The 72,089-nt window shown below is 34.7% G+C and overlaps 2 protein-coding genes and 2 pseudogenes across 3 annotated transcripts; 3 read left to right on the top strand and 1 right to left on the bottom strand.

The window, feature by feature from the left end:
* The first annotated feature begins 20,650 nt into the window (after nt 1–20,650).
* On the top strand, nt 20,651–25,263 carry LOC120114558 (sorting nexin 2A-like). Of its 2 annotated transcripts, XM_039135418.1 has the most exons (6): nt 20,651–21,923; nt 22,016–22,225; nt 22,568–22,828; nt 24,045–24,131; nt 24,735–24,857; nt 25,252–25,263. In XM_039135418.1, the coding sequence occupies exons 1-5, from the start codon at nt 20,850–20,852 to the stop codon at nt 24,810–24,812; spliced, it is 1,710 nt and encodes a 569-aa protein (XP_038991349.1). In that variant the 5' UTR covers nt 20,651–20,849; the 3' UTR covers nt 24,813–24,857; nt 25,252–25,263. The 2 variants fall into 2 exon arrangements, with proteins under 2 accessions (XP_038991349.1, XP_038991350.1); XM_039135419.1 differs by lacking the exons at nt 24,045–24,131; nt 24,735–24,857; nt 25,252–25,263 and adding an exon at nt 23,411–23,431 and having other exon boundaries at nt 20,654–21,923.
* An 11,298-nt stretch (nt 25,264–36,561) lies between these two features.
* On the top strand, nt 36,562–40,064 carry LOC120114540 (annotated as a pseudogene).
* Nucleotides 40,065–40,463: 399 nt separating this feature from the next.
* LOC120114541 lies at nt 40,464–41,687 on the bottom strand (annotated as a pseudogene).
* A 26,543-nt stretch (nt 41,688–68,230) lies between these two features.
* Nucleotides 68,231–68,719, top strand: LOC120114542. The gene has a single exon (XM_039135408.1). It carries the CDS (start codon nt 68,231–68,233, stop codon nt 68,717–68,719), a length of 489 nt encoding a protein of 162 aa, XP_038991339.1.
* The last annotated feature ends 3,370 nt before the right edge of the window (nt 68,720–72,089 follow it).

Genomic DNA, 72,089 nt, shown 5'->3' on the forward strand with positions numbered 1-72,089 from the left:
CTAAAAGATGAGCTATGACTTTGTAATAAAGTTATTTGACTTTGTAACAATGTGCCTTGGCTTTTAATCGTTGAAGACTGTTCATGCAGTAAATCCTTAGTTGATGTCATGAAATCTTTTGTTGAGGCCATAAAATCATGCAGTGAAGCTTCGAGGGAATTAGAATTTGAGGAAGATGTTGAACCCTTATTAATATTTTTCCAGTGCATTTGTTGATGCTGAAAATTTGTAGGTTTAAAAATATTTTGTGGCGGTATGTTAAGGTTGCATGCATGGTTGTTTTTGGTCCCTTGATTACCCCACAAAAAATTTGGATGTTGTCGTCATCCAGGATTGTATGTATTAGAGTAGGGGTTGTTATTGCTTCTATTAAAATTGTCCACGAAATTGATGAACTCATGGTTTTCTAGGCATTCACTTTCATGATGGTTGTCATGGCAAAAATTGCATGCTGAGCTGGTTACCTTGACTTCGTTCACCTCGCTGGAACGCTACAAAATTTTCAACATATTTGTTATCGTAGAAAGTTGGGCAGACACTGAATCCTTGGCATCAAGTTCAAATGCCCCAGACACTTTCCTTCTGGTTCCAAGCCTTGTAGACGGGAATTGATAATCATTGTTGGTTATCCTATCAAGGATATCAAAGGCTTCCTCGGGTAATTTGTCAAGCAGAGTACCATTCGCCGAGGCATCCAACATCATGCGAGTGAGTGCATTGACTCCATTGTAGAACATCACAACTTGAGTCCAGTCATGGAATCCATGATTGGTGCACTTACAAAACAATCTTTTATATTGGTCCCAACACTCATACATAGACTCTTCATCGCCTTGGAAAAAAGATTCTATGGCATTCCTGAGATGGTTATTCATATTGGGCGGATTATGCCATAGCAAAAATTGTTTGCACAAATCTACCCAAGACCTTATCAAGCTGGAAGGTAGTCCATTAAGCCATCCCCTTGCGTGATGTTTCAAATAAAATGGAAATAACTTCAAATTTAGCACATCTTCATGCACACCTTGTTGTTGAAATGAGTCACAGACCTCCAAAAATGCTCGAACATGTTGCCTTGCATCCTCATGAAGAGCACCACTAAACTGTCCAATCAAGTCCAACATGTCAAACATAATCGGTTTGAGCTTGAAGTGGTCTGCCTGAATCTTGGGAGCTATAATAGCAGGCTTAAGGTCATCCAAGGTGGGAGCTAAGTAATCTCTAATAGTTCGTGGTCTCACAACATTCTTTGCATTTTTATTTGTCGAGGCATTTAATTCTACAGGTTCCTCCACTTCATTTTGAACTTCGTATATAACTTTTTGAGCTCCTTGAACATATCTTCTTTGGTAAAAAAAACAATTCGATCTCAGGTTCAAAATGAGATAATGGTTCCTTGGGAATTCTACAAGTTATGCAACCGCACAACACCTGAAAAAGGTAAACAAAAATAGCGAATAAATCCATAAAAATAAAAATTAAATAATAAAGAAATAAGATAATGCTATAACAAAACTTTTAAAAACGTCAATTGTAAATCCCCGACAACGACGCCAAAAACTTGATCACTTGTAAATGTATATGCTAAAGCAAGAAAATATGTCCAAGTGTACATAATCGATGAAAGTAATATAGTAGTGAGTGAGTTATCGTCTCCACATGGATTGGAGGGCTTTTAAAAGATTGCTACAACTAGGAATAGGTGTCACTAACTAATCCTAAGTATATAAGTCTATTGATATAAACAAGGAAAATATGCAATGGCAAATGGTATGAACATATGCAAAAAAGTATGGTCGAGGCAAGAAATTTGTAAAGTGAAGTGAGCAAAAAAGTTTTGTCGAGGCAAGAAAAATATGAAAAGGTAAACAAATAAAAGTTGTCAAGACTAAAGTTGTCAAAACTCTGTAAATAGAATGGAAACCTCACACAATCAGACTTCTAATGAAGCACTTAGGTTGATTTTCCTATGGCGATAAGTTATTTTATGCTAAGAATGATTTGGTATGCTATGCTTAGGCTGCCCGACGGGATTACTAAGTATACTTAGACGGTTGTTATGGCAATACTACTCAGCGTTAACTACAACCCTTGGTTTGTCAGACTGTTGTTGTAGCAATACCCCTTAGTGTGATCAATAGTCGTTATCTATCCTACTCAAGCGTCTATGTAACATCCTCAATACCGGGTTAGTGACTAAATTGAAAAGTTTAGGGATTTAAAGTGTAATATTTTGATAGTGGATTAAATGGTAATTATGGAAGAATTGAAAGGGTATTATGGTCTTTTTATGTAAAAGATAATTATCTCTTATTTAAAGAGATAAGCTGATGGGTAAGGAAGTATCTGGAAAGCTACATTCTTCTTCCTTCTTCTTCCCGTGGGTTTACTTCATAAAGGTAAGTTTAATTTTAGTTGGTTAATTCTGGAGTTTTAAGCTTAGTTTTGATTCTTTGGGTATTAAATAAGCTTAAGGAAAGCTTATATGAGATTTAAACAATAAGATAAATGAATTATGAAGGAATTTGCAATATGAGTTTTAAGATGAAATTTTGATATGGTATGGTTGTTGAAGTTTTATAGATGAATTTGACTTGTCATCAATCTAATTAAGAAGTATGAAGTGTTAGAATTGGAATTAGAACACATTGAAAATTTGGTATGATTTTTGAATCTCATATGGAATATAGGATTTTGAGGTTTAAGATGAAATAAATGAATATAAATTGGTTTAAGTATGTGTACTAGAGTTTAGAATGAAAAAGGGGATGATATATGAAGTGTTTGAGAGGAAATGAGGTAATTTTCGGGCTGAAATATGATTTCTGGGCAAGGGGAACCGATACCCCTTCAAACGACAGAATTCCAGAATGTCTAGAGGGAATCGATACCCCCATAGTAGGGAACCGATTCCCCCTAAAGGAAAAATGGGAATATTGGTTTAATAAGTTCGTTTAAGCTGCTAGTATCTAATTAAAAGGTGTAGGTATCTAATGATTACCTCGAAATGTACATTTATGTAGATTCTACGCATAGAGAAATTCCGGAACGTTTGGCAAGTAAGATCGATCAAGGGAAAGATAAGAGATTGGAATTGACTAGTGAGGCCAGGTGAGTGCATATTCAATAGTATATGATGTGCAATGGGAATAAGACTTGCGATGAGTCTATTTCCTGAAGTGTTACACATGAATGCATGATTAAAGGCATGAGTTGAATATGCATGTATGTATGCTTGAGTATATGGATTGATTTGTTCTTTTATGTGTTAGATGATAAAGTATAAGTAATTACATAAGAAATGTTATGAATTATGTGAGATATAAACTATGTGATCATAGTAAAATATAATTATTACTATATGATAAGTGAAATAAGATGGATAACATTGATCTATAGGATGAAGTGAGAATAGTACACTAACTAGGAGATTTGAACATAAATGATAAGATGAACATATAAGATAAGCTAGATGGGAAGGATTCATATGTTTAAATAAAACTATAACACATGGGTTGTATGATAGAAAATTATGAAGTTATATGAGAAGATTATAGGAGTTATATGAAATTGAATTAAGTAAACAGATTAGATCATATATAGAGAAATAATAGAAGTGAGATATGTTTATAAGTCTGCCCTAGATGAATATGAATACGAAATATAAGAGTGCTATATGATTTATATTAGGATAATCTTTAGGATATATATATATAGATAGATATGAAATGAAATGAAATGATTTATATGAATACACAATTATGTGATGAAATGGTGGATTACCGAACATGTGAATATATATATATATATGTCTAAGAGAAGGCATAAGATTAAGATATAAGCAATGTGACTATAAGTGTATGTGCTCTAAGTGATATGATCATATGTGAACAAGATATGATGAGTATGTGACATGTGAATTATATGGAAATGATCTACGTATAAGTGAACTACGTGACTATGTGATAATATGAAAAGAAGCTATGTGATAAGTGATATGTGAAAGTGAATTACAAGTTATGTGAATATTTGAAATGAAATAAATGATAACGCCCATGTTATGTGTCATGAGAGCTAGGGGTATAGTTGGCATGCCAAGAGTCGAGGGTCTACGCGGTTCTTCGAGACATATGTATATTCTTTGGAACATGTGTGAAGTCTAGAAAGACACATACTTGATCCCTAGCATATGTATATGATTCTTAAAGAATTCTATGTGGTCCTTATGGACATTATTATATGGCACTACGGTGCAATTCTATGCGGTTCTTCGGGACATATGTATATTCTTTGGAACATGTGTGAAGTCTGGAAAGACACATACTTGATCCCTAGCATATGTATATGATTCTTAAAGAATTCTACGTGGTCCTTATGGACATCATTATATGGCACTACGGTGCAATTCTACGGGGCACTTCGGTGCATTTATACGAGCTGTGGTGACAGCATAGTGCACAACCTCTATAGACTCACATATCGATAGTTCTCGCATATGTACATGGGCTAATCCAGAGATATGAACAAATATAAGTTAGTGGTATGATAAATGCTATAGAAATGATATGATGTTGTGTGTATAGTGTTTGATTGAAAAAGTATGTGATTATATGATAAACTGTTAATGATGAATTATGTGTATGTATGTATTTACTGCAATTAATCTGATATGATTTTATACGATATGAAAAATGCATGGAATTGCTATAACATGATAGAACAGAACATGCATGTATCAATATATGTTTTAAAGTGCATTATAAGTTGTTATGCCTCACTAAGTCTTCGACTTAGCGTGTGATTGTTTCACACGTAGGTTTCGAGAAGAGTAAAGAGTGATGCGGAGCAAGACAGGTCAGTTTTCCTTACCAAAAGATCAGATCAGAAATAGTTGACAAAGTATGTATTTGGTTATGTATAAAGTGTTGGCATGTAATAAGTTATTAAGTACGAGCACTCTGATAAAGTCTTTATTTTGATTTAAATAAAGTTTTAAATTTCCCGGGATTTTTCTTAAGAGTCAAGGTTTAAAAAGTCAATGTGACACTTTGGACTCGTATCCGGGTCGGATACGGGTTGGGGGTGTTACAGTCTATCCCTTTTAGTCGATTAAAACCTTCTCCTTATCTCTAAGGTAAACATGTTAGAACATTACCATCTCATATCTATTCCATTTATCATGTTGATATATCTTAAATCTCTCGAATCTAAGAATCAATTTCTAGAAAAAAATTAGTCTCTAGAAATCTCTTACAAGGTCTATCAATATTTCACCTTGGCACCAGGCAATCTCTCGAAGCTCTTATAGTGTCAAGGTAAAATGTTAAAACATTGAACAAAAAAACGCGTAACAAAAACATACTTAATCATTCATTAACGGTAAAATAATATATCATCCAAGCATTCCCAACACCAAATAAAACAATTTATCGTATGGTTAACATCATCCAAAAAATATTCATTAAGTACAAGCCCTTTGAAAAATAAAACATGAAGAACAAGAGGAAGAAAAACTCCCAGAACAAAGATCTACCATGACATCAGACAACCACTATGACTGCTCCAGTACACCAGCCTCTCTTGAGGGTCTGGCCGCCTCCCTAGTGAAGCCTGGCTATGGAGGGCACCAAGGACGGACAAGTAGAGAACAGTGGAAAAAAAGACGATGCGGTCGCCTTTTTCCAAGCCTAGGGTATTTTCTCTGTATGATTCTCCCTTCTGGCGGCTATAATGGGGTATTTATAATGGGAATTCCTACGGTTTTCTATTATTGAATATTCCATAAATACCCTTATTGACTTGTCCATGCTATAGATAGAAAGGTGGCTGGAGGTGGTCAGTTCATTGAAAGGCGTGATTGCACGTGAGGTCAATCATACAGCTGGCAGGTGACTTTTGCAGTTCGTCTAATCCATGTCAAACTTGCAAGATAAATCTTCCCTCGGCAAGAAAAATATGTTCTTCACTATCTTCATCTTTTGTGTTCCACTGGCCCTAGCAAATAAATTTTTCCTCAGTCATTTCCTACATCATCACAATAAAAAAACAACTTTTCTCATCAGCAACATCAGTTTAATCAAATAAACTTTTCCTTGGAAAAACTTATCCACCACATGAAAATTTGTCCTAAATGTAACTATATGCAACTAAAATGATATGTCAATGGCTTTTAGACAATCAATAACTTAAGTAAAAAGACCTAAAATATAGTCTTTTTACGGAGTTATCACCTGTGTTTTCTTGTACAATATTCTCTCGATTGTATTTGCTTTATGAGACAACTCTACAAAGATACGAGGTGGGTTCAACAACCAGATGTGTGAGGATATCCTAGTGGAGGCCCTCCCTGAACCTCCTACAACGATGAGCCTCGATCGAAATGAGCTCTGACGAATATCTACTTATTCTGAGGAACTCCTTCTTGTACTTTAGTACGACCATGTAATCCTTGGTTAGGTGCAAAAATCGATCCCTCAAATCATCGATATGGGGCTTATAACACCCTAATCTAGTCTGACCCGAAGATCCATAGATTGCAATGTTACACGGGACTACCAAAATAGTGAGCCAAATTTTTTTTTTTGAAATCTAGTTTTTAAAACGACTGATAATAATAATCCATAGCAGTTAAAATAAAATATGATGATAATACTCTGGGTTTACAAAATATGGGGGGCTCCCAAAATATATCCAAAATAATACAAATCTGAGTACAAATCAATTTACAACTAAATACATATAAGAGTCTATAAATAATGCATGCCCTCTAAGAATAACTCAAGACGTCATCTGATAGTATTTGAAAATATTATATATTACACTGAAATGTATGGCAATGATAACTCCCCACGAACTATCCCCCTAAGAACCTGTGTACGGAAACACATTTCGAACGTTGAACTCATGAGCTCAGTGACTCACTAATAACTATATTATACTACATGCATTCATTAAATGAATCGGCTAGTGTCACAAGTCTGGAACATGCAAATACTGATCTACTAAACTATGGCTGGCATCATGGTGTGACTGAGGGTTCTACCTCTTAGAGCTCAAACACACCTCAGCCTACCAGAATACCCTTGCGTACTTGGGTAAGATCAGAAACTGCATCGAAAACATACACCCAACCCCTTAGGTATATGGGGTGAGGTCGGGAGTTGCATTGAAAACATACACCCCGCCAACTTACCCCGTCAAGTCTAGGGGCATCTGTGCCCAGCCAGCTACTGAAGTGCCTTGGCACTTACTTGGATATCCATTGACTTTCATATTCTGCTAAAGAGGAACTCGGGTGTCCCGACTATTTCCCGAGCATCAAACAAGGGTAATTTTATATAAATCTAGCTATTACTATTTCTATTGTTCTAGTATTAATTATGGTTCTCGTTTTAAGACTTATTTGTTGTTATTCTGATTATATGGGGTACCCCGAGTTTGATCCCTTAAAATTTAGATTATTTATCCAAAACTATTCGTGGGTACCAATACTAACCCTTCAGTATCGATACCCAACTATTGGCATCGATACCCCCTCACTAATGTGGGATATTTGGTTAAGGTAATATATAAACCCTAGGTTGAGTATCGATACTCTAGTTATGGGGTATCAATATTTGACTAGGTATCGGTACCAAATTTAGGTTCGATGTTTTAAAAAAATACCCAAGTATCGATACCCCTATAAGGATTATCAATACTCCTACCCCGGTATCGATACTACCCTTTTAAAATTTCCAAATTTTTGTCTTAATGAAGAATAGTATCGATATTGTTCTTACAGTATCGAAACCCTCGCTACGGGGTACCCTATTTTGGCATGAAAAATTTCATCTTTCTACCTCAAAAGTCCTATTAAGGTCCCCAAATAATGTTTAAGTGTTTTATTTAATAATTGGGGTCATAAAGAGTCTGTAAATATACTATAAACACCCAAACAATTAAATATACCATGACATACTTCAAGCTTATACAACCTACCAATATCACCTAAATGAGCTACATGTGGTATAACTGAATTAGAATTGAGTTACGTGATGATTCTACGCTCTTAAGGGTGTCCAAATATCAACCTAAGTGAGCTTCTCATTCCCCTTGTTTGAAGCTTTCTCCAACCTTTTTCACTACATAAGAACCAAAGAACGATGTGCTAACTGGATGTATAGGCTAAAAGGGTTTAAAAACACTTCTTAAGGATAAAAATCACTAGAAATAGACAAGATTCTCTAAACTTCTTAAACCCTCTTAAAACTCATTTTTGACATTCATCACTAAACCTTGCAAAAGTAGGTTTGAAATGAATCTTGGAAACAGAAGACTGTAGTTCTTACCTTGGTTTGATGGAATAAACTGGAAATAAACTAAAGCTTCCACCTTTTCAATCTTCTAAGAAGAAAAATGAAGACTTTGAAAGAAAAAAGTGACAAATGAGAGTTAGGAAAAAAATGAGAAAAAGAAATAGAAGTGAGATCATCCATTTTTAATGGAAATCAACTTTAATTTTGAACTATGGTCTAATTACTCCCTTGGTCCCTCTGATTTTGACTGCAAACTAAAAATACCCTTTTATCCACTATTGGGCTCAATCCAAGCCCAATTTCACTTATTCTTGGGTCAAGTCTTTCTACAACTATGGGTTTTATTCAAAGCCCAAATCGAATTAACCTAAAATTCCTAACCCAGAATTCAAGGCATTACAACTCTCCCCTCATAAATAAAAACTTTATCCTTGAAATTTACCTGGATAAAAGAGGTGGGGATATTGAAGTTGTATGTCTTCCTCGGTTTCCCAAGTTGTTTCCTCGATGTCATAGTTTATCTATAGTACCTTTACCAAATGAATCATTTTGTTTCTTAACTCCTTCACTTTGCTTGCTAAGATTTTGATTGGTTCCTCCGTATAGGTTATGTCTGAGCTGACCTCAATCTGTTCTAGGGGTATGACATGAGAAGGATCTGAATGGTATCTCCTAAGGATGGAGTCATAGAACACATTGTGAATGCGCTCCAACTTTGTTGGTAAGGCTAACATGTAAGCCACTGGTCTGACTCTCTCAAGTACCTCATAATGTCTTAAGAAGCATGGAGTCAACTTTTCTTTGTGCCCAAAGTGGAGTAATTTATTCTAAAGGGAAACCTTGAGGAATACCTTGTCTCCAATTACAAACTCAATGTCCTTACACTTCAAATTCGCGTAAGACCTCTAGTTGTCTAAAGCTTCCTTTAGCCGATTCTGAATCACCCAAATTTTCTCCTCTGTCTCTATCATCATGTCTGGGCCTACTATCTTACCCTCACTAAGCTCTGTCCAACATAGTAGAGGCCTACACTTGCGCCCATACAAGGCCTCATACAGAGCCATCTAAATACTCGACTGAAAACTATTTTTGTAGGAAAAATTCACTAACGAAAAGTGGTATTCCTAACTAACCTCTAAATCGATAATGGTACACCTGAGCATGTCCTCAAGAATCTGGATAACTCGCTTTGATTGACCATCTGTTTGAGGATGAAAAGATGTACTTAAGTGTAGTTTGGTGCTTAAGACTTATGAAGGGCTTTCCAAAAGCTAGTAGTAAATCGAGTTTCTGAGTCTGATATGACGGAATTTGGTACATCGTGCAACCTCACTATCTCATAGATGTACAACTAAACTAACCTTTCTAAGGTATAATTTATCCTAACTGAGAGAAAGTAAGATGATTTGATTAGGCGGGCTACTATGACCCAAATTGCATCATGTCTCTGTCTGGTTATTAGTAACCCAGTCACAAAGTACATGGTTACCTTGTCCCATTTCCACTGAGGAATCTGAATGGGATAAAGTAAACCTGAGGGAACATGGTGTTTTGCTTTAACCTACTGACTCACTAGACATCTAGCGACAAACTCTGACGCTTCCCTTTCCATGCCTTGCCAAAATACTAATCGATGAAGCTCTTGATACATCTTAATACTACCTGGTTGTATTGAAAGTGGACTACAATGTGCCTTATTGAGAATCTTGTTGTGCAACTGAGCATTTACAGGTACGCACAAAAACCCTTGAAATACAACACATCACCATCTCGCAACTCAAAGCCTGGGGCCTCGCATTGATAAACCTGTTCAACATTAGTCCTCAACCGGTCATCTGATATCTACAACCTCTTGGTTTCACCTACCAATTCTGGCTCAACTCATAACTCGGCTAACAACCCACTATCACTGGATAAATTTAAATGTATTAGAAGGGGTTGCAATTCTGATATTGACTTTCTACTCAAGGTGTATGCTACAACATGAACCTTTACTGAATGGTAATCTATTATACAATCATATTCTTTAAAAAACTCAACTCATCTACGATGTTTGAGGTTCAACTCCTTTTGAGTGAGGAGGTACTTGAGGCTCTTTTGATCGGTTAATATGTGACACTTCTCTCTAAATAGGAAATGTCACCAAATTTTCAAGGAAAACACAACTGTTGCTAACTCTAAGTCATGGGTGGGATAATTATGCTCATGAGATTTAAGTTGTCAGGACACGTCAACAACAACTTCACTCTCCTGCATCATAATGCATCCAAGTCTATTCAACGAAGCAATACTAAGAACTGTAAATTCATTACCCAACTCTGGTTGGGTCAACACTGGAGCTTAGGTCAAGATGACCTTTAACTGCTCAAAGATTTCCTAAAGCTTATCATTTCAAATAAATGGGACTCCTTTATAAAGGATTTTGGTTAGCGGGGTAGCTATCATCCAGAAGCCTTAAATGAATCAACAGTAGAACCCAGGTAAGACAAGAAAACTGCACACCTCTGACATATTTTTAGGTGGCTCCCACTCAACTATAGCTTGAATTTTCTGGAAATTAACTCTAATGACGTCTGCTGACACAAAATGACCCAAGAAAGAAACCTCTGACAACCAAAAATCACACTTTTCAAACTTGGGATATAATTGTCTCTCTCTGAGGGTCTGAAGGATGATACGGAAATGCTGCTCATGCTCCTCATCTGATCAAGAGTACACTAGAATGTCATTGATAAAGACACCATAAATTGATCCAAGTATGGGTGAAAAACTAGGTTCATAATGTCTATAGATATCATTGGAGCATTGATGAGTCCAAATGGTCTCACTAAAGAACTCATAATGATCATACCTTGTCATGAAAGTAGTATTTTCCACATCTAATTCTTTGACTTTCAACTGATAGTAGCCTGATCGCAGATCAATCTTTGAGAAAACGCACGCTTCTTTAAGCTGGTTGAAAATGTCGTCTATCCTGGGGAGTGAGTAATGGTTCTTAATGGTTAATTTATTCAACTATATATGGTTAATGTGAAACCTCATCAACCCATCTTTCTTCATAACGAATAAGACCGGCACTCCCTAAGGAGACATGCTCGGTCGGATGAACTTTTTCTCTAGTAACTACTAAATATGAGCCTTTCATTACTTTAATTCTATCGGTGACATGTAATAAGGAGCAATGGACACCAGAGCTGAGCCCGATATTACCTCAATGCCAAACTCCAACTCAGCTCAGCTGGAAAACTTGGCAATTCTTTTGGGAACACATCAGGAAAATCTCGCACTACTCAGATATCCTCGAGTGTTGGAACTGAAACTCGAGAGTCGACCACGTGAGCCAAGAAGGTCTCACATCCATGGTCGATCATCTTTTGGGATCTAAAAGCTAATACTATATTTGAATGATAGGATCTCTCTTTGGTCATTAATAACTTGGTCCCATTAGTTGTCCTAGTTTAAGTTGTCTGGCCTTGCACCTCAAGCTGGCATTGTGCTTTGTTAACCAGTTTATCCCCAAGATCATGTCAAACTCTCTGAAGGGCAATTCCATCAAATCTCCTGGGAAGGTTAGGTCTTGAATTCTTACCAGACATCTTCTAAAAATTTTATCTACAATGACGTCTAAACCTATGGGCTTGAGACTCGAACACTTATCTCTAGGTTCTCTACTGGGAGTTCTATCTCCTTAACTAGGTCGGAGCAGATGTAGGAGTGGGGGCCTATCAATGTGGTAACTAGAATAGTGAAGACTTTAATGGTACTTGATATGACATCTACCGCATCACACTCCTTCATGGCTCGTACTACATACTGTCTAAAGGCCCCTCTTGGCTCTACACCAACCTCTGATCTGGCTATCCCACGACTCTGCTGTCCAAACACAATGCTACCACCCCTAGGTGGCCCTTGGCCCCTCGGTACTGATGTTATCGATCTTTGAGTCACTGTAGATATTGTCCCTTAAAGTCCTGGATAGTCTCGATCAAATTGACCTAAGGAGCCAACCTCTCGAATCCTGATGGCATGCTCCTAAGTGCATCTTCCCACACTGGGCACAAATGGGATAGGTGAACACTCTGATTCGCTCACTGCCATTACCCTCGGAGGTTAAGTCCAGTGATCTCCTCCTAGATTTAGATCTACCTCCTTGATTTAGATCTACCTCCTTGGTCTAGACTCTGCCTGGTCCTCCTCGACTGTGTTATTGGAGGTCTCGATGAACCTTGATTGTCTCTGGCCCTCTTGGCCTGAGTTTAAGATGGCCTCGTTGATCGGGAGCTCTCCTGGTCTGTCTTGGAGTCTCACTGAATTACCTAGCATGTCTATCTAGAACCCTCTCAACTGTCTTTACCTGATGGGTCAGCCGAGCGAATATCATGGGAGGATCGGCAGCAAGGTATGTTAAAATGTCACAGTGAATGCCTTTTCTGAACATGCGACAGCGATGCTCCTCTGTCAGAATCAGCTCTATAGCATATTTTCTAAGCCTGAGAAACTCTCGCTTATACTCTATTACTTAGCTATCACCCTTAGTCAAGTGTAGAAACTACTCCATCAAGTCATCAGTGTGAGTCTATCCAATGTACTTCTATCTGAACTTGATGAGGAACTGCACCCATGTCTACCTCTCTAGCTCCATAGTCATCTCAATAGTCTCCCACCAATCTATTGTGTCACCCTTAAGTAGGGCGGTGACACACTCAAGGTTATCCGTTGGGGTAAGATACAACTATCTAAGGGTATGGAGTGTCTCTTTGAGCCACTAGTATACTACAATAGGATCGTCATCTTCTAAATCGAAGAACTCGGTGGTCTTATTTCTGTGGAGCCGCTCTACTAGAGACTCATGGGGAATGACCAATGGCTAAGTTAGGGAAACTAGTGGGAGAGGTGGTGCAGCTGAGGAACTAGGTAGGGACCTAGCGATCTGCCTAAGTATGGAGGTGAGGTCTCTAAAAAAGGTCGCCTCCTCAACCCCGTATCTATTAGAGCCTCCTGCTGAGAGGTATCCGAGACAAATTTGTCACCAGTATCTAAGGCTAATGAGGTGTGACTCTCGTCTCTACCATCCTGACTATACATTGGGTCTTCTGTCATGGGCTTTATCTGAAATTAGAAAAGAAATTGGGTCATTATCGTCATTCCAGTTGTTATACTACTCATGACTCCCTAGAGGCATGTACATATACAGATGTTGACTGACTCTAACCCGCAGGTCCTAGGAATGACTAGACCTGAAAACTCTAATACCACTAAATGTAACACCCTAATCCAGTCTGACCCGAAGATCCATGGATTATAATGTTACACGAGACTAGCGAAATAGTGACCCAAAAATTTATTTGAAATCTGGTTTTAAAACAATTGATAAAATTAATCCATATCAGTTAAAATAAAACATGATGATAATGATATGGTTTACAACTCCCAAAATATATCCAAAATAATAAAAATACTGAGTACAAATCAAGTTACGATTGAATACACATAAGGGTCCATAAATAGTACATGCTCTATTAGAATGACTCAAGACATACTCTAGATTTAACACCTAATCCAGTCTGACTCGAAGATCCGTGGATTACAATGTTACATGGGACTACCGAAATAGTGACCCAAAAATTTCTTTAAAATCTGGTTGTAAAACAACTGATAATAATAATCCATAGCAGTTAAAATAAAACATGATGATAATAATATGGGTTTACAAAATATGGGGAGCTTCCAAAATAATACAAACACCGAGTACAAATCAAGTTACGACATAATACACATAAGTCCATAAATAGTATATTCCCTCCAAGAATGACTCAAGACATACTCTAAATGTAACACCCTAATCCAGTTCGACCCTATGATCCATGAATTACAATGTTACACGGGACTACCGAAAAAGTGACCCAAAAATTTCTTTGAAATCTGGTTGTAAAACAACTAATAATAATAATCCATAGTAGTTAAAATAAAACATGATGATAATAATATGGGTTTACAAAATATTGGAAGCTTCGAAAATATATACAAAATAATTGAAATATTGAGTACAAATCAAGTTACGACTGAATACACATAAGGGTCCATAAATAGTACATGCCCTCTAAGAATGACTCAAGACGTACTCTGATAGTCTCTGAAAAGCTGATATACTGTACTAGAATGTCTTGCAATGATAACTCCCCAAAAACTATCCCCCTAAAAACCTTCGTATAAAAACATATTCTGAACGTTGAGCTTACGAGCTCAGTGCCTTACTAATAATTGTACTATACTACATGCATTCATTAAATGAATTGGCTAGTGGCACAGGTCTAAAACATGCAAATACTAATATACTAAATTGTGGAGCCTAAGGGTTTTGTATCTCGAAGCTCACGCACCCCTATAGCCTATCGAATACCCTTGTGTACCTAGATGAGATCTGAAATTGCATCGAAAATGTACACCCGATCCCTTAGGTATATGGGATGAGGTTCACAGCTGCATTGAAAATGTACACATATCACACTTACTTTGTTGAGTCTTGGGATATCTGCTCCTAGTCGACTGCTGAAGTGCCTTGGCAATAACTTGGATACCCACTAACTGTCATATTATGCTAAAGAAAAACTCGGGTGTCCCAACTATTTCCTGAGTGTCAAACAATGTTAGTATTATATAAACATATAAGTTATTGTTTCTACTATTTTTATATTAATTATTATTCTCGCTTGAAGTCTTTTTTGCTGTTATTCTAAGAATATAGGGTACCTCGAGTATGATCCCTTAAAATTTAGATTATTTATCCAAAATTGTTTGTGGGTACCGATATCGATCCTTTAGTATCGATACTAAACCTTTGGTATTGATACACACATGTTGGTATCGATACCCCCTGACTGATGTGGGCTATTTGGTTAAGGTAGCATTTATACCCTAGGTTGAGTATTGATACTCTGGTATTGGGGTATCGATACTTGACTGGGTATTGATACCAAATTTAGGTTCAATGTTTTAAAAATATCCAAGTATCGATACCCCTTTGGGGAGTATCGATACTCTTTCCCTGGTATCAATACTCTATGAATGAGTATTGATACTACCCTTTAAAAATTGTCTAATTTTTGTTTGAATGAAGAACAATATTGATACTATTCTTATAATAACACTACGAGGTGCCCTGTCTTGGTACGAAAAATCTTATCTTTCTACCCCAAAAGTTCTATTGAGGTCCCCAACTAATGTTTAAGTGTTTTATTTGATAATTGGGGTCATAAAGAGTCTGTAAACATGTTGTAAACACCAAAACAATGAAATCTAATATGAAATGCTTCAAGCTTGTGCAACCTACCAATCTCACCTAAATGAGTACATGTGGTATAATCGGGTTAGAAGTGAGTTACCTTATGATTATAAGCTTTTAAGGGTGTCCAAAGATCAACCTAAAGTGTGCTTCTCCTTCCCCTTGCTTTGGAGCTTTCTCCAACCTCTTTCACTACATAAGAACCAAAGAATGATTTACTAACTGGATGTAGAGGCTAAGAAGGGTTTAAAAACACTTCCTAAGGCTAGAAATCACTGGAAATGGGCAAGATTCTCTAAACTTCTTAAACCCTCTTAAAACCCATTTTTGACATTCATCACCAAACCTTGCAAAAGTGGGCTTGAAATGAAGCTTGGAAAGAGAATAATGTAGTTCTTACCTTGGTTTGATGGGATAAACTAGAAATAAACTAAAGCTTCCACCTTATCTCAATCTCCTAAGAAGAAATATGAAGACTTTGGAAGAAGAGTAAGACAAAGAATAGTTAGGAAAAAAATGAGGAAAAGAAACCAACGTGATATCATCTATTTTTAATGGAAACCATCTTTAATTTTGAATCATGGTTAATTACTCCCTTGGTCACTCTAATTTTGAATGCAAACTAAAAATACCCTTTTTATCCACTATTGGGTTCAATACAAGCACAAATTCACTTATTCTTGGGTTAAGGCTTTCTACAACTATGAGTTTTATTCAAAGCCCAAATCGAATTAGCCCACAACTTCTAACCTGAAATTCGGGTCGTTATAGGACTCTCCAATATATTTTTCTCTAAATTATGTCAGGAAGAAATCACAAGTGAGTCTCTCTGGCTCCATCGCCAACCCAATGATCTCTCACTTGTCAATCATGTCACCCTTCAAGAGGATGGTGACGCACTCAAGCTTGCATTCGGGAGTGAGGTGCAAATAACGCAAAGTGTGGAGTATCTCACTAAGCCACTGGTTTATAGAGATGAGGTTATCGTCTCTAGATCCATTGAAATCGATAGTCATGTACCTACGGAGCCTCTCGATAGGAGACTTCTGAGGTGCCACAGTAGGCTGAACCAGAGGCACGGGTGGAGAAGGTGGCATAACATATGAGCTTAGAATAACACGAACGATCTGCCTAAGAGTCAAAGTCAGGTCATGGAAGAAGGTCACCTTATCGAATTCTACGTCTACATGCATCTCATGCTCCGCGTTTGGGGTAAAATCGTCACTAAAATCTCTAGCCATGGCGGTATGACTCTCATCCTAGCCCTCATGACTAGGGATGGTGTCATCGGCCATGATCTAAGTATGCAATTAGGAAGGAAATATTGGTCACTATTGTCATTCCAGAAACTTAAGTATCCTTGAAACTCCAGGGGTATGTACTCATACAGACGTTTACTGACTCTGACCCGCTGGTCCTAAGAACAACTATACCTGGATTCTTTGATACCACTAAATAGAACACAGTAATCTAGTATGACCTGAAGATCCATGGATTACAATGCCACACAGAACCACAAAAATGGTCAACCCAAACTTTTTTCCCAAAATATTTAAAATCATCAAAATCATTCGACATAATATGAATGAAATTGAAGTCAAGTTTACAAAATATGGGAGTCTTCCAAATACATACAAATACAACCATAGAGTTTAAAACAAAATAGAGTTATGACTTAAATGATACAATGTCTATATAAAATACATGCCCTCTAAAATATATCCAATACATACACTATAAACGGTTGATCTGGAATATATTGATACGATGTGCTCCCTAATGATCCCTTACTGATATGCACACGAAAACACATTCCATATGCTGAGCACACAAGCTCAGTGCCACGAAAATAACTATGCAATAGTACATTCATTTATTACATGGATATGCCAGTGTATAAAGTCATTAACATGTAAAGTACACATACAAACATGCGATAGGCTTGGTGATGTAGTTGGACAAATTTTACTTATCTCGGATAACATTCCAGCCTATCTAAAATATGATAGCTTCGGGATAAGAACTGAAATTTTACGTGCATTGAAACTTATAGCCCATAGTCTATCTCCGATACTCGAGAGGTAGGTATTAGTACTACAATTTTACATGCATAGGAAGTTCACACGCCGAACCTATTTGAGCATAGGGTATGATCAAGAATTTTACATGCATCGGATGTGTACCGGTACAATTCAAAATTTTACATACATCAGATATGTGCCAAGTCAGACAATATCTGAATATTTAACAAACAGGGGACGATCATCATAATGCTAGAGTAACTCGGGTGTCCTAACCGTTTCTAAGTTTATTTTTAGTTAATTGTTTTCACTTGTATCAAATACTTGAAGCTTACACAAACTTAAAACACCCAAGCTCGAACCCCCTAAACCAAACGAATCAAATTGTCCAAAAATCAGCGATGGTATCAATATTGTGTCAATAGTATTATTACTGACCCTTGGGTATCGATACTCACCCTAAGTATCAATACCAAAAATAGCTTTGATGTTTTGAAAAATACCTTGGCATCAATACTCATATGGGGAGTATCTATACTCTACCCTTGGTATCGATACTCCCATGAGTATCTATACCAATTTTGTACACTGGAATCTCGGTATCAAGACCACCTCTTGGGTATCGAAATCGGACCCCGAGTATCGATACCCCTTGAGGGACTATCAATACTAACCTTCAAATTTGCCTTTGATTTTGCCTTTCCTGAGGAACAGTATCGGTATTGTCTTCTAGTGTCGATACTGATGACCTAAAATGCCCTATTTTGGGCATAAAATCACATCCCAAAATCACCATTTCACTCCTCTAAGACTAGAAAACGTTTTTTAAAGTCTTATTTAAGGTCTTAGAGGTCAAAATGTATCATCTTTCATGCTTACAAACACCAAATATGAAATATGCCATAGAATTACTCTAGCATGCTTCATGAACCAAAACAAACCATATATGCACATACAATGACCTACATGTGGTATGGACAAGTTAGAATTGTGTTACCTTGATGTTAGGTGAATGAAAACGTCTTTGAATCACCCAAGAGTTAGTTTTTCCTTGCCCCTTGCTTTAGAGCTCTCACATTTCTCTTACACTAATCAAAACCATGGAAATGAGTTATTAACTCATTTTGGAACTTAAGATGATAAATGATCTTACAACTCAAAACTCTCCAATAAATGGATTAAATCATAAGGCTCCATAAACCCCACTAAAACCCACCTTTGAAAAAACTAAACTAAATCTTACAAATAGGGGCTTGAATGGATGTAGATTGTAGTTCTTACCATGGAATTTTTTTATATATGCTTGTCAAACTAAAAGCTTGGACCTTTAACTTGGTTTGGGAAGTAAGAAGATGAGGAAGAAGGGAGTGAGAAGAGACAAAGTTTGAGGTGAAAAAGAGAATAAATGGCCTAATATGATATCATCCCAAATTAATGGGATTCAGCCTTAGTTTTGAAAAATGGTCTAATTACCCTTTAAGTCATTCCCCTATTATGCTGAGATTAAAATCACCTTTTTTCATATCTCAATGGGCTCAGTCCAAGCCCAAACCAAATCTACTTGGGTCACACTATTCAAAAGCAAAAGAAAATTTATTCTAAGATCCATTCGAATAAACCCAAAACTCTTAACCCGAAATTTAGGGTGTTACAGTTCTATTATCCAGACTATTGATGAAACTATGCAATTTTGAGTTGTGGGTTATCTCTTTTCGATGTCAGCAGTAAAAGAGGAGTCGGGCTGTCAGGTTTTTCATAGTATCTGGGCTATCATCCCTGTAACCCAACTTTTTTTTTTATGATTATGACTTCAATGTCATGGAAATTTGGATTCGGGTTTATGATGTTCCATTGGGTTGGATGACACAATCCCTTGTACTTTAATTGCTTGGCATCTGGGTACTCCTCTTGCCATAGATATGCGTACGGGAACTAATCACATGGGTTCCTACCTTCGTATCCGGGATGCCATTGATGTTCGCCAACCTTTTAGAATTTGTGTGGCTATTGGTCGGAGAACTAATAGAAGTCCATGACTGTGTATGCTATGATATGATAGACTCCCCACTTTATGTGGTCGTTATGGTATTAATTGCCATCTTATGTCTACGTGCCCTTTCGCAAGATCGGATCTTGCGGATGATCAATTTGGAGAATGGCTCTATGTCCTAACTGTTTAAGGGTGCAATGTTCCTACAAGGTCGCGACTTGGCATTGTTTCCTTATTCATGCCTTCTTCTTCGTCAAGGACTAGCTCGTCAAATTTGATGGTGCCACTTAAGAATTCGAAACTACCTTCGTTTGTCCTCCCGACCCTAATAATGGTCTTATCGCGGATGGTCATTTTACCTCGGGATCCTTTCATCATGTCGCTCGGCCTAGCATAAAGGCAATTTGCTCATATAAACATCACTCAAGCACCCTTGGAGATGGTACAGAAAAACAAACTCTGAAGCGTCCACAGGATGTCGAATCATGGTTGCCCACCCTCAACTCTCAGTTCGCTACGTTTGCCTGTCAACAAACACAGTTATCGATGCTCTTGTAAATGGTCAGTAACAATGTCCACATATGTTTCTTTTAATTCAGATTATCCTAGTTTTATTTGGGACATTGTTGTTGCTGAAGCTTCTTAATTTTAATATATGGAATGCTATGTTAAGAAAAAGTCTTTGATAGTCAAAATAAGTTATTTCCTCTTCGAATTTTTAGACAACATAATAAGAATTATTTATTTGAGATGATTTTATAGACTATAGAATTATTTGAATTTTAAACTAATACAAATTGTTTCTTCACTACCAACAATCTTATAATGCAACATATTAAACCGTTGATTGGAGTTCTTGTTTAATTTCACTTATTACTTCCAAGTTTAAATTTGATAACCCAAACCTTAAAAGGTCTCCAAAGCCCAAACAGAGGCCCAACATCACACTTCAATCATCAATGTAATCTATTCAATTACAATCAAAATACAGATTACACTTTCTGTTTCAGTTTGAAGTTAATCCACAACATTTTTCTCACAATTTTCCATGCCCCCAACCTCACGCGCCACACGCTTCTCATTAGTCTTCCATCCTCTTCTTCGCCTCCCACATAGCGCCCCTCTGCGTATTGCACACTCCTGCTTCAGTTGACGCGCCCCCACGCATGCACCACTGGAATAATCGATAATCCTAGCTCTTCTAATCTAATTCTTCTTCCTTTAATTTACTGAGAAAGTTTTGATTCGAATTGTAAAAGATGATAGGCTCTGAGAACTCTGGCTTCGAAGAAGCTCATCTCTTCGCATCCCGTGAAGAAATAGAAAGTCTTGTTCTCGACGACTCGCTCACCACTAACCACCCCAACAATAACAACTCCTACTCCAGTTTTCGGAGCGCCAACTCATCAATCTCCGAATCCACGCGCCACTCGCTTTCCCCGCCGGTGCTCGTAAATCCTGCGGACTCCGACCCCTTGCTCTCCCCTCCAATTTATCGAAACCCTATCGCATCGGACAACAACTCCTATATCGAGCCTCCGTCCTACGCTGATGTAATCTTCAGTCCATTCGATGACAACTCTGCCAACGAAATTAACCGCATCGACTCCACGTCTCAAGATCCGGATCCTTCATTGGCATTCTCCAGATCCTCATCGTCCAGCTCTGATTACATCAAAATCACGGTTTCTAACCCTAAAAAAGAGCAGGAGACCGCGAATTCACTTGTTCCCGGAGGGAATACTTATTACACTTATCTAATCACCACGAGAACCAACATTCCAGATTTTGGAAGCACCGAATTTTGTGTCAAGAGAAGGTTTAGGGATGTGGTCACATTGTCAGATAGGTTAGCGGAAGCTTACCGTGGATATTTTATTCCTCCGAGGCCGGATAAAAATGTGGTTGAATCTCAGGTGATGCATAAGCAAGAATTCGTGGAGCAAAGAAGGGTTGCAGTGGAGAAGTATTTGAGGAGACTTGCGGAGCATCCGGTTATTAGACTAAGTGATGAATTGAGGGTGTTTTTGCAGGTGGAAGGGAGGCTTCCATTGTCTACGAGCACCGATGTTGCTTCTCGGATGCTTGATGGTGCTGTGAAATTACCTAAGCAGTTGTTCGGGGAAAGTAATGCAGTGGCGGCACCGCATGAGGTGGTACAGCCTGCGAAAGGTGGGAGGGATTTGTTGCGATTGTTTAAGGAATTGAGACAGTCTGTTTCAAATGATTGGGGTGGTTCTAAACCGCCTGTAGTAGAGGAGGATAAGGTGTTTATGGAGAAGAAAGAGCGGATTCATGATCTTGAGCAACAAATTAGCAATGCATCTCAGCAGGTAAAGTTATTGTTCTTTTAGGAGTTTGAAAGTTGCATTTGAATCTTGTGGAATGAAATTCTTGATCATGGATCTTGTTAATTTTCTTTTAGGCCGAGGCTCTTGTTAAAGCACAGCAAGATATGGGAGAGACAATGGGAGAATTAAGATTGGCATTTATTAAGCTGACTAAGTTTGAGAATGAGGAGGCTATGTACAATTCTCAGAGAGTGCGGGCTGCTGAGATGAAATGTTTAGCGACTGCTGCAGTCAAAGCTAGCAGATTCTATAGAGAATTGAATGCGCAGACTGTCAAGCATTTGGTGATGTGCAAAAAACTTCTCCTCATTTTATTCTTTGAACTTAAACATGAAATTTATATATCCACAAGTATTCATTTGGTGGAATAATTTTGTTTTGTACAAGAATATGTGTTTGCAATATGCTGAATCTCTAGTAATCAGTAAATTTGCAAATGACAACTTTTAAAGGTCCGAAGCTATGTTGAATGGATTGCTTGTCGGTCGCCTGAGAAGATAATTACTGTTGTTAGTACATGCATTAATTCAAGGGGTTATTACAGGCAATTCCAATTTTTGTAGAGATTTCCATATTTGAAGGGAGTTCCAATAATTTATAATGTACTTTGTTTTTATCCATTTCAGGATACACTTCATGAATATCTTGGGCTTATGTTAGCTGTGCATGGTGCATTTGCGGATCGATCAAGTGCTTTGTTGACGGTTCAAACTCTTCTATCAGAACTATCTACATTCCATTCAAGGGCTGAAAAACTTGAAACTGCATCATCTAAAATATTTGGTGGCGACAAATATAGGATTCACAAGATAGAGGAACTGAAAGAGACTATACGGGTCACTGAAGACGCTAAAAATGTTGTCATAAGAGATTATGAGCGGATCAAGGTAAATAATTGTCATAATGTGCTTTGTATCTTAATTTGAAGATAACATTTTTCAGCTTTGTTGTTGATGTATTAAGTTTTTTTGTGGTCATACTATGAGCCTATGATCATTAATATCTCCTTTGTGATTGCATGTTTGAATCGATACTAGATATCCGTGAAGTTGTCTGTGATAAAGATAGTTCACTCCTAATTTGTTGAGTTTTTCCTATATGATAAAGTCTTATAACCAGATAGATTGAGGCATATCTATTCTATTTTACCCTTTAGGCTTTAGTTATTATTAGACTGTATCTCTTGTCCATTCATATCATATATGTTTTTCCCGCTGCTTGGACTATTTCAATAAGTTGGGTATAATTAATATTTCCATCTGTTCATGCGTGTATGGATGATACGGTAATAAGCATACCTACTTTTCAAAAGTTATCATCCTTGCATTTTCATGGAGCCAGTGATATTTAATATGTAGATAAATAAGAAATGTATAAAAGTTTTTCCATAATTATAGTGGTAATATTAAAAATATTACAGCTCTTAGGTTGCAGCCTTTATTAAATCTTAAGTAAAGCTATTAAAGAAGGATTGAAAGAGCAGCTGAAGATGTGATAGGCAACCTTGACAAGGGTGCAAGGTGCACTCAAGGCACTAAAACTGCTATATTGCCTGATGTAATTTTTTCTATGGTCAACATGTATTTTTTGCCCTTGTGGAGAGTTCGATACCACTACATTCTTACTAGTATGGTACTTCTAATGAAGAAAGTGAACTAAAAGAAAACATCAATGAGGAAGGCTTTTTTATGCTTGTCAACGTACAAAAATTGTGCTTAGGTGTCCCAGGCTTGTGCTTGATCAAATGTGCCTCACGTGAAAGGGTGTGAGGAATTGTTTGTCTAGCACTAAAGTCCAAGGTGCAGGTGCACCTAGGTGCATGGCTTGACAAGACCAATGATAGGATTAACTTAAAGGGCATAATGGTATATCTTAGCTATGCATCCCTTGCTTCAAGTTCTCCCTCTCCTTTTCATGTGGTAAATTGAAAGGGTTCCAGTATTTTACTATGGTTCTCATTTCACTCTGTTGTATCAGACAAGCATACAATGTTGGGTCCTTTTATTGTGGATTTTTAGGTACTTGCATGGTGTGATTTGTACTTGCATTTTCTAGTACATGGTCTTCATTTTCTAAGTTTGTTTCATGATGATGTAACTGCAGGAAAATAACAAGGGTGAACTTGAAAGGCTTGACAAAGAAAGAAGTGTTGACTTCTTGAACATGTTGAAGGGGTTTGTTGTAAATCAGGTAATTTTAGCTTCTTGTTTTCAGGTCCATGTTGATGCTCTTATTGTGCGAAAGCTCTAATTAACTTTGTTTGAGAATACTCTCTACATTATATTTTCTTTAGCTTGTTTAATTGAAATTGCCCTATCCCGTACCTCAAATTTATAGGGCTGTTTGGCGATTGTCTTGGCATATAAACCAAACAGTTGATTTGCTTTTAGATGCAATTGTTCAGTTTCAATACCCTATTAAAAGGTGGTTTGCATATTCTTCATTCTCACTTAGTGACAATGCTTCCCCTCTCTTCCCACCCCTCCCTTACAAGGGGTCTTTGCGGATTGTTTGATTTGTTATCAAACTGCAATGTGAACCGATTTAGTTGTCCTTGTTTCAAGAGGATATTACTAGGGTATGCTGCCCCGTTTGTGTCCCACCGTAAAATGGATGGTCAAAAAGCCACTGATTCTTGTTTGTGGGTTAAGGCTGCTTGTCGTGTGTGGGTAATTCAGTTTCTGCAGTTAAATTATTGTAACGCACTTATGAAAATCGCTGCTATCTAGACAAAGACGTAGGGAGAGTTGAGCTGAATTGTAGCTTTACATATATTTGTGAAAAATGTAACAGGTGGGATATGCCGAGAAAATTTCAGATGTGTGGGCAAAGGTTGCGGAAGAGACGAGTGGATATGCGAAAGATAGCTGATGAATGTTTGGTTGTATATCCACTTTTTTGTTTTTAATATTTTTGGTCTCATACTTTTTATCATTATTATTAGCGTCCATGTTAGGTGGCAGATTTAATAATAACAATGAAGAGTACTTTGGTTAGTTATGATATTTCTGTTTGGATTAGAGTAAAAATTTTGAGTGTTATATTTTGTATGTGAAAAAGTTGTTGAACCCGCGCTTCAGTTTATGTTGAAAATTGTTTGATATTTCATTTTGATCTGTCTGTGAGGTGACACTATATATTTGCCTGCACCTAAATGAGGTGAGTTGGAAAGAATGTGAAGATGATAGGAATATCTCCTTGTTCATATTGCATACATATAATTTAAAAGTAGATGAACAATTGTAACCAAAAAAAAAAATAGATGAACAATAACTTGCAGGTGAATTTTGGGCTAATTTGACGAATTAAGTTTTTTTTGGGATTTTCTTAAAATCTATTATTTTAATTTCTTTAAAATGTGATTTTCTAAAAGTATAAGTGCTATATTTCCTTATAACGGTTTTTTAATGAATGTTATACCTAAAAGTTTAACATTAAACGATTGTTTTAATAAAATAATTATTTATATATACACATTTTGTTAATGATATTAGGGGTAAATTATACCGTTCCTCACTGAACTATAATCTCTCTCCTATTTTGTTTATTGTACTTTCAATTTTTCTATTTTGCTTATTTAACTTTACAGATTGAATTATTTTGCTCACTTTGCCATTAACTTTTTAACAGCGTTATGACATGGCATAAGAATCAAAACGACGACATTTTGAAAAACTCAAATATACTCTAAAACGACGTTATTTTGGTGAGTAAAATATGAGAGAGAGTAAAATTCAATGACTCATGGTGTAATTTACCCTTTTTCCTTCTCTTCTTCTATTTCTCTCTATCGATCACCACGTCATTTTCATTCGGGCCACTGTCGACCACCGTAGATGGTGGCTGTTCTGTCCCAAATTTCATGGGTCGATTCGGCTAAGCCCCCTGAGTCTGAATTTGGTGGTTGTTTCACCAAAAGATGTCTCAAAACCCATGAATTTGGATTGAAACATTTTGGTTTCCTCACTTTCAATCTCAAACTCGAGGACTTTGGAGCAAGTTCCGCTAAAATGGAGGTCGGATTCAGACTCAAGGTGTTGAGGCGAAGCAACCTATCCCATTTTGGGACCAAACGACCACCATCTATGGTGGTTTGTTTTTATTTTTTTATTATTTTATATTAAATAAATAATAAAAAATGTCATGTTAGCTGTTAGGGAGAAAACAGTCGAGTGACCAAAATGATTCAATCTGTAAAGTTCAATGAGCAAAATAGAAAATTGAAAGTATGGTGAGCAAAATAGGAGAAAGAGTATAGTTTAGTGAAGAACGGTGTAATTTACCCTAATATTAAACGTTTGTTTTAATAAAATAATTATTTATATATACACCTTTTGTTCTATAATTTATGTTTTATATTGACTACGCATATAAATTTAGGAGATATATTTAATAAAAGGAAATGATAAAATTAGCTCTAAAAGGTGATTGATAGACTTGACAAATTTGTTTTGATATATGTAAGAGAGTGAGATATATAAAGCTAAAAAATATAAATGTTGTTATTTGTTGACTTTTTAATAAGGCATTTTGAATGAGATAATTTTAAAAATTAAAATAGACGCATTAAATGAGACAAACTGAATATAAAGTTAACGGAAAAAACCCAAAGTATATTCCTTAGAATCTCGAATAGAGATTTCTTCTATTGATATATAGAAAAAATAGGTATGATTCTTTCACGCTCAACGAGCGGCGATGAGCATCACTAATGATGAGCATCAATAAATTAATTTATAAAATGTTAAAATTCTAAATGACTCAACGTATAATTATAAATTAGTTGAAAATTTAAAGGTAAATTATATCAGTGACCACCAAATTATTGTACCTTTTTTATTTTGACCATCATTTTTGAAATTTTGTCAATCAGATCACTCAAGTACTATTTAAATGCAGTCAATAAAATCACTTGTCGTTAATATTTAACATAAAAGCTGATGTGGCGGTTAAAATATTTGGTATGATTACACATTTAATCGCGGTTACTTATATATTTTATCAATTTGATCCTAATTTTAATAAATTGATTCCTCAAATATGCCAATGTAGTTAATTGGAGAGGAATCCAATTTAATGACAACCATTACAATCTTTATTTTCTCTTTATCGACTTTTATTATTTCTAATAATAAAGTAAAATAAACATGCCAATGTTTTGCTGTTAAGTCAATCGATTGGATGAATTAGCCAAGAGGGGGTGAATTGGCAATTAAAATTTTGGTGGAAGCTTTGACAGAAAATAGAAATAATTTGCACATCGATTTAGAGTGGTTCTACTTTCTCAACCAAAGTCTACGTCCACTACCTTAGCTATCCACACTAAGGATTTTCCACAAATTCACTAATTTGTCTTTCTTTTTAGGACAAAGAGTAACCTTACAATTACCTCAATAATTATACCCCAAATTCTTGAGACACTCTCTTCTCAAAGAGAAAATTACAAACTTGCAAACTTAGAAGAAAAACCTCACAAGGTAAGATGTTTGCACAATTCTAGAACAAAGAAAGAACACTAAAAATGAATACAATTGAGCACAAATTGTGTTCTTGAAAGAAAAATGAATATTGAATGGATGTTGGTTTTGAATTGCTCAAAATTGTTGTTTAAGGCTTACTCTTTTGTGTTTCTAGCTTCTCTTGTTATCACCAAGGGCTTCAAGATTTGTTTAAATACTCCTCAGATCAATTCTAAATGTTGGGGATGATCATGGAGTCAATAGAGTCGTTGTTGTATGTTTTCCACTTCAAAAAGCTATTGCGAGCGTATGGGTATCGATACTCCTTCATAGCGGTATCGATACTACCTGTATAAAATTCAAATATTTTGATTGTTGCAAAACCAACGGTATCGATACCTCTCAAGGAGTATCAATACTACTTCTACTCTGTAAAGTAGTATCGATACTGGTCAAGGTATCAATACCCTATTTGCATTCTGTTATTTCTCAGAGTCAAAAACAAAGGCATAGTATCGGTACCATTGACTATGATATCGGTAGTACTATATATAAGGGTATCGATAACTTGTAGGGTATCGATACCTCTTTTGCATTCGATGTTTGGGGGGTATTGATACTGTTAAGGCAGTATCGGTATTACCCTATTGAAAACTCAATTTTGACTCGATTATGGTTCGAAATACTTTGTAAAATTGTATCAAAGATATTTTAAGTATAAATCTCAATTTTTCATTTAGTAAGGAGTAAAATTGATTTTTGAAATCTTGGAGTAATATATATAATATTCGAATAATTTAATCGAATATAATATTTGAATAGAATATAAAATCTTAAAATTAATTAACGTTTTTTTATATCGAAATATCAAAATGTTTTCAACAATCTCCCCTTTTTTGATATAACAAAACATTTTAGAAATTTTAAGATTTTCATTTTGAAAAATCAATTTGAAAAATTTACTACTCCCCCTTACTATAAGTTTTCTTCCCCTTTTTGTTAAATCAAAAAGACTCTATAAATGATATAAACAAGATAACCAAATGTATATATGTATATAACTGCTAAGATCAAGCCAAGAGAAATATTAGTCATTAGTCCACATAATCAATATTCATAAACAATATGTAATAGGGATTGGTCATAATATTTCTAATATGTAAAAGTGCATGAACTAATGAAATAAATATTCAATTAAGTTCAGAAATACTAATCATTCAAAATCAAACATTCAAAACACAAAACATCCAAACAACCAAATATTCAAATTTGTTAAACAACCAAATCCATCAAAATGTTAAAACAATGCATAGTTATTAAGACATAGTTTAACCAAAGAAAACTAGCAAGATAAGGTCAGTCATCCATCGGAGGATTGGGAGGAGATAGATGTGCTCTTATCGCAACCACATCTCGTGCAAGATCATCGATCCTAGCGTTGAGTGCTTGATTTTCCAGTTGTTGCTCTAGATGTTGAGCAGTGAGTTGGGACTCTAGGGATGCAAACCTCAAGTTGAATGTATCCATGAATGATCAAAAATATAAAGGCATCAGACTCTCTTACCTGGCTGGATCGTCATTGGGCTGGTTTACGGGATCGTCGACATCCCGTTAAAGATCTTCAAGCTCTTGATCCAAAGCCGAAGTAACTCGTGAAGAGCTAGCGTCGGGAGTTTTCTTCGTTGAACGAACCCATTGGTCTTTTTCTCCTTTTCATCCTGATTTTGAAGAGATTTGAGGTTTATTTCAGTTTCTATAGGGATGGACACATCAAGTTCTACCTTAAGACCAGCTCTTATGAACATATTACTGAGTAGACAACCATAAACTAAAGTTTCGACTCTTTTTGAAGGAATGTTGTTTACAGTGTCTACTAGTTCCCCAAACATAATTTGAGGGAGATTTATTTTCTTATTTTGTTGGATGCAATGCATCCACCATGTGTCAAGAGCTCTAAACGTGGAATATTTTCCTCCGGATGGTCTAAACCACCAAGAGATCATAAGATGAAGGAAACGTTCTTGGTACTCTAAAACACTCGCACTCGACTTGACTTCATATGGAGAAGGCACTCTCGCTCATTATCTACCCCTTGATTATCTAATCCAAAGGCTGCAGCTATGTAATCCGAGTCTATGGTAATGTATTGGCCCAAGAGATAGGACCGAATACTTTCAGTAGTGGTTTGGAACTCGTTTTGTAAGCAAACGACATTTGAATAGAAAATGCGTATGAGCTGTTGATAGAAAATTGGTTTAACTTTAAATAAGTTATCAAACTTCCACGCTTTAAGGGGATGGAGGTATTTGGATTTCATTTCTTCTATTGCCAGTAAAGAAGGGATACACTCTTCTCTAATGTTGTATGACTCAAAATGTGTAACGTACCTAGTGTAGAGACCCCTACGGTTAGGTTTATTAAAGAAAGAATTGAGAATAGTCATTTTGGGTTCGTTTGGATTTGGATTATGAGGTTGAATAGGAGGTGGGTTTTGTGGTTGGTTTGATCGACTAGACCTAGGACATTTATGAGATTGAGACATGATTGAAATTAGAATAGGATGGGATATCTGCAAATAAACAACATATGTATGAAACACAATTAATCCCAAAACTCAATATGAGTCCTCAAATTATAGGTTCTCTAACACTAGTGTCTAATGGGCAAATTTTAAAACTATTTTGAAAACTAAGTTTGAAAAATTATAATATGTATAGTTTTCATTAAAACAATATAATTAAATAAAAAACAACAATTAAAATTAATTTTTTTAATAATTTCAAAATTTCAAAAAATATTAAAAATTGTGCTTTTGATAAAATTAGTTGTAGATTATAGTGTAAAACTATAATCTACGAAATGCCCGATCACTAATTTGAACTAAAACTATCTAAAACTAGGCCTATGTTCAAAATCAATAAAATAATGTTTTAGAAAAATTTACCTTGAAAAATAGGATTGAGATGAGATGTGTTGTTGTTTGCACGAGATTAATGATACTAGCAGAATTTGAAGTTGAAGAATGAAGGAATTTCGACTAGAAATCGTTGATTTTGAGCAATGTGGAGATTGGGTGCTTTGAGAGTGAGAACGGTGGGTATGAGTGAAATTTGGTATTTTGGCAAAATAATAAAATTTTAGGAATTTTAAAGCCTAAACCCGACAGGAGGTATTGGTACCTTTCGAGGGGTATCGATACTTCAAGGCATTTTTTGAGTAGTATCGATACACATTCAAGAAGTATCAGTACCGTTAAGAATAATATCGATACCTATTGAAGCAGTATCGATACTATGCTAGAGCATCAAAACCTAGCAAAAGTAGTATCGGTACTGGGTAGCGAGTATCGATACCAAGTGCACAAAATGGTCAAAAATCTGCATTTAAACACTTTGCATGCAAAATTAATCAGCTCTAGTGGTATTGACAACTCATATTATGAAAATTAAATATGTTCAATCAATAAAATCATACTTAAGTTTAATTTGAACACATTATTAATTTTCACTAAAGATCATAAACTGCCCCTAACCATTAGCATAGAATGCATTCAAAAAATTATATTTTTACATGCATTTTTCTTTAATCATAAAAAGTGCTAAAATTATTTTAAACACAAAATCAATGTAGGTTTGTTAGACCTAATTCTCTCATAAGTGTCCAAAATCTATCTTTATCCAAGGGTTTTGTAAAAATATCGGCTAATTGATGCAAAGTATCTACATATTCTAGAACTACATCATCTTTTAAGACATGATCTCTAATGAAATGATGTCTAATTTCAATGTGCTTAGTTCTAGAGTGTTGGATGGGATTTTTAGTGAGACAAATAACACTAGTATTGTCACACTGGATAGGAATGATACTTGCTTTAATTCCATAGTATAAAAGTTGTTTCATCCATAAAACTTGTACGCAACAACTACCGGCTGAAATGTATTCCGCTTCAGTGGTAGATAATGCAACACTATTTTGCTTTTTTGAAAATCAAGAAATTAGCATGTTTCCTAGGAATTGACAAGTACTGAAGGTACTTTTCCTATCTATTTTACATCCTACATAATCCGCATCCGAGAAGGCATGCAAGCTAAAGATAGAGTCTCTAGGATACCAAAGTCTTATACTATGAGTGTCCTTAAGGTATCTAAAGATTCTCTTAATGGCTTGTAGATGTGATTCCTTAGGGCATGATTGAAATCTAGCACATAAGGAAACATTAAACATAATGTCTGGTCTACTTGCGGTTAGATAAAGTAAAGAGTCAATCATAGACCTATAAAGTTTAACATCAACACATTTACCTCATTCATCTTTGTCAAGCTTTGTAGATGAACTCATAGGAGTGGCTTGGGGTTTCACATTCTCCAATCCAAACTTTTTGAGCATATCTTGAACGTATTTTGCTTGATTGATGAAGATGTCATCTTTCCTTTGCTTGATTTGGAGCCCCGAGAAAAATGAAAGCTCTCCCATCATGCTCATCTCAAATTCACCTTGCATTAGCTTAGAAAATTCTTGGCAAAGAGCATCATTAGTAGAACCAAATATTATATCATTAACATAAATTTGAACTACTAATAAATCTTTACCTTTTCGTTTCAAAAACAATGTAGTGTCAACTTTCCCTTTTGAAAAACTTTTTTCAACTAAAAAATTTGATAATCTTTCATACCAAGCTCTAGGAGCTTGTTTTAAACCATATAGTACTTTTGTCAATTTAAAAACATGATTTAGAAATTTTGAATCTTCAAAACCAGGAGATTGTTCCACATACATTTCTTCTTTTATAAAACCATTTAAAAATGCACTTTTAACATCAATTTGGTATAATTTAAATTCATTGAAACATCCAAATGCCAACAACATTCTAATTGTTTCCATCCTAGCTACGGGAGCATATGTTTCATCAAAATCTATTCTTTTTTCTTGAGTATACCCTTGAGCAACAAGTCTAGCCTTGTTTCTCACTATGTTACCACTTTCATCTAGCTTATTCCTAAACATCCATTTAGTACCTATAGTAGATTTATTAATTGGCCTTTCAACTAATGCTCATACTTTACTTCTCTCAAATTGATTTAACTCTTCTTGCATAGCCATAATCCAATTTTCATCGGTTAATGTTTCTTTAACATTTTTAGGTTCTATGCATGAGATAAATGCAACATGATTACAAATATTCCTAAGAGAAGATCGAGTAGTTACCCCTTTGGATGGATCACCTAAAATCTCACCATCTTTGACATAGTTGTACTCTCTTGGGTATGTGACTTCCCTTTCTTCAATGGTTAGATTCTTGAAGGCATCTTGAGTTTCCTCATCCTTCACTTATTTATTTGATGATGATTCTCCCACATCATTTGTATTCAATATGCCTACATCATCATTAACACAAGAATACTTCCTCGGAAGGGGATTATCATCAAAAACAACATGGATAGACTCTTCTACCACTAAAGTTCTTTTATTAAATACACGATAAGCTTTAGAATTTAAGGAATAACCCAGAAAAATTCCTTCATCACTTTTAGCATCAAATTTGCCAAGATTGTCTTTACCGTTGTTTAAAACAAAACATTTGCATCCAAAAGGATGAAAATAACTAATGTTAGGCTTTTTATTTTTGAAAATTTCATATGGAGTTTTCTTTAAAATAGGCCTAATCATTACTTGGTTAATTACATAACAAGCGATATTTGTGGTTTTCGCCCAAAAATATTTTGGTAAATTGTTTTCACAAAGCATGGTTCTAGCTATTTCCTCTAAAGTTTGATTTTTCCTCTCAGCAACTCCATTTTGTTAAGGAGTTCTAGGTTCAGAAAAATTATGGCAAATTCCATTTGAATTACAAAAATTAGTAAATCTAAGATTTTCAAATTCAGTACCATAATCACTCCTAACACTTGAAATGGAGTAACCTTTTTCATTTTGGATTATTTTTGAAAAAGTGATAAAATTTTCTAATGCTTCATCTTTAGTACTTAAAAATAGAACCCCAAGTAAATCTAGAATAGTCATCAATCAATACAAAAGGATATTGTTTTCCACCCAAGCTAGTTGTTCTAATTGGCCCAAAAAGATCTATGTGGATCAATTGTAATACTCTACTAGTTGATACATTATTAATGGATTTAAAGGAAGATCTCTTATGTTTTCCTTTTGTACATGCATAACAAATTTTATCATTATCAAATTTTAATTTGGCAAACCTCTTACTAAATTGCCTTGAATAAGTCGTTGTAAAACACTCATGCTTGTATGTCTTAGTCTCCTATGCCATAACCAACTATCATGCTCATCATTGGAAACTAGGCATAAATTAGTCATATTAATTGAATCTAAATGCACCATGTATATGTTTCCTATTCTATGACCAATAAGCATAATCCTATTAGATGCAATGTCAACAACTTTACAATCATTTGATTCAAACAAGACATTATATCCTTTATCACACAATTGACTAATACTTAATAGATTTTACTTTAACCTATTTACATATAAAACATTTTCTACTTGTATGGAAGAGTTAATACTTAGAGTACCTATACCTTCTATGTAACCTTTTGAGTTGTCACCAAAGGTTACCACTCCTCCATTTTGTCGTTAAGCTTAGTAAACCGAATCTTGTCTCCGGTCATATGTCTTGAGCATCCACTATCAAGGTACCATGTATTTGAGCTTGTATTTCGTTCCTTGAAGCAATGCTCATTTCCATACAAACATAGATTATTTTTTTATTTTTGGTACCCAAATTCTTTTGGGTCCATATTCATTAGTTCCTAAAAGGCTAGTCCCCTTGGGTATCCATTTGTTTATGATATCCTTATCTTTAGTAGTATTGAGTCCTTTAGGAACCCATATACTCCTAATGATTTTACTATTCGAGGTTCTTTGGGGACCTCTATGATTTTAAGTTTTAAAATTCTTTCTAATATAGTTGGATTTTGAAATTTCTCATTTTTCAAAACGTTTTGATCCAACTTTATTAAAAGAAGCTTTAAGATCATCAATTTCCTTTTGATGATCATCATAAACTCTAGAAAGTGAGTTTTGCAAATTAGAAATTTTCTTTTCAAAATCATCAATTTTGACTTGCAAATCCTTAATCTTACTTTCAAGTTCAATGTTGGTCTTGTATATGAGATCTTTTTCATTTTTTAATTTTGAAATATCTTTCTTGTATTTTGAAAATAATTTCTCATAATCCGAAGCCAAACCATTATATTCCTCTAATAACTCATCAAATGAATAATCTTCTAAATTAGATGAGTTAGAGGTTACCTGAGAATCCTCCTCAGTGGCCATTAAGCACAAGTTTACTACTTCTTGTTCCTCTTCATCAGATGATTCATCATCGCTCCAAGTAACCATGTGCTTTATGCTTTTTCTTTGAAAGACCCTTCTTATTTAATTGTGGGCAATCATATTTAACATGCTCAGGCTTTTTGTATTCATAGCAAATGATTGGGTCATTCTCCTTAGACTCATTTTTGAAGCCTTCATTTCGTTGGAATTTTCTTCCTCTATTTGGCTTCATTAATTTTCTGAGTCTTCTGGAAAGTAATGGCATTTCTTCATCCTCGTCCTTGTCAGAGTCACTCTCATTTTTAGTGGATTTGAGAGCAACACCAGCGTTCTTCTTTTTCTCTATCTCCTTCTTTGTATCTTCCTTCTTCTCGTGATCTACCTCATCTTGAATCATCATTTCATGAGTGATTAAAGAACTAATGAGCTCATCGAGATTTAAATACTTTAGGTCTTTAGCTTCTATAATTGCAATCTTCTTCGATTTCTAAGCTTTTGGAAGAGAATAAATTATCTTCCTCACAAGTTTCTCATCAGGGATTATTTCTCTGAATCCCTTGAGACCATTGACAATTACGGAAAATCTATTCGTCATAGCTTTGATGTCTTCATCTGGTTTCTTCCTGAAATTTTCATAGCTATGATTAAGAAGACTAATTTTGGTTTCTCTTACCTCGTCGGTTCCTTCATGTGTGACTTGAAGTTTTTCCCATATCTCCTTGGCGGTTGAACAAGATGATATTCTTCCGTATTCATCTTTTCTAAGTGCACAAAATAAAATATGGATTGCTTTTGAGTTGAGCTGGAATAATCTCGTCTCTTCTTCACTCCACATTTCTGGTTTTGTGGATGGTTCAAAGTATCATTTCATCATGATTCTCCATGCTCCTATGTCACTAGCTTGAACGAAGAACTCCATCTTATTCTTCCCAAAGGCATGGTTAGCTTCATTGAAGAAATGAGGCTTGCTGATGGGCTGAGAATCAAGAACGAAGTGGAAGTTTAATGTAGAGACCATTGATGACTTTAATATCGATTGAACTCTTCTCGGGTCTTCTCAAGAGGTGGTAAAACCTTCAAATGGGTGTAGCTCTGATACCAATTATTGAGTCAATTAATCGGATGAATTAGCCAAGAGGGGGTGAATTGGCAATTAAAATTTTGGTGGAACCTTTCACAGAAAATAGAAATAATTTGCACAACGATTTAAAGTGGTTCGACTTTTTCAACCAAAGTCTACGTCCACTACCTTAGCTATCCACACTATGGATTTTCCACAAATTCACTATTTTATCTTTCTTTTGAGGACAAATAGTAACCTTACAATTCCCTCAATAATTATACCCCAAATTCTTGAGACACTCTCTTCTCAAAGAGAAAATTACAAACTTAGAAGAAAAACCTCACAAGGTAAGATGTTTGCACAATTCTAGAACAAAGAAAAAACACTAAAAACTGAATACAATTGAGCACAAATTGTGTTCTTGAAAGCAAAATGAATATCAAATGGATGTTGGCTTTGAATTGATCAAACTTGTTGCTCAAACTTGTTGTTTAAGGCTTTCTCTTTTGTGTTTCTAGCTTCTCTTGTTATCACTAATAGCTTCAATACTTGTTTAAATACTCCTCAAATCAATTCTAAACGTTAGGGATGATCATGGAGTCAATAGAGCCGTTGTTGTATTTTTCCACTTCAAAAAGTTGTTGGGAGCGTATGGGTATCGGTACTCCTTCATAGGGGTAATGATACTAATTGTATAAAATTTAAATATTTCGACCGTTGCAAAACCAACGGTATCGATACCTCTCAAGGAGTATCGATACTACTATGTAAAATAGTATCGATACCGATCATGGTATCTGTACCTTATTTGCATTCTATATCTTGGAGTCAAAAACAAAGGGGTAGTATCGGTACCATTGGATCGATACTACTATATATGAGGGTATCGATAACTTGTAGGGTATCGTTATCTCTTTCGCATTCGATGTTTGGGGGTATCAATACTGTTAAGACAGTATCAGTACTACCCTATTGAAAACTCAATTTTGACTCGATTATGGATCGAAATACTTTGTAAAAATTGTATCAAAAATATTTTAAGTATAAATCTCAATTTTTCATTTAGTAAGGAGTAAAAATTGATATTTAAAATCTTGTAGTAATATTTGTAATATTCAAATAATTTAATCGAATATAATATTTGAATCGAATATAAAATCTTAAAATTAATTAACACTTTATTTTACAATACTATAAAAATTAATTAACATTTCTCCATGTTCTCCATTTTTTAGCTTAAAATACTATATTTTACAATGATACACACAAGACAATTAGTGTAACAAATTCATGTGTTTAAATTATATAATTCAATAATTTTAGGAGTTTAAATTAGATGTTTTATTTTATAATTACTTTTAGTCTGTTTGTTTAAAAATATTTACATTTCCAAGTATTATAACTTTACTTTTACGTGATTTGTCACATTATAAGTAAAATATAATTGTTTTGGATTAATTTTTAAGAGTTAAAATTTTTATTTTACTTAATATAAATGCATTTTTTTAAATCAAAGTGCTTGATATATTTTTTTAATTTCTCAAAAATAAAATCAATTTTTGTAAGTTTTCTTTTCTTTTATTTCTTGTTTGTTTTCTTACAAATTCAAAGAATAAGATGAATAAAGATTACTTTGATACAATTTGATTTGAGGGTTAAGTTTATTTTACTTTATTAAAATTATGACCAAGTTGATAGAATATATAACTAGCATAGACCAAATGTGTAATAATATTAAATATTTTAACTGCCACATCAGTTTCCATTAAATATTAATGGCAAATGACTTTATTAAATGCATTTAAATAGTTGAGTGACCTAATTGACAAAATTTCAAAAATGATAGTCGAAATAAAAAGGACAATATTTAGATGATCATTTGTATAGTTTACCTTTTATTTTAAATAATTTACCTTTAAATTTTTAATTAATATATAATTATATATGAGTCTTTTAAAATTTTAAATTTTTATAATTTAGATTAATGATGTTTATCATTAAAAGTGCTTATTGATATTGTCGAGCATGTTATAATTTTCAAAAAAAGAAAAAGAAAAAAAAGACAGGAAATAGTACAGTACGTGTTGCCGAAATCTTACTAAATTCCAGCTCCAGTTGTAGTTTAGTTAACGTTAAAACCAAACCGAACGAGATTTGTAGGAGACTAGTCCAGTTCCAGTTCCAGTCCAGTCCCAGTCCAGTCCATGATCCTTTCTATTCATCAATTCAAGCATTCAACATTTCTGTTTGCTTTCTCAAACCGCATTTCCCCAAGCCTTTTCCCTCTCTCAGAGCCTAATCAAATTCAACTCCCCCCTCCCTCTTTCCCCCAATTTATTTTAAAAAACCCTAACTCTTTAGTTACTGTTGTCTTTATTAGTATTAAAATCCCTAGAAATCACTTGTTCTTTGTTTGTTTGGGAACATTATGAAGCAAAGGTAGACGATAAAGAAGAGAATCAAGGAGATATTAGTTTCCCTGTGGCTGGCAACGGTGAGGATAAGCTGCTTGCGGTGGCCAGGCATATAGCCAAGACGCTGGGTCAAAACGACACCATGGCCGACGATATTTTGCAGATCTTCTCCAACTTCGACGGCCGCTTTTCTCGCGAGAGGCTCTCCGAGAACATGGTTGACGCCAACAACCCTCGTGGTTGCGCCGCCCTCGACCGACCTCTTCATGCCTTTCTTGTCGCTATTGACGAAATGATCCGTACGATTAGGGACTGAAGCCCCATGACCGCCGACAAATCAGTCGGAGTCGGCGCTTGCCTTGTACGCGCCGACGACCTTATGCAACAGGCCATGTTCCGCGTCTAGGATGAGTTCAGGTCTCTTATGGACGGAGGCGCTGAGTCGTTTGAACCGAGTCGGAACAACCACGAGTCAAACGAGAACTCATCTTTCGATTCCGACGATGAGAACGAAGAAAACGAGGAAGGTCTTCTTCACAACGGTGCAGATCTTGATCATCAGATCCCTGTAGCTCAACCGGTAACGGACTATGACATCATAATCGACGCCCTTCCATCGGGGACTATTAACGACCTTTACGAGATCGCCAAGCGCATGGTAGCTGCAGGGTTCGGTAAAGAGTGCTCTCACGTTTACAGCACCTGCCGCAGAGAATTCCTCGAAGAGAGCATCTCGAGGCTAGGATTACAGAAACTGGGCATCGATGAAGTCCAAAAAATGCCCTGGCAAGAGCTGGAAGATGAGATTGAACGCTGGATCAAAGCTGCTAACGCTTCCCTCCGTATCCTCTTCCCGAGCGAACGCCGGTTATGTGATCGCATCTTTTTCGGATTCTCCTCTGCTGCTGATCTCTCCTTCATGGAAGTCTGCCGTGGTCTGCCATTCAGTTAATTAATTTCGCCGATGCCATTGCTATCGCTTATCGCCCGAGAGACTTTTCAAAGTTCTTGACGTGTTCGAGACTATGCGAGACTTGATGCCTGAATTCGATTCTGTATTCTCTGATCAATGCTGTTTGGTTCTTAGAAACGAAGCCATTACCATTTGGAAGAGATTGGGAGAAGCAATTAGAGGGATATTCATGGAATTAGAGAATTTGATTCGGCGTGACCCGGCAAAGGCAGCCGTTCCTGGTGGTGGACTCTATCCAATCATTCGATATGCAATGAACTATCTCCGTGCAGCTTGTCGATCACGACAGACATTAGAACAAGTTTTTGACGAAAGAAATGCTGTCGTTCCATCTAATAAGCTTGATGATAAACGAGTGTCTTCATCATCAATGTCAGTTCAGATGGCGTGGATTATGGAACTTTTGGAGAGTAATTTGGAGATGAAGTCCAGGATTTATAGAGATTCTGGTTTGTGCTCCATTTTTTTTATGAATAATGGAAGATACATCGTACAAAAAGTGAAAGATAGTGAATTGGAGTCATTTTTGGGTGATGATTGGATCCGAAAACACACTGCCAAAGTCCGGCAAAACTGTACCAATTATCAAAGAAGTTCATGGAACAAGATTTTGGGTGCGCTAAAGCTTGACAATTCCTCTTTAGCTTCGAACGCAATTGTCAAGTCCATGAAAGAGAAGATCAAGTCATTCAATTCTCAGTTTGAGGATGCATGTAAAACACAATCCTCATGGGTTGTATTCGATGAGCAGCTGAGGATTTCGGAAACTTCACAGGGAGGCTCCAATTTATCCCTGAAATCGGTAGGAATACCGATAGGCTTATCAGGTATGGTCCGGATGATATCGAGGCCAGGATTAATGAGTTATTTGAGGGCGGCAACCGATCATCCCGTGGCAGGAAGTAGCAGCTGATGCAACTGCAGGGTTCTTGTGTTGCATTCAATGGTATTCTGGGTATGTGTTATGTGCTATTTCGGCTTATATTTGCGAATCATGATCCTGCAGTCTTGTCCTTTTTATGTATATAGCGAATCTGATCATACATGAGATATTATCATTGTTGTATGAACTGTGTAGAATCCTTATAACATGTATTTTCATTTCTTTAGGTTCCTAGTGTTTTGTAATTGGTATGGTGGGTCCAAATATCTCTCCTTAAACTGAAGAGGCTGATATTTTATTACTAAAAAAAGACCCCAAAAAAATTCACAAATGTCTAATGTTTTTCCTTCCTATGACCTGCCCTGCTCCAATCTAAACTAACTTGTTGTCTGATATCATTAGTGACCAAAAACTGAGGTTGATTACTTCAAAGTAAGCTTTTGAAGGATCCGGTTTACCAACCAATCAGACAGGGCTTTGTAAGCTGTCTCGCTTGGATGTATACTGTCCCAAAACATGAACTCTGAAGGATTCTCACAAACTGGAGTCTCTGCATTGCACAAAAATGCAGCTTCAACTAATCCGGTCTCGCAGCATCCTTTATTCGACTCCGTGAAACCTGCACCCACAACTTGTTACTCTATTCCATGTCCGTACTCCGGATCAAGTTCGTTAAATTAGACGTGTCTATGCACGTGTTGTTTTACCGTATTTTTCCGGATTAGTCATCATGTCCAGTAATGGTATATATATGTCGGCATACACAATTTTGGCCCCAGGGAGTGTAGCCTGTAGCGGTGGTAGCAAGTTTACGAGCTTTTTGTTGTAGGACCGAGCATTGGCGTTCTCGTCCTCCAAACATCTTTTAGGACCGGAACACGTCCCATTGGAGGAAGTCCTGCTATAACAATTTTACGACAGCCCTGCTTGTATAGTTCCTGTAAACAGATGGAGAATTAGAGGACTAAAATTGCTTGTTGGAGATTTTAAAGGGCTTTGAATGCATAACCTTGACGGAGTCTTGTAATGCTTTTAGCATAAAATCTTGAAAGCCGCTAACATTGTACTGTTGTTTACGCATCAGCAAGAGGTAGTAATTGAAACCAAAGTCGTTGGTCCCTGTACTGATGATCGTCAGAGACTTTTCAATGATGTTTTGAGCTTCATTTTTACCAAAATTCCTACTAAGGTTTGCTATATAACTCTTGAATTGCTCGAGTTGCTTTGGCAGCGGGATCGCTCCTGTCACAACAGTGGTGATCTGATCGTATCCGGATCCAGCCGATGCAAAACTTACACCGGTTTGAAGGTCATCTTTCGAGAGATTAAGGTCTAGAGAAGGAGGGACTGTTTGTTTTATGCCTAGAACGTCTGCTACAAAGTCCGGAATGAGTTTCGAGGGAATGTGACCAGGGAAATCTTGGCCACATGGGAGATGATTTGCTTTAAAAACCGTATCGATGAAGTTGTTATTTCCGGTATCGACAGTGGAATCGCCAAAGATGAGAATCGACAGTGGAATCGCCAAAGATGAGAATAGAGTTGAAATTCGGCATGGTTGCAGCACTGGTCGGAATACTGCCTGTGCTGATGTGGATTATAGTGAATTAGAGCAGTATCAGAAAGAGGAGTGTGGCGAGAGCCATTTTGAACCGTGTGAAATGATATTACAGACGGATAGCAAGTTCTTTTTATAGTAAAATTAAAAGGTGAAACAAGTGTGGAACTAAGCTGAAAGCATAACGTTTGAAACAGGGAAGCAAATGGTAATAAAGCAATGAGTTATGAGGCTATGTCTATCAATCCAGATTTCCCAACATTTAGACGACAGATATTAAACTCATTACTGGTAGTAATAACCATAAATACTGTGAGCAAAACGTTGAAATTACTTTGCAACCGTTAATTTAGTTTTCATAAGAATCTCATATCATCACCAATAAATCACTAAGATTGACAAAACTTTGAGGCCCAGGAGCGAGGGATATCCAAGAAAAACAATGGAACAGAATGGAAGTAAGAAGCCTATAAAATGGCTTTCATGAATTCAAAAAGAAATGGACACCGAAAAAGGATCATAAAAGTAGAACATGAATATTGTTCAAACCTCTTAGATCTACTTCTTCGTGTCGGAAATATAACACTATTACTATAAAATAAAGTGTTAATACTGACTGAAAAAAAATAAAGTAATGGAAATTGTGATGACCATTTTTTTATTGAGTGTGATTTTAGAAGTCAAAAATTAAGAAAAGTTTAGAAACATTTAGAAAGTAGTTGGAGTCACCATTGTAGGTAGGTTGAAAACTCAAAAAACGTCTTTTTAAAGAATTTTAACAAAAAAAAAACTTTTAAAAAGGTAGTCAATCATCGTATTTAGAGATTATGGATTCGAGAGTCGATTATAATCGAAAAATGAATAACATCCCGCCGTGCCTAGAATTGATACCTTCATTACACATTATCCCTAATATTAAAATTTTGAGAATTCAAATATAAATTTAATTAATGATCTTCTTATTTCCTTGAAAACATTAAAATTTTATTGAAAGAAGGTTTGTATTAGAAATGCACATTATTATCCATTTCCAATTAAATAATAAATTATCCCACAATTATTGTTAAGACAATTATTTCTTATTTTTAATTGAAATAATGAAATATTGTCACTTCCTACAAATTAAAAAATTAGAAAAATTGCACATTATTATTTATTTCCAATTAAAGAAGAAATTGATTCCCTAATTTTCATTAAGACAATTTTTATTTATTGAAATAATGAAATTATCATTTCTTAAGAATTTTAAAGAAACTAAAAATAATTATTAAAAACCTAATTAATAAAAGATGACAAAGGATTTAATTAATTACTCGATTTATTATTGAAAAAGATAAAGACTATTCATCTATTTAAAAGACTAATACTAAGTCCCTAACATAAGTTAAATGATGTGTTCTTGACAATTTAAATAGATGAAGAGACCATTTTACTTTATTTTTATTTAGTGAGAACCTAATTTAAATTTTAGTTGAGCACTGGAAAAATATTCATTTATTTGATAATATGGAAATTGAACGTCTAATTATATTAAGATAGTTTTCTTTCAATATTAGGAAATAAATAAATAAATTTATTTAATCTAATTATGAAGTTAATGATGAGTTTCTAATTAAAGAAAATAATTTTAGAACTAAGACTAATTAAAGAAACCTAAACTTAGAAGGTTTGATTCTAATCTAAATTAATGACTAAAATTTAAGAACTTAAAATCTAGGGTTTAACTTTGATTATTCCTAATTAAGGACTAAACTAGAAGAACTTAAATAGAGGATTTTAACTCTAATCAACTAAAAGCTAAATAGGAGGGAAAATGAATTCTAAATGACCAAATTGAGGGATTCAAGAATTAATATTAATAAAATAATAAGAAATATAGTTAACAAATAAAACCTACCCTCACATATTGTCTACCTAAATATGGTTAAATAGATCTTACTCATACATGATTTTTACCTCTATTCTTTTTGTTCAACAAATAAATCCTAACTACATTCTTTCTAGTTTGCATGCTTTGTATAGAAATATAAAACCTAACCATATTCTTTCTAGTTCTTGTATCTTTTTACGAAATGTAAATATACTTTATGAACAAAAAGCAAAGGTTAGAGTGTTTTTCCCCTTTGTGATAATTATTTGAGGATCCACGGATAAAGATTCAACTCTAAAGGTCCTCGAATAATCCTTACTGGTTCTCTTTGGACTTGCTAGACCCTTGATTCTCACCCATTATAGGCTTATACGTACCAGATTCAATTTGAGAGAATGTATTTCCCTATGTCTATGCGAGAAAAACCGATTTTTCATCGTAAACATAATACATATGCACCCTTGAGGTTACATGCTAAAGCTCATGCGGAGAAAATCAAATTTTTTCCACATAACGTATCTTTCACCCCTACTTAAAGGGATAAAGTTCAGTTAGAAGGCTCATGGTAGATAAATAAATGTGATGTGTTTGGGGAGAGACTCACAAACTATTTTTAAAAACTTGCATAAATCTGAAATCAATGAGATCAAACATCAGTACAACTATTTATAAGAATAAAATGATATATGACATAATGAAACTCAAAATGAACATATAATCATAAATTAGATACAATTCAAGTTTGCAAATTTCAAGTGTCTTCCGCATAGTCGCTAAGCTATCAAAACAGTCCTTAAGCTTTTATGGCAAGAGTGATTCGACCTAATTTAAAAGATTGAGTTTGGAAAAACAAATAATTTTGGAGTTGACGTCGAACTTTGGGATAGATAGGTCGAATACCCAAAAATATCTTTTAAAAGATTTTCAAGAAAAATAATTTTAAAAGACAAAAATTGTTTGCGTTTAACCAGAAACACATTTTTGAAAATAGTTCGAGAGTCGATTACGCGTGGGGAATGATGAGCACTCCCACAACATCCAAAATTAGTACGTAAGCAATTATATGACATCTAAATATTGAAAACTTACAAATTTGAATATAAATTTAAACTATTATCATATTAATTTGAATAATTAACATAGATTGCATTCTTTCAGTCAGAATACTATCTCATCAATCCCCAAATTAAAATAAGATTGCTTCGAGATTTATTAAATCAAATGAATGATGACCAGTTAAGCAAGTCTGATGAATGCAACTTGAATGTATAAAATATTACATTTAGTACATATATTATAAAAATCATTCAAAACTTTAAAAGTTTGTAAGAACAATCCTCAAAGACACACTTCTTGCTAGACAAGAGACATTTTCATAGATTTCTCTTACAAAATAATATTGCTTTTGTCGAGACGTTTCTCGGCCCTGGCGACAAAGAGTGCAAATAGTACTCCCCAGACGGTGTAACTAGTCTCGAAAAAGTAAGTGTTTATCCTCCTTGAATCAGATGAAACACCAAGTTATAGAGTCGCCACCAATCTTTTAATTTGGTGAGATTGGTCACTTAAATGTCATATTATTTTAATAAAAATTCCTAAGAATAATATTAAAATAATACAACTCAGGTATGCTTACTAGAAAAATGAGTTCGAGAGTCGGTTACGTATGAGAAAGAATTAGAATTCCCACAATGCCCAAAATTAGTACCATTATTTATTAATTAAATGTCTTTGCAATAAATAATAAACTTATATTTAATTTAATTTACAAATAATTTAATTTAAATAATTACTAAATAATATTAAACATAAATATTATTAGTCCTATTATAATGTTTAATAAAATTATCAAATTATGCAAAACAATAATCTAATATAAAGGCTAATAATGCAATTAATAATTAAAATATAAAATATTAAAATTAATTAACCTAATTTAAAATAGTATTAAAAACAGTGTACTAATAATGTATTTTACCCTAATTTATTATATATATAGGTCGAAATATAAGCTTATTAATATTGAAGGAATAAATGCATAATTTTACCTTAATATATATATATATATAGTAGTGACTAAAATATAAATATTAAAAATATAAAAACAAAATTAAAATATACGAAAAAACCTGATTTCGGGACCAAAATGGATGTTTACAAAGCTGGAGGGATCACGCATATAGTTTACCCATGCAAAAATTACAAAGATAAACTCTCCCAAAATGACGTCGTTCGAGAGAGGGTATAAATGCCTAAAATCGGCCCAAATAGAGTAAACTCTCTCATTTTATCTCTTTTCTTCTCTCTCTAAACCGAGAGAAACCTCTCGATTCTCTCTAAATTTCCTCACCTGAGGAAGACCGATCATTGGCCGGCCGTCGAGTGCCGCCGTTAACCACCACCACCGGCCACCACTCACGGTGGCCAAAAAACACCAAACCTACCTTAAACGTAGATCGAAACTCCCTCAACTCGAATCCAACTTCCTTTTCCTCTAAAAACCCTTCAATAAGCCTAGATCTAAGATTTTTACCTTCGGTAAAATCTTTTTTCTAACAACCTTTGGGCTTTCGACGATGGTAAGTGCTCTCATTCACTATTTTCTCTCTATTTTCTGATTTTGGTTGTTGTTTGTGGTGCTTGCTTGCTCGTTTGTTGTCATTCTAGTTGTTGTTTGTTGTGTGGATAATGGTTTTTGTCTCTCTTGCTCTTTTTTTATGTCCTTATTTGCAGTAATGATCGAGTCCTTTTATAGGGCTTGGTGGTGCATCATTTGGACTGGTCATAAGGGTGCCCTTCGGTGAGTCATCGGAGCTACGATGGTGACTCATCCTAGGGTTACGACGTGTACGGCTGGTGTGCATCTTATGGAGCCTTCTGGAGTGCTCTGGTGAGATCTGGAGAGGCGGTGATCATTGTGGCAGCGCCTGGTTGGAGCGATTGAGGCGGTGGCCGGAATAGACCCTAGGGTAACAACGATACCCTAGGGTTTCTGCTGGTGCTTTGTGGACCCTTGGATTTGCCTCTGATCGTGTGGTGGAGAGTTGCTGACGACGAGAGCATCTGATGGTGGAAACTTTAGCAGAGCTGGGTTTGCTCATGGGCCTGCTGCATTTGGGCTTTGGATGGGTCTGGGCTCGTAACCGGTTAGGCTCGGTTGTAATCGGGCTATCATCTTGTAAATGGGCCTGTGTGCCTTACTTTGTAACGGGCATGTGTGCCTTACTTTGTAACGGGCCTTCGTGAATTATTAATAATATTTATAATATAATTATTATATTATAACGTATAAAGATCGTCACTCGGACAAAAACTAGTGTCGACAGCTTTAATTTTAGCAAATTATATATTTAGTACATAAAAAGGACAAAGCTTTCAAATATATAAAAAATACTATCTTATATGGACAATCTTCGAAAACACACTTCTTATGAGTCAAGAAGTGTTTCAAAAGATTATCCTTACAAAATTGTCGAAACGATTTTTCTTATAAAACAAATTTAATTTTAAAAATCTGATTTTTAAAAGATCTCACCTCGAATAATTTGATGACCTTTTAAAATAAAATGTGATTCAAGGTGTCGCAACCAATCTTTGATTAGGGTGTGATTGCGCACCCAAAAACGTATTTGTTATTTTAAGAAAAATGTTATTTTTAATTAAAATAACAAATTAGCAGTATGCGCTACCAAAATTTGAGTTCGTGAGTCAGTTACGTGCGGGGAAGGATTAGTACCCCCACAACGCCCTAAATTGGTACCTAGTTGATTACTTAGTTGTCTTTGCAATGAAATTTATGAGTAGGAGTTTAGTTTAATTTAAGATCCCATACAAATAATATTTTTTGAATTTTAGAACAAAACATAATAATATTTAATTATTTCCTATCGAGAAGAATCGACCTCTCATGCTTAAAGTAGTCGATTCTTAGTCCAACTGAAATAAAGAAATATTACAATTTCATTCTAAAGCTTATTATTAATTCAAAAATTAAGCGTATAAATAAAAATATAATAAAAGAAAATAACTCTAGATCTCTTATTCTTCCTTCGTTTTTTTCGTAAATATGCTTAGTTTATTTTTATTATTCAAAACTGAAAATAAGGGAAGAAAAAATACCTTAATATTTTTATGTATTGCTTCTGAAAAAAAAAGGGATCCATTTTTCTTACAACATATTCGGGTTTTATACCCAAATTTACAGAGATTAAAACAAATAAAATATCTCCTGACACCTACTGTTGATGGTTGTTGGTGATTGACATTTGTGGCAGGGAGGAATGGCTGATGGCACAGAGTTGGTGAGGCATTAAATGCCTCGGGTTTTGTTAAAATCTAACCTGGCTCGGCTTGGTGACTCTGACGATCGACACGACTTGCTTCTCAGCTGGGCTCTTCGGCAGCAACGGCGGAGGTGGCTAACCGTAACATAATGGGTCATTAGGGTTTTGTAATTGGTCCCGAGTTTGGATCTGTTTGGACCCAGGTCTGGGTTTCTGTTTGGGCCAGTTGGCTTTGTAATTAGGACCCGATTTGGGCTTGTAAAAAATCCAGAAAAATAGAAAACAATTAAAAAAAGTAAACATTAAAATTTAAAATTATAATTATAAATAGGTAATAATACTAATAATAATTAAATTATCCGGTGAAAATGAATGTCTACAGTTGTCACTCTTTGCCCATATTGTATTAACAAGAATAAGGCAAAGACGAAAAGACAATGAGTTTTCATCTAACCGAATATGTTCTTTTGAAATATAATATAGTCTCGATTGAGACTCAAAGTGAACAATATCTCGAAAGAAATTTTTGAAGATCGAATCTGAAAAGGGGTTTGCTCAGTTTCTCTTCAAGGTAGATCATATATAGAAATGTTGGTTCATTCCACTATTCTTGAGAGAAGATTGAATCGAAATGTTGATTCATTCCACTGTTCTTTAGAGAATATTGAATCAAGGCAGACTTGTTCCACTGCTTATTCAGGGAATATCAAATCTGGAAAAGGGGGATCTTCTCCGTTGCTTCTTCAGGGTAGATCAAATCTGGAAATGTTAACTCATTCCACTATTCTTCAGAGAATATTGAATCGAGGCGGACTTGTTCCACTGCTTCTTTATGGTAGATTAGATCTGGAAATGTTGATTCATTACACTGTTCTTTTGGAATTCAAGATATTATTTGGAAATTGATTTTTCTTATGGAAGCTTGTCTCGCAGCCACCAAATATGGGAATCTGCCTCGACTTAGGTGTCAGTTGAATCTTTCCATTTTTGGGACTTTGAATTGGTTACTTTTATATTGGGTCCCAACATCTTCAACAGTTCCTTTTGGAAAACCTGTAAGTACTCAATTGCATTTATCATCATCATGCATTTTATGAATGCCATGGTCCTATTTATGCCTAAAATTTATGCAATGGTGCAATTTTAGGGTATTTTCTTTTTCAAATGAGAACTCTCTTTTGTCGACCGCCTTGTAATTCAGCCAAATATTGGGCACAAAAATCACCAGCAATTCACCCCAACTGACAATCCTGATCAGACACTCTTTGGTTGAACATGACTTTGATTCTCTTTATTCTTGAACCTATGCATTATTCATGACCAGCTACTTGATCAGCCACAAACATCTTGGATTATCCCAACTTGATGAGCTTTTATATGTAGCCCAAGGTTTTAATTTTTTGTAGCCCATCATCATGTAAGCCTTATGCTAAAACCCTTGTCAACTTCAGAACACCTGCACTTTTCCAAAACTTTTTTGTACAATAATACACACTGATTTCATGTTTGCCAACTTTATCTACATGTTTTTATTTTCAAATTAAGATGCTTGCAATATGGTTTTAACAAGAAAAATATCTCTTTTTATTTATATAAATGTAAAGAGTTTTTTGGGTAAAGACATGGAAAATGTTTAACTGGAAAATTAAAAGAAAATAAAGTAGGCATCCTCAGATATCAATAGTACGAATACTTTTGAACTGGAACGCCACAGAATGATTCAAGTGCAGCTTATATTAAAGGGATCTTGAGAATTGTGACAATGAGCAAGGGTGTGAAGTTAACCCTGTACCACCAAATTCCCCGAATATTGGATGTTGTAAACCAATATTTGAATCTCATGTGCTCTCCATTTATTTTCTGGTTATTCAAGCCTTTTTCAATCTCTAGTCCTAACCCTGATCACCATTTGATGTCACTGCTCAAATCTTCAAAATTAATTTAGAACCTCCACCATGCACGAATCTTGAATTTGCATGATTTTCAAGCCGCTCTTTTCGGGTTTTCAACTTGAGACCTCATTTGGTTTCAAGACGCCCTTTGTATATTTTCATTTTGAACCTCCTTTATTTATTTTCTTTTTCTTTTTTTCCTCTTTTTTCCATTTTTTGTTTCATTTTTTTATTTTCATTGTTCATTGTTCTTTTATTTTTATTTTTATTTTTATTTTTTATTTCTTCAGGCGAAGTATTTCTTGGCAACGCCAACATTCACTTGGTTAAGTAACTCTGGTCCATCTATCTCAGTGAGGATTAAAGCTCCTCTGGAAAATGCCTTCTTCACAACATAAGGTCTCTCCTAATTTGGCATCCAATTACCTCTAAAGTCTTTTTGAATTGGCATAATCTTTTTAAGTACTAGATATCCTTCATAAACCTCTTGTGGGTGAACTTTCTTATCATGTGCCCTTGTCATACGTTTCTGATACATTTGTCCATGACAGATAGCTTTTAATCTTTTCTCCTCAATCAGATTCAGTTGGTCATACTTAGATTGTACCCATTCTACTTCATCTAATTTAACTTCTGATAAGACTCGAAGCTACGAAATTTCTACCTCGATGGGTAATAAAACTTCCATCCCATAGGCTAAAGAAAATGGAGTTGCCCCAGTTGATGTCCTTACTAAAGTTCAACAGGCAAACAGAGAAAATGGTAACTTCTAATGCCAGTCTTTATAATTCTCAGTCATTTTCTCTATAATTCTCTTGATGTTCTTATTGGATGCCTCTACTATCCCATTCATCTTCGGGCGATAAGTGGTGGAATTATGATGTTTTATCTTGAACTTCTTGCATACTAATTCCATCATCTTATTGTTTAAGTTCAAGGTATTATCTGTGACAATTCTTTCTGGTAACCTATATCGACAAATAATCTCTTTCTTTAAGAACTTGCAGACTATTGACTGAGTGACATTTGCATAGGAAGTCGCATCTACCCATTTGGTGAAGTAGTCTACTGCCATCAAGATGAAGTGATGACCATTTGAAGCTTTGGGCGAAATTTGTCCAATGACATCCATGCTCCACATAGAGAAATGCCACAGAGATGTAATTACCTGCAACGGATGAGGAGGAGTATGGATCTTGTCTCCCTGGCACTTGTGACATTTTCTGGCATAATTAATACACTCAGTTTCCATGGTTGACCAGTAATACCCAAATCTCATTATTATTCTAGCCATTGCATGTCCATTGGCATGGGTACTACATACTCCCTCATACAATTCTTCAATGATTGTTTTAGCTTCTTTGGCATCCACACATCTCGAAAAACCTAATCATTACTTTTCTTATACAAGATCTCACAATCAAGCACATATGATGCAGCCATCCTTCTAACAGTTCTTTTTTCATTTTTAGTTGCATGCTCAGGATAACTTTTATATCTGATGTATTGCAAGATATCATAATACCAGGGATTTTCATCCTCTTCGTCTTCTATGCTATAGCATTGGGATGGATACTCATAAGTTTACATCTCAATGGGCGTCATATTTGAATGTTCATTTACTTTAAAGGTTGTTGCCAAAGTGGCTAGATCATCCACCATTTGATTCTCTTCTCTATGGAGGTAATGGAATGCCACTTCTTCTAACTCTTTGATAAGCTCCAGGACCAACTTACGGTATTCCACCAACTTGGGATCTTTCGTTTTAAATTCACCTCTAAGTTGATAAATTACCAGAGTTAAATCCATATACATTGTGAGTACTTTCACTTTATGCTCATGGCAGCTCTAAGACCCAAAATACACGCTTCATACTCAGCTATGTTGTTCGTGCAATCAAAATTTAACTGATTGGTGAAGAGATAGTGTTCTCCACTAGGTGAGACCAAAATTGCCCCAATTCTGTGCCCCAAGGCATTCGAAGCACCATCAAAGTTCAACTTCCAATGTTCATTGGTAGAAGTAAATGTCTCTTTAATTGAAATAACAATCAAATCTTCGTCTAGGAAATCGAAGTTCAGCGGTTTATATTCTTTAGAAGCCCTGTTTGCAATGAAATCTGCTATAGCACTCCATTTAACTACTTTTTGGCTCACATATTATATGTCAAAATGAGACAATAAAATTTGCCAACGAGCTAATCTTCCAGATAAAGCAGGTACACCCATTAGATATTTTAGAGTGTCAAGACTAGAGAACAATCAAGTAGTGTGGTACATCATATATTGTCTAAGCCTTCGAGTAGTCCAAACTAAAGCACAACAAAACTTTTTGATCGGTGAGTAACTTGCTTCGCAATCAGTGAACTTTTTGTTGAGGTAGTAAATTGCTCTCTCTTTTTTCTCGGTTTGGTCATGCTGCCCTAATACACACCCCATTGAATCATCGAAGTTTGAGAAGTAAAGAATTAATGGTTTGCCTGAGATAGGTGACATTAAGACTGGAGTATTTGAAAAATATCACTTTATTGCTTCAAAAGCTTCATGGAAATCATCATTCCATACCCCTGGGTTATTTTTACAGAGAATGTGAAAAATAAAATCATAGTTCTCGGTTAATTGTGAAATAAACCGAGCAATGTAGTTTAATCTCCCTTGGAATCCTCAAACTTCTTTTTGTGTTTGTGGGGGGGTAAATCCTGAATAACTTTGACTTTTCTGGATCTACTTCAATCCCTTTTTTACTTACTACAAATCCCAAAAGTTTCCCATACGTCACCCCGAAGTTACACTTGCTTGGATTGAGTTTTAGCTGATATTTTCTTAACCTATGGAAGAGTTTCCTCAAATTCTCCATGTGTTCTTTCTCTTTCTTGGCCTTAACGATCATATCATTGACATAAACTTCTATTTCTTTATGCATCATGTCATGAAACAGTGTTACCATGTCTCTCTAGTAGGTTACCCCTATATTCTTTAGCCCAAACAACATCATCTTGTAGCAATATGTGCCCACATGGTGACAAACGTATTTTTTTCCATATCTTCAAGGCACATCTTTATTTGATTGTAACCAGATAACCCATCCATGAATGAAAACAGGGAATATCCAGTAATATTGTCCACCAGGGTGTCTATGTATGGAAAAAAAATTATCTTTCGGGCTCCCCTTATTAGGATCTCTGTAGTCAATACACATATGAACCTTTCAATCATTCTTTGGTACTGGGACGATATTTGCTAGACACTCAAGATACTTGGCTACTTTAAGAAATCCAGCATCGAATTGTTTATTTACTTCTTCTTTAATTTTTAGTAGCATCGTAGGTCTCATCCATCTGAGCTTTTGTTGTACATGTTTACATTCCATCTTTATCGACAAATTATGTACCACTAATTCAGTATCTAAACCTGGCATATCCTCATATGACCAAGAAAACACGAATTTTTACTCTCAAAGCAGTTCAATCAAACTTTGTCGTCCTTTGGTAGATAAGGTGGTGCCAATATTTACTTATTTCTTATTTTCATCTGATCCCAGATTCAAAATTTTCAGTGGGCTCTTCATAAGGCAGAATCTGTTTATCTTTCCTTTCCAACATTTTTAACAGTTTAGAACGTAATTCACATTCCTCATCATTATCATAACCCTTAATTTCCCCTTAACATATGGGCAGCTCAAAATCAATCTCTGAGTCAGTGTCATTAGCATTCATACTATTGATACCGGAGGTCTTGAAAGAATAACAAATGAGAGGGTATATATACATATACACATACAAGATAATCTATCCCATATCAAAATAGAATGAAATAATATATACATAAATAATAAAGATTTATTATATACTGGAGAATGTTTGCCACTTTGTGAATTAATAGGAATGCATCTTTCATTGAAGATTTAAAAACAAGTAGATTAAACCTTTACAAAAGATCACCTATTGCCTCAGGTTTAGACAATAGGGAAAGTTTTTGTGCATTACTCTGAAAAGTTTTGTAAACTAAATATAACTCATTTGTAGTCCAATTGTTTAGCACGAAGCCTGGTGGTGCGTAATAGATACCTACAACTCATCCTTCTTCAGCCTCATCACCCAATATCACATTTATGCCCAAATCTCCCAAGGCATTCTCAACAATTAGTTCCTTAGCTAACTGAATTCCTTGAAACCTATGGCCCCTATACATAAACGTATCACATAACGGTGGAAAAGTCATAGGCTCCCATTTAATATCCTCCCCAACTAACCTTGCTCTCCTTATTTCCTGGCTCTTTTGAATACCTTTCAATTTATCTTTTAAGGTTAACTGATATCCCATGCTAAAATGGTCTCTTTTGATGGTGGGAAAAACTATATTAACATATCCCTATATATGACTCTCTAGCCCTTTTCTAGCTTTGGCTCCCATTCTTAGAGTCATCTTTAATCCCATTCTGGTACAATTAGACAATCTAGGCTTTGATATCTTCTTCCCCTCAGCCACGAATATGGCATTAACAAACTCCAGGGATCTAAAGGAACATTCAACATCTTCTTCCTCCACTTCAACATAAGGGGTTGTAGTAGACACAGAAGTAATAATGTTTTTCTCAGCATTGATGCATACCAATTTTCCCTCAATTACAAATTTGAGTTTCTAATACAGTATGGATGGCACGACCCCTTTTTGGTGAATCCAAGGCCTTCACAATAGGCAATTGTAGGTAGGCATGGTGTCCATAACAAGGAACTTGACCTCATAAGTGGATGGGCCTATAATCAAAGGAATATTAATCTTCCCCATCGCTTCTCTTTTTGTTCCATCAAATGCTCGAACGATGCTTTGGAAATTCCTCAAATGTGTATTGTCGGCTGGAAATTCTTCAGGGTTACCAATGGCATTACATTAAGTGTAGAACCATTGTCAACTAGCACTCAGGATAACACATGCCCCTTGCACCTGATAGTAATGTGCAAAGCTTTTTGATTGCCAATCATTACAGGCGGGATCTCGTCATTAGAAAAAGAGATAAAATTATTAGCTTGAATATTTATAACCAATCTATCTATCTTGTCCACATGTATATCATTTGACATGAAATTATGATTCAAGACTTTCAACAAAGCATTTTGGTGTGCCTTAGAGCTTAGTAAAAGAGCAAGGATCGAGATGCGAGAAGGTAGTTTGTGCAGATGTTCAACGATGTTATACTCACTATGTTTCAAAAATTTCAGAAACTCCACAGCCTCATTTTCTATCACAGGCTCGTTAATGACCGACTCATCATCTTTTAGCAGTAATTCAACTTTCTTTCTTTTTTGTGATAGTTATTTTCTCAGGTTCTTTGGTCTGATTGGGAGAATAACATCTTTCACTTCTTGTGAAATATCCTACCTCATCTACTTCTTCTTTAGCGATCTCTGAAGCACCTACATTATCCATCTTACACTCGTATCTCCAAGGGACTTGTTTACTATCCTTGTAAGGGAATGAAGATAGGGGTGTGATTACCACTTTAGGAGTTATTTTCTCTTCTAACGAGTTTTTGGTGTGATGACTAGAGGATAATTGGCATTGTAAACTCCCTTGGAATAACCCTCGGATGCATAAATCTCTTCTTCTTCTTCAACAGTTTTTTTTTATAAAATTCCATCTCATTTTTCATCCATCATTCTTTGCACCAAAGCTCGAAACTTAGAATAATATTGTATGGTGTGACCCTCACAGTTGTGATATTGGCATGTATGTTTACTCTTATCAACCACGTTAGAGACCAACAAGCCTACCTTGATCATCTACCCCCATACCCAATGCATGGGTGACTTTACTCACTCACTTTGGTTATAATCTTCTTTCCTTTTTCCTCAGCAACTGAATTGACCCATGTACCTGTATGGTTTGGAAATGGGTTATAAGCCACATTTGGTTACTCATTATCACCAAAATTGACGACATTTTTCTATCTTAACCTTTGGACAATTTTCTTAAAGGCAATTCAATTCTCTATTGAATGTCCCGAAACCCCTACGTGATATTCTCATTAGGCATTAGAATCATACCATTTAGGGTAGGGAGGTTATATCGGTGATGTATGGTAAGGTGACACCACATGTTTATCATATAAAACCTGAAACAATTCCTTGTAGGGCATGGGAATTGGGTCAAACTAAAGCCTTTCACTCTCTTGTCTTAGTTTTCTTGCCCCCTTCCTGGCAAAGTTTTGTGTGGATGACCCTGTGGCTTGATGTTGAGACACAATAATGTTATTGGACTCATACTTTCTCACATTATTAACTTCATTATCATTCCTTTTTTACTTGTGATTTGTTGTTGGACTCTCCTCCGTCAAGCCTTCCACTCTTGATTGCCATTTTGATCATTTCTCCTGCTATGACCAAATCAACAAAACTATTGGATGAATTTCCTATGAGGTGGCCAATGAAAGGATCTCTCAGAGTGTTTATAAAGAGCATGTCAGTTTCCTCTTCTTCAAGTGGCAGATGAACTTGTAAAATCACATCTCTCCACCTTTGAGCATATTGTTTGAAGCTTTCATTAGATTTCTTTTCCATCTCTGCAACATGATTCGATTAGGCCTTATATCTTTCATGTGTTTATATTGCTTTAGAAAAGCTTTAGCTAAATCCTTCCAGTACTTAATGTGAGTCATGGTCTACTGATTATACCAACGGGTGGCTAAACCGGTTAGGCTCCCCTGAAATCAATGGATTAACAGTTGATCATCCCCCACATAGTCGATCATTTTTTTGCAGAACATAGTGATGTGTGCAAAGTAACATCTTGTGCCATCAAATTTTTCAAAATCCAGAATTTTAAACTTGGGTGGCAGTACTGAATAAAAAAACAGAATTAACTCTTTGGCATCGATCCCATACATGTTAGTGTCCTCTTTCATTGCTTTGATTTCATCTTCCATTTGTTTTTATTTCTCCTTTAGCTGCTTTGTTTGTTCTTTTATGCCCTCTTCATCAAAATATGGGACATCTTCAACTGGATGTGGGTTTGCAGATGTACCGGGTAAGTTTATGTGTATTCTTCCTGGATGAGTAGTCATTGCTTGTTGTGCTCGAACATGCGGTGGTGTAAAGACAGGGGGATATAGGGGTTTTTTACTTGAACCAACAGTTGGAGCCTTTCTACGATCAGCCTGTGGTTCAAAGCCTGGGGGGATACACAAGCTCTTCAGTAGTAACACCCGACAATTGGAGTCTCGTCCCGATTTGTAATCATTCCTTGTAACAAGCTTGCAAGTTTTTCCATCATATCATTCTCAGCTTTCAACATTTATTCACACATATCCTCTTGATCTTTCCTAAACCTCTCATGCATTTCAAGCTGAGTCTTCTCAATTTGGGTAATTATCTCATCCATTGCCTTTTTTTCAATTATGGTATGAATGCTTAGAAGTTTCCAGTACTCTGCCATACAATCCTTTTATTAATATTGATATTTTATTAATGAATATGTAAAAATGACTATTAATGAATAAAATGCAATGCGAAAAGTAAATTCAATGTATATGCAAAAATGCATGGTGTTGATTCTGGAACGATTACTTATAACAACTTTTTATATTATAAACGAAGTTTGGTTACAAGGCTTAAACATATCACAGATAGATATGAGTTATCTCCCCTAATTTCTGCATGTGCACAAGTAATTCAAAAATCCTTTGAGCTTCTTCAGTCTCGGGTTCTAATTCTTCGGTTACAGTAGCAGCTTCATGTGATAAGTCAACCAAGTATTGAGCCACTCCTTGAACATGTTCTAGGTAGCTTGCGATGAGGTCATCCATTTGCTTAACTCTCCACTGAGCATGTTCCCAATGATGGTACCACTGTATAACTCCTTCACAGGGGACTATCGGCAGTTCACTTGCCTTTCTCTAAAAATATTCAACCATAGCTTCAAGTTCATTCACACGTTTCCTCAAGTTTTCAACTTCCACACGGTTTAAATTGCCTTCTTGACTTAAGTATTGTCACAAAAATGTCTCTAAAATCAAGACCCTACCCTTTAATTTCTCGTTTTGGGCCCAAATCTCTTGCCATTGTTGCTCTAATACAATCTTTTCTCTTGAAAATAGCTTCACTTAATGTCTACTCTGCTTGAGCTCTTTGCTACTTTCCCCAACTTCTCTTTTTAAACTTGCCACTTCCTGTCTCCATTCAACAGGTAATTTACTTAAGCTAGTGGCCATGTGAGCTTTTACCATTCGTTGGTATGATAACTAGAGGTAATAAATATTTAATCTGAGTTATTTTTCTATTTTTCAATCTGGTCAGCTCAACCTTTTTGGATATCGATTTCTAAACTTTTTTGGTATACCCCATCCTTCATCTTTCGTAACATTTCTTTCCATTGTTTTCTTTTATCCTAAAATCACACATGGCTAATTCTAACCGAGATGGTATCACTCTAAGATGTTCTTTTATAGGCTAAGTATTTTCGAGATTAACCATCAGGATATTATCATTAACTCTTTTGCTTCTCCATTCCCCATATTCTTGTGACAGTCTCAAGTCGAAGGTGAAAAGATTTACTCTATGAGTATGCTTCCATGCATCAACAACCCCTTTGACTTTACTCTTATACTGCTATCCTTTGAATGCAAACTCTAATCCAGATAAATCCCAAGTTATAGGAATAAACTGACTCGACCCATATTGCCTGGAAACCAGTAAAGAAGCATACCCTATAGAACCCCATATGTCTGGCAATAGAACTCAATCTCGTTCTCCACACCTATAAAGTATGTCTAAAGAAACATTCCACGAAGTGTGTCGTAATATATCACTATCTCGAATATCTTTAAAAATGACCATCTATTTCTCTTCAGTGAAACCCCTAGGCTATTCTCGAGAAAGGAAATAGCCCTTCAAAGAAGACTCGACCAAGCGCCCTCTCCACGTGTTTGAAGTGATTAAGGATCCAAACTAGCAATAATTGTCCGCACCTTATGAAGCGTCATTCTATTTCTTATCTACAAGAATTCAAGGAACGAAATATTTCTGCCAAAATAGCAAAATCGGGATCCACATGTATGTCCAACCTTTCGAACAAATCAACCATTAATACATCAACATGCCCTAGAACCTTCGAGAATATGACTAGCCCATAAAATCCCAAAGTAAACAGGTTAATCTTTTTTCTCATGTCGGGATGACATTCAATTATTTCTCTCAGAGTGGTCCAGGTAATACACTCACTATCTCCATTCTTCTTGATGCTTCTTACGACCCGTTCTTCACTCATTCCGGTCATCAAAAGCAGTTTATTCTTGAAAGAATGAGTATTTGGCGGCTTAGTGTACACCTTGTCTACTCGAAATCTCGGACAACGAATCAAGGCATGGTACTGTTCTATGGTAGGTGTCATATTCAATCGGCCAAAAGTAAAACAATTGTAGGCAAGATTCCAGAGCTGCGCAAGATCCATAAATAAATTTCAATCAATCGACACATCTAAGAGATAAGAGATGTCACCATAGAGTTGATAAAACAACTGCTTATCAGATGCTTCCCATTTCCCCATATTTCTTTCAGCTAGCTCAGGTCATTTTGACGAACATTGATGTGGGTGTACCCAATCAGATCTGATACGTATCCAGGCTATAAGTTATCTTCATTTATTATCTATGACTACTCGGACCATCTCATAACATATGCATTGTCTTCTACCTCTTTTTAAATCCTTCGTTCCATATTCCTAGCCTTTTATATAGACATCGATTACGGATCAACACCATGGAATGAATAGTGCAATGCAAAAATGAGAACAAAATAAAAAAAAAAAGAAAAGAAAAATAGTCAGTAATCATAAAGAAATTAATCAGATATAATATAATTTGTCAATAAAACCTACCCCACATGCTGGCTACCCAATCATGCTTTAGTAGATCCTACCCAAACATGATTTCTAGCCACATGCTTTGTTTATAGAAAATCCTAACCTCATTCCATCTAGTTCGCATGCTTATTCAAAAAAACTAAACCTAACCGCATGATGTCTAGTCTGCATACATTTATTCTGAAAGTAAAATTACACTACAAAAATTAAAAGACTCAAAAAAGATTTTCCTTTAGTATTATCCTCACGGGACTCTTAAGGTTTGAGTAAGGTTCTATCTGGGTTCTAGGTTTACTATATACTGGGTTCGACTCTAAAGTAAAAGGTTCTCGAATTGTCCTTGTCGGTACCCCATTGGGCTGCCAAACCCTCAATCTTGGCCCATCACAGACTTTTGGACCGAGTTCAATTTGAGGGGACACACCTCCTTATATCTATATGGAGGTGAAACCATCACGAGAGCTATAATTCGTGAGCCCCAAGAGTGGCCCACTATCCCGTACGGAGGTGAAAACCACACGAGGGAGTAATTTCTCACTCATACTTAAATAGGATGGAGCGGGGTTTTAGCTAATGTTATGCAAATGCAAGTTGTGCAATGTGTGAGGAAAAGCGAAAACAAAGAAAATAATGCAAAACTGAATTCTCAAAATCTTGAACATTTATTTAATCTGAAAACACCAACAAACAAATCAGTACAACTATTTAGTGATTAATCAAATTATAAACATAAAATTTATTTAAACCAAACAAGGTATCAAAAATTAAATTAAAACGAATTCAGAATTCTCATTGCAAAGACAATTAATTAATCGACTAATGGCCTAACTCTCTAAAAAAGTCCCCAGCGGAGTCGCCAAGTTGTCAAAATGATTGTTCTTAAAAAACAAATTTAATTTTTAAAATTTGATTTTTAAAATATCTTGTCTCGAATAATTTGGTGACCTTTTAAAATAAAACGTAATTTAAGGAGTCGGCACCAATCTTTGATTAAGATGTGATTGGTCACCCAAAAATGTATTTGTTATTTTAAGAAAAATATTAATTTAATTAAAACAACAAATTTACGGTCTGCGCTACCAAAATTTGAGTTTGGGAGTCGGTTACACGTGGAGAAGAATTAACACCCCACATCGCTCTAAATCGATACCTAGTTGATTAATTAGTTGTCTTTTCAATAAAATTTACGAGTTCGAGTTTAATTTAATTTAAGATATCATACAAATAATATTATTTGAATTTTAGAACACAAAATAATAATATTTAATTATTTCCTATTGAGAAGAATCGACCTCTCATGCCTTAAAGGAACCGATTCGTATTCTGATTGAAATAAAGAAATATTACAGTTTCATTCTAAAGCTCATTATTAATTCAAAAATTAAGCGTATAAATAACAATACGATAAAACAAAATAGCTCTAGGACCTTCGTCTTCTTCTTTTTTAAACATATTCTTTTAATTTTAAGAGGGATTTATTACTCCAATCCAAATAAAGAGATATAAATATTTCATCCTAAAATTCAATATTAACAGGAGTGTTATTTATTTTGAAATCCTATTAAAAATACATGAAAAAATAAAATAAATTAAAAACATACATCATGCAAGTACAATTAATTATTTTTTACCAACCTTTAATGAGAATAAGGATGTTCAATTATTTAAATACATCGAGACAAGACTTTAGATTCGATCTAACAATCTTTTCTAGTGAACTTAATTAAAAGAACATGATCTTATTCTCAATCCCCAAAATTTAAAATGGAATCAATTTAATTTGTGTCACTTAATAGGATAAACTTTCATTTTAAAATTATCAAAAGTAACTTTCTTATACGTTAAGACATTCACTTTAAGACAATCTTAAAATGAACGAATATTACCCTTAGTTAAATTATTTTGATTCGAGTCAAGAAATGCTTATGAGGGTACCATGCAAATTAATTTAAAATATAGATAACAAAACTAATTAGTGACTAAAATAAAATAACATAAAAGCAGAATGCAAAATTAAAATAAAACAAAATGCAAATATAACTAGAATGTAAACAAAATAAATCATCATATCAAAAATTAAAATAAAATAAAATGAAAAAGTGACCAAAATGAACATATTTAACATTAAGTGCAAATATTGTAATGAATAAAAATAAATAAGATATGGGAACCAAATTAAAATAAAATAAAATTACATGGTTACATTAAATTAAATAAAAAATAGATCAGAGACCAAAATATAAAATATGTTGAAACTACAGGGACTATTTAATGATTATTCCTTTCTTACAAACCTAAAACATACTTTTAAAGAAAATGCGTAAATTACTAAATCAGTCCAAAAATAATAAAATTAAATTAAATAATCACTACATATGACCAAAATGCAAAAACACACTTAAATAAGGGGGACCAAACAACAAATATTCCAATAAACACATAACATACAAGAAAAAAAGGTAAATAACAATTTTAGTCCCTATAGGTGACCAACATGCAAAAATACGCTAAATTATGGGGGACTAAAAACAAATATCCCAAAAATATATAACATGCATAAAAAAGGGTAAATAACAACTTTGGTCCTCGCAGGTGACCAACATGAAAAAATATGCTAAACTATAGGGGACCTATGCATGATTTTACCCTAAACTTTCCCTATAAAACCCACTTTTCTATTTTTTTCATTTCCAGTGAAAACCCTAAAAAAATTAAAAATTCTCTCCCTTTTCTCTTCTTTCTTTCGGCCGGCCTCCTTACACCACCACTCCGACCACCATTCCGGCCGCCACACACGGTGATCAAAAATCTTAAACCAACCCTAAAATAAGCTCTTTGCTAGGATATATCCTAAGCCTAGATCTAAGGTCGAAATCACCTAAAAAGACCCCTAAATACCCTAAAAATTCTTCGACATTTCAGTTTCTCGCCTTCTCCGATCGCAAAGATGAATCAATCGTATGGTTCAACTCCTCTCTCAGGTAACTCTCTAGATCTCTTCTTCTTCCTTCATTTTTTTCGTAAATATGTTTAGTTTTTTTATTATTCGAAACTGAAAATAAGGAAAGAAAAATACCTTAAGATTTTTGTGTATTGCTTCTGAAAAACAAAAAGGGTATCCCTTCTTTCTTACAACATATTCGGGTTTTATACCCAGATTTACAGATATTAAAACAAATGAAATATATTGTGACACCTATTGTTGATGGTTGTTGATGATTGACCTGTGTGGCAAGGAGGATGGCTTATGACAAAGAGTTGGTAAGGCATTAAGTGCCTCGAATTTCGTTAAAATCTGATTTGCCTCGACTTGGTGACTCTGACGATCGACAAGGCTTTCTTCTCGGTTAGGCTCTTCGGCGCCTGTGGCTGGCTCTTCCTCTTCTGGGTGGCGGCAGCGGTTGGTGGCTAACTCTAAAATTAGGGTTAGCCAAAGTTGTAACATAATGGGCCATTAGGATTTTGAAATTGGGCCCATGTTTGGATCTATTTGGGCCCTGGTATGGGTTTCAGTTTGGGCCGGTTGGCTTTTTTAATTGGGGCCTGATTTGGGCTTGTAAAAAATTCTGCAAAATAGTAAAAATTAAAAAATTAAACATTAAAATTTAAAATTATAATTATAATTATAATTATAATTATAATTAGGTAATAATACTAATAATAATTAAATTATCAGGCAAAAACGAATGTATACAAAAATAATATTACCTCATTTTTTATATTAGTATATAATCAAACACAACTAAATATATCTAATATTTATTCACATATAAATAGTACAAACAAAATATAATATATAAATAGTAGCTAAAGCATAGAATAAAAAAAAGGAGTGTAGAAGCAACCGAGAGCAAGAGAATAGAAGAGTTAGGTGGTAATTAAGGAAATGAGCTTTATTTCGGGTTTCTAACATCAAGGTAGTGTATTTGTAATCCTTTGTTGTGTTATGGCTTTCTTAAATATAATGCTTGTTGGGGATTTGATTTTGAGTATTTAAGCATATTTAGGGATTTTGTTTGATTCATGCTTAAATGACATTTTTGGTGTAAAGAGGGGGGTTTATAGTGCTAGATGACCCTAAAATTTTCCCTAAGCTTTAGAAAATGATATAAAACCAAACTAAGTTGGTTGAGAGGATTTTGGACTAATTTCGAAGCCTATTTATGAGTTTTCTGGGTTGTAGTATTGATATTGTATGAACAATATCGATATTTTTCATATTATAGGTAAAATATGAGCATTTTATAATGGTAGTATCGATACTATAAGGAGGGGTATCGATATTGCTCCTCTGGTATCGATACTGAAGGCTCTGATATCGATATTGGATGATTTTTAGAGACATCAAAACTATTTTTGGTACCGATACTCAAGGGAGTATCGATACTTGACTAGTGAGTAACGATACTACATGTAGGGTATTGATACTACCTGTTTTGGATGGTCAATTTTAACTTTGTTAAGGCCTGTAAAAGTTAGGATGACTCGTAATAGTAGGGCTTAGCCTGAGAGAGGCTTAAATGGTCAAAAGTGACTAGAAACACTCTTAAGAGTGGGTTAGAAATAACCTTAATGGGTAGAATACTTCAAGTACCCTCAATTGAGTACATATTGAGAAATCACTAACAAAGGATCATTGTAAAGGTTGTGCCTCCGAGCAAGATGATTAACCACATGATTTGTGTGATAAAGGAATTGTGAACCACATGAACTTAGATAAATAAAAGACATAAGTGTCCCAGTTCAAAGAAGGATCGAAGGATAATGTGATGAGAGTGACTAGAAAAATTCTATTAAGTAAATTAACCCTAAGTCGAGTATTGAGCTAGCAAATAATATACCAAACTGAGCAACGTTAAAAATAATTTTCGGAAAAGCATGAGACACTAGAAGACCCTTTAGGGGTGAAAATAACCAAAACACCTTTGGGTGTTATTTTACCAGAATATAGTGGTCAAATGAACTATTAGATGTAAAAGAATAATAAACCTTTGAGTAACGTTCTAGACAAGAGAACGAATGAGATAATGACGAGTAAGGGAACGACTTCACCTACTAGTGTCGAACTATGTTAGGGAGTAGCAGAGATACCTTGTTTGACCTTGTGTGGCATTATTTGATGTGTGTGGCGTATGGACACCTTAGCATGCATGTGTGATTGCATTGATGTTATGTAATGGATATCTAAGATGCTTAGCTTGAGTATTGTTTTGATACAGAGCCAATTCTATGTTTGAGCGGGAATTATACCAAGACTGATATGACATCGGGTTCCCCTCTACTATCTGCCTGATGGCTATATAAGGATCATGAGATCATTTGTATGTTTGGTGGAAATTTTACTGAGGCTTATGTGATAACGGGTTCCCCTATTTGTGTTAACCACCTAAAAGCTATTATGAAATAGGTATCAACATTATGTTGTATGATGATCATCTATTACAGTTAATGATGCATAGCGATATGATATTATGGTTAGAGACCTAATACATGTATACTCATGGCGAGTCCCTTAGCAAAATAGTAACGGAAGTGTGAGTCTCACATTTTAGAGATAGAATGATTGAACTTTAAGTAGATAGCACTTGATTATGAACATGCGTGTACCTACTGCTTATTACCATGTCTTCTAGCATGCTTATGTTACGAGCCTCACAACGCTGCTCTAGGTTAGCGATTATACTGTTGGGCTTTGTAAGCTCAACATTTGGATGTTTTTGTTCGTAAATTAGTAGTTTGAGTTGTTCGAGGAGCATCGTCGCAACTGGATTTCCAACATCCCTGTCAGAGTACTATATTGTTACTTTTAGTGGACATGTGTATTCATAAACCCTTACTTATGTGTTTGGATTTACAAACTTTGAGTTGTATTATTTGATTTAAACTATGTGTAACGGAATTCCGGTTTGTAAAAGTATTTTATTAAGGTTATGGATGTCTACTTTAAAAAATATATCATGTTTTAAATGGAAATGAAAAGAATCTTTATATTTAAAGGTTGCCTCGGCAGCTTAATGTGACTTGAAAGCCCAATCAAATTTATGATGTTACAAATTCATTTCTACGACACATCATACAGGACTTGACAAGAAAAACAAGCCAGCAACACATAGGTAGCAGCAGAGAGCCAAACAACATAACGGGTTCCCAGTCCATCCTAACTAGCGAAATAAACCATATGATTGACTCGCCCAATTCCCGCTTTGGCTTGAAACCACAAAAATGTCCCAAAGTAAACTCCTACATAAAGAAATAATCTCCACACTTCATGATTTGTGAACTTGTTTTTAAATTTAGACAAAAATAAATAAATAATATCTGAATGTATATTTATTTGTTTTCATAATAACTGAACGTAAAAATATATTTTAAAACTTTCGATTGTCAAGTAACCATCTACTTTAGAGAATAACAGATTTCAATCTCAATAACTCTCCTCTCCTTTATGAAAAGAAAAATCAATTAAATTTGTTTCAAATCTCAAATTAAATAAAAAGTTTACCAGATTTATTAATAATAATTACTAGTCAACTCCAACTCCAAATTTAATAATTCATTCAATTAATTAAAACATGAAAGATGATTAACGTTGTTGTTTCCTTCCTATATTGGCGATAAGTGATGATGACCCAATCCAATTCATACGCCATCTATCCTTTGCCCTTAATCTTACTAATATTTTTTGTAGTTCACTTAAGATTCAATGTCCAATACAAAACTTATTATTCTTTACTTCAAGAAACCCTTTTGGAAAACTTTAGGCATTTTCTTGTTTTAGTTGTTAGCCATTTTTTGTCATTTTTAAGCTACCCAAAGAGTAATTTATATTAAGTTAATTTGGTATCTAAAAATTTAGAATAATTAATGAGGATTAGATTAAAGCTGGTTGAATTTTGTTTGTTCGGTACCATTATGAGTGTAATATATAAGAGAGTGTGTAATTGATTATGATCTTTCCATTTAAAGGTATAAAAATTCCAGATTAAACATTAAATTTTTTTAATGTTCTCGATTAAACTCCCTCCCATAATTTCTCAAGATTATCATTAAGTCTCTCAAATTTTCAAAAAACAAATTAGTTAAACCTTAATTTTTTGGAGGAAAAATGTAATTCAAAAATTTTAAAGATTTTAATTTAAACCTTTGAAATTTTGAAATTTTACGTTGTCCTCCCCAAAAACTTTATCACCAAGTTCTGTCACTGAATAGTCATTTTATTTTCTCTTCCTTCATCCACATCTAACATAGTATGAAATATGAACCATCAACTATCACTTAGAATCATTATCTCAATCGTTAAACATCAACAATTTTAATATAATTCATTCCATATATGTAAATATTATTCCTCGACGAACACAACTCAAAGGAAATTTACTTCAACATTTTGATTTTTTTAACTCTCGATAAAAACTTTTATTTATTAAATATATTGATAATACATTTTATATTTTTCAATAATTTAGGATAATTATAAGATATATTTGTTTAAAATCTTTCTTAATCATTGACACACCTTGAGATATAACTGCTTAAACCTAAGATCTCTAAAGAAATCAACACTCTCTTTAATCACCGAAATTACTTGGTAGACTCTTATCACATTTGATATTAAATAGGCATAGCATGTGCAGATAATATTAATTCCTATTTTTAGATCTCCATGGTTTATCTATAATACGTCTCAAAGGAATTTAAGCTAAGCAACATATTTTAAGTGGCCAACAAAAAATAGCTTTGCCTTTCTAATTACAAAACCTAATTTCATGTACAGCCCGATGGCGTCTTAAGATAATTTCATGTTAAAGGCACTTACATATATATGGGCAACCTTAGGAACACCAAGTTCATTTCAAGTATTAATTTAAATAATTAAATGTTTATATTTGATACAACGTTAAATTAAATTTATATACTGATTATGAACTACATAGAAAGATAAATTTAAATTGGCAAATCAAATTATTAAAATATAAATCGTATAAATTTAGTTTATATAAATATATCTTTTTTTAATGATATATTTCTTATTTGGGATTTAAGATCATGTTTAAATTTTAAGTTTAGAATTTAAGGATTAATGTTGTAAGTTTTAAGGTTAAAAGATAAATAAGATTGTGCGTATAAAAAATTACTCAAAATATAAAACTAATTATTCATTCATTTTTAGGTTGTACTCTGGTTCCAAGCTTCGTCCTGATTAATCTGGACAGACGGGTCGTATACCTGGCTTTGTTGGTACATCTGGTCTTGGTGAGTGAGTCTCCCAACGAGATTTTCTGCATATACAATGACTCAAACCTGAGACCTTGCTTAAGTGATATCATGTTGCTTACTACTTGAACGAACCCGTAATTTTCTATTAAAACCTACTCTATTATGCGTGTATAATATATATAGATGTATGAGGAGGGCGCTTTCGTAATTTTCTTTTTTCTTTTTAATCTATTTGAGATTAGTATAAAATATTATATGTTAAAAAACAACTCTTTAACTTTTTTACATTAAACATTCACACTTATTATATTCTTGATGCTCAAGTCTAACTGCTTAAGGAAGAGCAACTATTTATTTATCACGAAACCCAATGATTTGTGCCGCATTCTTAATTTTGAATAATGAATAAAATATAATATTTTAGCCTCCAGTGCATATGAGTACGGCTGCTGGTGTATATATAAAGAAAGAAAAGTGGGCGAGGGAGGAAGATGAGAATTCTGAAAAGTTGAGAGATGGGCAATAGTTTAAGGTGTTGTTTGGCTTGTGTTCTTCCTTGTGGAGCTCTAGACCTCATCCGTATAGTCCATTTAAACGGCCACGTCGAAGAAATCACGCGACCGGTCACTGCCGGCGAGATCCTCCACGCCAACCCTAATCACATCTTAACCAGACCCAGCTCTCAAGGTGTTGCACGTAAAATTTCGATCATCTCTCCTGGATCCCAGCTCAAAAGAGGCGGCATTTACTTCTTGATCCCCAAATCTTCCTTACTATATGACGAGAAGAAAAAGAACCACTTACGCCATAAAAAGTCTTTCGGCAAGAGCAAAAAATGCGACCGTAATGAAGCTTCGGATTCCGACCGCTGTTCCCTACTAAACACCAGTATTTCAGAAACGAAGCGTTCAGGCCGCGATCACAGAGATTGTCGGAACAGTCGTGGACGAGTATGGCAGCTCATCTCGCTAGCATCTCCGAGGACTAACAATTTTTTCCGGTGACGGAATCTCTTCACAGATTCCATTTTGTGAATATAATTTACTTTTGCGAACTGGTGTAATAGTGGCAGATTCGTTTTGTCAAATTCAACACTGCTTTTGAATAATTTACAAATCATCAACCTTGTAAATTTGTCAGCAAAAGGTGTAATAAATATTTGATTGACTCTGCATCATTGATGTCCATAATTATTGGATTGATTACGTTTTATATTTCTTTTTATTGCAACCAGCACGATGAGCATAATTAGTTGATACTTAATCATTTTACAATTTTAAATATTTATATGTTTCTGGCATAACATATAGATATGGTTAAATTTTATATCTAACTTTAATTAATTAGTTGAACCAAATATAAAAACTATACGTTAAAGGCTAGCGCTGGATCTCGATGGGTTGGAGGAGGAGGTAGGCGTTTTGTTGGGAAGACGACGAGCTCATATCATTATATAGAAACACATTGTCTTTTAACTTATCGAAGAACCCCCAAAAAAATGAAAAATAATTAAATAACCGCATGATCTGTATTAATTGTACAAAAAATGGTACATGTATAATTAGTAATAATTGCAAAAACAAGCTGGAAAATGGCTGTATAATCTGATTGGTTGATTCGTCAAACACAAATCCAATTTCATGATTAGAAAAAATGTTTATATCCAGAGTTTCCATAATCGAGGCTCGTGCAAGCTTTGGCCATCAGTTCCCGACGGGAGAAGTAGGCAGATTTTCTCTGTATTAAGAATTTTATATTACAAACAAGAATAATATAATTACCGAATGCAAATTATTTAAACTGAAATCTGTATTAAACTAGAGTTTCGCCGTTTGTTTTCAGCTAATGATGCAAATGTCGACATGTTGTTGGGCCTTTAACTCACATGGATTGTGTGGAATCCATCTATTACGCGAGACACCTGATCGAAGGATGGTCATTTCACCGAATTCGAGTTTGGTTGAATTTTGAGAATTAAATTAGATTAGATTTTTATTTGAGATAAGAATATTTGATTTGGTTTGAAATAATAATATAATTATCTTTTTATATTTTCAAAGATAATTTCTGTAATATATTTTTATATTTTTAATTAACTTTTTTTTATCAAATAAAAATAATATATTTTTGGTAAACTATAACAAATACTAGCAAACTTTAGACGTTGAATCGTTTGTGTTATTGAAATTTTAATTTTTTAAATTATTTCACAAAACTTTGATTCTCGTTTCAATTATACCATTGAGTCATTAAACCATTAACGATATGGTGACACAGCTGACGTCGTAGACACACCAAAGTTGTTAAGGGTTAGTTTAGAGTTAGTTATCTTTAGCAGTTGATTATCTTTAATCTTGTATATAAATACATTTGTAATCTTATAAGCTTAATGCAAAAATAAGTGTCCAAACTATACCTAAAATTAACTTTTGGTGTCTAAAGATTTTTTTTGTTAAAAATAGGCGCCTAATGTTTTCTCCGTTACACTTTTAGGTGCCTACCGTTAGAAAATCGTTAAGTGACACGTGTCATGTTTATATTTTTTATTTTTCTAAAAAATAAAATATTATTTAAAAATATATATTTTTAAAAATCTAACCATGAAATTTATTACTTAATGGGATTTTTTAATGTTAAGCACCTAAAAGTACAATAGAGAAAATATTAGACATCTATTTTTAACGTAAAGTTCTTTAGACACCAGAAGTTAACTTTGAGTATAACTTGAGAACTTATTTTTATATTAAGTCTTTTTTATATAATAAGATGAAATATTTCCCACATAAATCTTATTAGTTTAACATAGTATCAGAAACCTTAGGTTTCAAACCCATGTTCCTATAAAATTTTGGGGTGAGTTTTAACTGCCTATTACCTCATTAACATATTATATTCTTTTGTCCCTAACTGGAAAACTCCTTAAGAAATGTTGTACAATAAACATCCCAATTTATTTCACCTAGAACTCTTTGATTGTTTATGTTATGCCATTACACCTAATCCATATGATAAATTCTGTCCTGGAGCGATTCCCTTTATTTTCATGGGGTATTTCAATACTCCAAAATGATACTATTGTTCAATTTCGATACCAAATAATTTCTTTGTTAATCGTTATTTCTACTTGATGAAAATATATTTCCCTTTAAATTCTCTCAAATATATTCCCTTTATTTCCATCTCAATCGAATATTCATGACTCTAAATTTTTTATTCTTAATCCAACTACTTCTTCTTTCAATCCTAATTTGGGCTTACCATTTACTACTAGTTCTTGTGATTCTAATTATGTTCCCCTTGTTTTAGCTGCTTTTTCACTGATCTCTATTTATTTCGTGTCTAATGACGACTCTTCTAATTCAGTAAGTATTCTTTCTCCTGAGTCTTCTGTTTCAGAACTGAATTTTAAAAAGTCTACTATAGTCCATAAGCCTCATTGATTATAAGATTATGATCTTTCTTGTCAACCTCCTACTTCTGAACAGTTTTCTCCACTTTACAACATATTCTATTGTGATCTTTCCTTTTCCACTCAATGTTTCTTTCTCGTACTACTACTTATTTTGAACCCAAATCATTTAAAGAAGCTTCTAAAAATATTGTGTTTAACATTTCAGCATTTTTAATAAATTTTAAGATTATATTTGATTCAATCATTCAAATATATAAATCCTTTTTGAAGTCAAAAATTCCATTTTACTCTTTACTTTATTGAAAAATTGATTAATATACTAGAAATAATTTTAAAACAATTTTACAAAGGGTTTCGATCTTTAATCGAGTCAAAAACATTTAAACACATTAGTATCGATACTATTCATATGGTATCGATGAAGTATCAACGCTAATAGCTTAAAATACACAACAATATTGATAATATCAATAACAATAGCAATACTCATTTGGTTTTGCATATTCTATTGAGCTATTTTGGTACCGATACTGTCAGTATCGATACCAATATATGTGGGAGTATCAATACTCCTCTTATGTTTTTGAGATTGTGAAAATCCAGTATACCATTTTGTTACCGATACTCATTTAGTATCGATACTACTTATAACAGTAGTATCGATACTACTTATAACAGTGATATCGATATTCTTTTTATTAGTACCAATACTCCCTTCTCCAATGGTTGTATTTTGATATTTAATACAAGTAGTAGTGATATTTCAAGCACGAGTACAGGTACTCAAGGCATCTAATCAACATTTATTGCAGAAAATTTCGTTTCTACAGATCTATTAACACCCACAACTACTCAAACAACTAGAATTGAATGAAGGGCGTTTAAAAACAAGATTTCAAGTGATATGTGAAGTCAAGAGATCACAAAGAAAGCCTAAGCAATCAAATAGAGTCAAATTCAAG

This window comes from Hibiscus syriacus, unplaced genomic scaffold, assembly GCF_006381635.1.
Source record: "Hibiscus syriacus cultivar Baekdansim isolate YM2019G1 unplaced genomic scaffold, ASM638163v2 tig00110234_pilon, whole genome shotgun sequence".
NCBI lineage: Eukaryota > Viridiplantae > Streptophyta > Magnoliopsida > Malvales > Malvaceae > Hibiscus > Hibiscus syriacus.

What these genes read in the sequence shown, in the direction of transcription:
- LOC120114558 (XM_039135418.1), top strand. Translation starts at nt 20,850, where the DNA reads ATGATAGGCTCTGAGAACTCTGGCTTCGAAGAAGCTCATCTCTTCGCA. An exon ending in CGCAGACTGTCAAGCATTTG is followed by an intron (nt 22,226 to 22,567) that starts GTGATGTGCAAA and finishes TATCCATTTCAG; the next exon opens with GATACACTTCATGAATATCT. An exon ending in AGGGGTTTGTTGTAAATCAG is followed by an intron (nt 24,132 to 24,734) that starts GTAATTTTAGCT and finishes AAAATGTAACAG; the next exon opens with GTGGGATATGCCGAGAAAAT.
- LOC120114542 (XM_039135408.1), top strand. Translation starts at nt 68,231, where the DNA reads ATGGGCAATAGTTTAAGGTGTTGTTTGGCTTGTGTTCTTCCTTGTGGA.